This window comes from Macaca mulatta, chromosome 15, assembly GCF_049350105.2.
Source record: "Macaca mulatta isolate MMU2019108-1 chromosome 15, T2T-MMU8v2.0, whole genome shotgun sequence".
NCBI lineage: Eukaryota > Metazoa > Chordata > Mammalia > Primates > Cercopithecidae > Macaca > Macaca mulatta.
Genome location: NC_133420.1, coordinates 120,510,826 through 120,582,914, shown reverse-complemented (window position 1 = coordinate 120,582,914; position 72,089 = coordinate 120,510,826). Strand labels below are relative to the sequence as shown.

General features: G+C 47.2%; 2 long non-coding RNA genes across 2 annotated transcripts; both read right to left on the bottom strand.

Moving 5' to 3' along the window:
- Positions 1-31,187: 31,187 nt before the first annotated feature.
- Positions 31,188-35,692, bottom strand: LOC144334821 (uncharacterized). The gene is made up of 3 exons (XR_013405062.1): positions 32,881-35,692; positions 32,160-32,281; positions 31,188-31,494 (listed from the first exon to the last, which is right to left on the bottom strand). It is a non-coding gene; the product is annotated as an uncharacterized LOC144334821 (long non-coding RNA).
- A 3,235-nt stretch (positions 35,693-38,927) lies between these two features.
- Positions 38,928-48,856, bottom strand: LOC144334820 (uncharacterized). Its single transcript, XR_013405061.1, has 3 exons — positions 48,613-48,856; positions 47,390-47,536; positions 38,928-39,776 (listed from the first exon to the last, which is right to left on the bottom strand). It is a non-coding gene; the product is annotated as an uncharacterized LOC144334820 (long non-coding RNA).
- Positions 48,857-72,089: the final 23,233 nt, after the last annotated feature.

The following is a 72,089-nucleotide window of genomic DNA, read 5'->3' as shown; positions in this document are numbered from 1 at the left end:
CTCCTCACGTGTCCTCAAAAGGCAGGTGTGAAAGATGGTGGGCCAGAGCTTACGGGGAGGGAGCAATCACCACCGGCCCTCAGGAGCCCTTCAGCAGTTAGTGCTCTTGACTAACAGCAAATGCCTCAGCATGCCCTCAGACTACACAATTGCCCTCCTAGTACTACATGAGAGTGTGGTCAGAATTCACTCGCTTTACTCCAATACATTCTTTCCACATGACCCATTTGGCCACACAATATGGGGTGACAGAAAAAGTCTTGGTGTGTTTGCAGAAGTGATTCTGACTATAGAAGCAAAGGAGGTTAACTCAGCCATCGCAGGATGAGCAGTGGTATCAGACACTGGACAACCATGAAGCCACCAGCCTAGTGGGCCACCATCTACAGAATGAATGGGTGTGGGGTGGGGTGGGCCAGACGGAGACCACGCAAGTATAAAGATAAGGAAGGAATGTGCTGGGGGAATAAGAAACAGAGCAAGAAAAATCATCACCCAGCAATGATGAATATGAGAGTAAATACTTTAGCACACAAGATTACAAAACAAACAAGCAACACAGCCCTGTCATCTTGGAGCCACCTACAGTACATGGTTATAAGTTCTTGCAGGAGTTGGAAATTAGGGCAGAGAAGTGAAGTGGTCCCACTTCCCCTGCAGTCAGGAGGGGAGGCTCACAGCAGGCTGGAGCCCCGGCAGGCAGCTCGCCTCCTCCCCTTTCCAAGGAGGGCCCCAGGAGGGGGAATTTAGCCCTTCTGTTCTCCGCCATGGCACCCTCAGCTCCCCTGCCACAGGGCCCTTCTGACCCCCAGCCACAACTGTCTCTCACTCTCTTCCTTCCCACAGAATGTAAAATGAGAGCCAATTAGCTGAGAAAAGAATTAAGCTTAGAGCTGATAAGGCAAAGATAAAGGAAAATTGGATATCTATATACAGAAGAATATGCAGATAGACCCTTATCTCTCACTATATACAAAGATCAAATCAAAATGGATTAAAGACTCACATCTAAGACCTGAAACTATAAAACTTCTAAAACAAAACATTGAGGAAACACTCCAGAACACTGGTCTGGGCAAAGATTTCTTGAGTAAGACTTCAAAAGCATGGGCAACCAAAGATAAAATGGACAAATGGGATCACATCAGGTTAAAATGTTTTGCACACCAAAGGACACAATCAACAAAGTGAAGAGACAATGCACAATGCCGGGAAGAAAATGTCTGCAAACTACCCATCTGACAAGGAATTAATAACCAGAGTATATAAGGAGCTTAAACAACTCATAGGGAAAAAACAAGTAACCCAATTTAAAAAATGGACAAAAGATCTAAATAGACACACAACTAGCCAACAGGTAAATGAAAAAATATTCAACATTATTAATCATCAGAGAAATGCAAATCAGTACTACAATGAGTTATCATCTCACCCCAGTAAAAATGGCTTTTATCCAAAAGGCAGGCAATAACGGATGCTGGCGAGGGCGTGGAGAAAGGGTAACGCTTGTACACTCTTGGTGGGAATGAAAATTAGTGCAGCCACTCTGGAGAACAGCATGGAGTTCCGCAAAAATGTAAAAACAGAGCTACTGCATGATCCATTAGTCCCACTGCTGTGTATACAGTCAAAAGAAAGGAAATCAGTATATCAGAGAAATATCTGCACTCCCCTGTTCATTGCAGGACTATTCACAGTAGTCAAGACATGGAATCAACCTAACTACCCATCAATGGATGAACAGATAAAGAAAATGTGGCATGTATACACAATGGAATATTGGCCATATAAAATGGAATTCTATGAAATCCTATCATTTGCAACAACATAATGAAACTGGAGGTCATTATGTTAAGTGAAATAAGCTAAGCATAGAAGACAAATATTGCATGTTCTCACTCATACATGTGAGCTAAAAAATATAAACTCATAGAGATAGATAACAGAATGATTGTTACTAGAGGCTGGAAAGGGTAGTGGGGAGGGGGAAAAGAGGGTAAGGTTAATGGATGTGGAGATACAGTTAAATAGAAGGAATAAGATCTCATGTTCAGTAGCACAATAGGACAACTACAGTTCACAATAATTAACTGTACATTTCAAAAGAACTGAAAAAGTTGGAATTGGAATGTTCTTTTTTGTTATTATTATACTTTAAGTTCCATGGTACATGTGCACAACATGCAGGTTTAATATATAGGTATACATGTGCCATGTTGGTTTGCTGCACCCATCAACTCATCATTTACATTAGTTATTTCTCCTAATGCTATCCCTCCCCCAGCCCCCCACCCCACAACAGGCCCCGGTGTCTATCAATTTTGTTGATCTTTTCAAAAACCAGATCCTAGATTCACTGATTATTTTGAAGCCTTTTTTATGACTCTATCTCTTTTAGATCTGCTCTGATCTTAGTTATTTCTTGCCTTCTGCTAGCTTTTGAATTTGTTTGCTCTTGCTTCTCTAATTCTTTTAATTGTGATGTTAAGGTGTCAATTTTAGATCTTTCCTGCTTTCTCTTGTGGGCATTTAGTGCTATAAATTTCCCTCTACACATTGCTTTAAATGTGTCCCAGAGATTCTGGTACTTTGTGTCTTTGTTCTCATTGGTTTCAAAGAACATCTTTATTTCTGCCTTCATTTCATTATTTACCCAGTAGTCATTCAGGAGCAAGTTGTTCAGTTTCCATGTAGTTGTACAGGTTTGAGTGAGGTTCTTAATCCTGAGTTCTAATTTGATTGCGCTGTGGTCTGAGAGAAAGTTTGTTGTGATTTCTGTCATTTAACATTTGCTGAGGAGTGCTTTATTTCCAATTACGTGGTCAATTTTAGAATAAGTGCAATGTGATGCTGAGAAGAATGTATATTCTGTTGATTTGGGGTGGAGAGATCTGTAGATGTCTATTAGGTCTGCTGGTTGCAGAGCTGAGTTCAAGTCCTGGATATCCTTGTTAACCTTCTGTCTCATTGATCTGCCCAATATTGACAGTGGGGTGTTAAAGTCTCCCATTATTATTGTGTGGGTATCTAAGTCTCTTTGTAGGTCTCTAAGGACTTGCTTTATGAATCTAGGTGCTCCTGTATTGGGTGCATATATATTTAGGATAGTTAGCTTTTCTTGTTGAATTGATACCTTTACCTTTGTGTAATGGCCTTCTTTGTCTCTTTTGATCTTTGTTGGTTTAAAGTCTGTTTTATCAGAGACTAGGATTGCAGCCCCTGCATTTTTTTGCTTTCCATTTGCTAGCTAGATCTTCCTTCATCCCTTTATTTTGAGCCTATGTGCATCTTTGCACATGAGATGGGTCTCCTGAATACAGCATACTCATGGGTCTTGACTCTTTATCCAGTTTGCCAGTCTGTGTCTTTTAATTGGGGCATTTAGCCCATTTACATTTAAGGTTAATATTGTTACATGTCAATTTGATCCTGTCATTATGATGTTAGCTTGTTATTTTACCCATTAATTGATGCAGTGCCTTCATAGCTTCGATGGTCTTTACAATTTGGCATGTTTTTGCAGTGACTGGTACCAGTTGTTCCTTTCCATGTTTAGTGCTTCCTTCAGGAGCTCTTGTAAGGCAGGCCTGATGGTGAGAAAATCTCTCACCATTTGCTTGTCTGTAAAGGATTTTATTTCTCCTTCACTTATGAAGCTTAGTTTGGCTGGATATGAAATTCTTGGTTGAAAATGCTTTTCTTTAAGAATGTTGAATATTGGCCCCACTCTGTTCTTGCTTGTAGGGTTTCTGCTGAGAGATCTGCTGTTAGTCTGATGGGCTTCCCTTTGTGGGTAACTCGACCTTTCTCTCTGGCTGCCCTTAACATTTTTTCCTTCATTTCAACCTTGGTGAATCTGACAATTATGTGTCTTGGGGTCGCTCTTCTTGAGGAGTATCTTTGTGGTGTTCCATGTATTTCCTGAATTTGAATATTGGCCTGCCTTGCTAGGTTGGGGAAGTTCTCCTGGATAATATCCTGAAGAGTGTTTTTCATCTTGGTTCCATTCTCCCCATCACTTTCAAGTACACCAATTAATGTAGATTTGGTATTTTCACATCGTCCCATATTTCTTGGAGTCTTTGTTCATTTCTTTTTACTTTTTTTTCTATAATCTTGCTTTCTTGTTTTATTTCATTAATTTGATCTTCAGTCACTGATACCCTTTCTTCCACTTGATTGAATCAGCTATTGAAGCTTGTGCATGCATCATGAAGTTCTCGTGCCATGGTTTTCAGCTCCATCAGGTCATTTAAGGTCTTCTCTATGCTGTTTATTCTAGTTAGCCATTTGTCTAATCTTTTTTCCAGGTTTTTAGCTTCCTTACAATAGGTTCAAACATCCTCCTTTAGCTCAGAGAAATTTGTTATTACTGATCTTCTGAAGCCTAATACTGTCAACTCATGAAAGTCATTCTCCATTCAGCTTTCTTCTGTTGTTGGCAAGGAACTGTGATCCACTGGAGAAGGGACACTCTAATTTTTAGAATTTTCAGCTTTTTTGCTCTGGTTTCTCCCCATCTTTGTGGTTTTATCTACCTTTGGTCTTTGATGTTAGTGACCTACAGATGGGGTTTTCGTGTAGATGACCTTTGTGTTGATGTTGATGCTATTCCTTACTGTTTGTTAGTTGTTCTTCTAACAGTCAGGTCCCTCAGCTGCAGGTCTGTTGGAGTTTGCTGGACTCTGTTTGCTGGGTATCACCAGTGGAGGCTGCAGAACACCAAATATTGCAGAACAGCAAATATTCCTGCCTGATCCTTCCTCTGGAAGCTTCGTCCTAGAGGGGTAGCCACCTATATGAGGTGTCTGTCAGCCCCTACTGGGAGGTATCTCCCAGTTAGGCTACACAGGGGTCAGGGACCCACTCAAGGAGGCAGTCTGTCCATTCTCAGATCTCAAACACTGTGCTGGGAGAACCACTGCTCTCTTCAGAGCTGAGTTGGAAATGCAGAAATCACCTGTCTTCTGCGTCAATCATGCTGGGAGCTGCAGACCGGAGCTGTTCCTATTCAGCCATCTTGGAATGCTCTCATCAGAATTGGAATGTTCTTAACACAAAGAAATGATAAATGTTTGACATGATGGATTTCTCAATTACATTGAACTGAACACTACACATTATATGCTTGTATTAAATACTGCATGTCCCCATAAATATGTACAACTATTAGGTATCCATAATAACTAAAAATTTAAAAAATTAAAACTTTAAAGCAGGGACTAATAAAAGTGCTAAAATGACCCCAAAAGGAAGAAATATTGGAATGGACAGAAAAGGGCTGAACCTCAGAAAAGGGGAGTCTGCTGAACTGGCACCTGGTCCAACCTGAGAAGGGGACAGGTCTCCTAGTGAATTTCTGCCATATGGCCGTTCCCATAAGACATGTGTGTGTAACTTCCTAATGCAGTGCAGGTTGCATGGAAGCATAGAATTTGCAAGTCTCCTCTTGGAAGCCTGGTCCCCCGAGGCAGAGTCTGCCCACTGTCACAAGCTCTGCAGGAACAATGACCTAGCTCTTGCCCTTGTGAGCTGAGTGGTGGGTAGCAGCAGATAGAAGAGTTAAAGCAGCTAAAGCTTGTCCCCAAAGCAATATTAACCCTCTAGTGGCTACAAAGTCAGTCTTCTCCCTCTAGGTCCTTGTCCCGTCAACCCCTCCCCACCTTTCCCAGAGTGGGCAGGAGGACTCTGAGAAACGCTTTCCTAGCATTGAGCTAACAGCTGTTTCTTCCTCCAGTTCGCCCCCTTCCTCCTACCCTCCTAAATGGCTCTAGGGAAGACTATGAAGAGACAATGGGAGATCCAACAGGGAGGATATCCCCGGGATCCTCCACCCTGAGCAACTGGGAAGTGTTGGGTAACAGGGTCTCCAGCGTGACTCAGACCACCTCTCCACTCCGTAGAGCACGGTATCAGCATTCCACTCGCATAAGAAACCAATTGCACACCATTCATCACTCTCTTATTGAGCAAGTTTTCTGATGTTTCAAGAATATGTGTTCCTAAAATCATATTGAAAATCCCAGGCAGACACTGAAGTAGATGAGACAGATGTGCTTGAATTGACTGGGAATATGGTCAAGGTACTTTGTTCTTTGAAAGAAACAGGTTGTCATACAACATGTGTAGTATCATCCCATTATAGCATAGATGATATAGGGAGGGAGATAGATGAATAGATTAATGTGCATACAAAAAAGTGTGGAAGAAAAATGCATAAAACTTCAGAGTGGGCAGCTACAATGACAATGGGTATGGGATGAAAACTCCACTTATTTTGATCATTTCCATACCGTTTATATTTTTTCCTATTATTTTTGCTATTACTGATTTTAAGAGTTGTAAATACTTGTCAAAAATTGAAAAAGTGCAGAATACTGTAAAGTGAAAGACAAAGTTCTCTTTTCCTGCCAGGTGAAAGTGTCATTAACATTTTCTTATGTGTCTTTTTATAAAATACACAATTATGCAAACACTTACATATACATACTCTTTATAGAATTATATAAGTATGTGCTCATACACAATCCATACTATCCAACTTTCTAATTTAATTGATTATATATCTTAAGTGTTTTCCAAATGAGTACAAACAGATCTCTATACCTTTTTAAAAAAAATGTAGCCTAACATTTAATTTTTATGGATATAAAAATGTATTTAATCAGACTCTTAGAGATGGACATTTATATTTTTTCTATAAATTTAATTTTCAAATAATGATTCAAAGTACATCCTCATACTTAAATATTTGATTTTAGGGGGAGAGGGATTTGCCCATGTCAAATATATTTCAAGTATATCTTAAATCATCAAATCTGCAGAATTAAAGTTGTATGCATTCTTAACCTTGATAGCGATTGAAGAATGCTTTCCCAAAAATGTTCTGAATTATATCCCGCCCACACTATGTCATGTGTCCTTAATCTCCAGTTGTTGAAATTTAAAAATTGATCCTCATCTTTTTAGGTATTCGTTGGCTATGTGCATTTCTCTGTAAACAATATTTTGGCATCCCAATAAAAAGAAAATCTGGGTGGGATGTAATTCAGCATTGCGCACTGTGTGTGTGTGTCTGGGTGTTTCCTCAAGTCTGCTTTCTCACAGTCACTTTTATAACTATAAATAATCTACTGTAAACTATTTTTGATTTGTAAAGTTTAGACAATCTCATCTCTATCATTTTTTCTTAACAAATGTGAGTCCATCAGATCATTTCTGAGCCTATTCCATCCTTCCCATGCCTAATATCTAAATTGGGTAACTTACATTAGACTGTTTTTACACCGTCCTTGTGCATGATACTGACATTCTGTTGGGGGCAGGAAAACTGACCTCTAGTTGATGTGTCTGCATCAGCCTCACCAAGGACTAACGTGGGACCTTGTCAAGTGGCTTAACCACTCTATGCCTCAGTTTCCCCAACTTGTGAAATGGGGACAAACCAACTGCACAGATTTATTGCAAAACTAAATTTGTGGGCTGCTTGGTAAATCTTCAAACAGAATCTTAGTCTCAATGATTTTAATTTGGTTCTTTCTATGTGAAATAAATCACCACCAGCCCACACCTATCCCACCCCTTCATACAAATTCTACCGTTGCCGAGTTTATTATTTTCATTAAGCTCTTGACTCCATTTTTCATTCCAGTAGTATTTTCAAAAAGGTTCATTCATGTTAGAAAACATCAAACAGCATCATATGCCTGCTGACCAAGCATAGAATCCCTGGTTCCATTTCTAACACCTCTTTAAAGAGATGTTTTCTTACGGAACCTGAAATCAGACTCACTTTTCCAACTTCTGATGACTTTGGTTTTCTGTCTGGAAGCCAAGCCATTCCTTCTCATCCTTGACATTGACCAGCTTCACAGGAGGGTCTTAGAGTTCACTGTTTTGTAGTTATGATTTCTAGCACAAGGCCATCCCTTCAACTTGTGGTCCATTTCTTCTTTGTTTCAAGAATATTAATCAAATTGCACAGCAAATATTAATGAATTCTATGTAATGAAGCAAAATAGCTTTAAGCAGCTTTAATCACAGCCTCTCTTTTCTCATGAACACTCAACACTCCCCATTGCCTCCCAAATTAAATAATAGTAAGCAACATATATTTATTAAGCATTATCTACTTTCCAGGCATCAAAATAAGCGCTTATTTTATTCAAGCTCCCAACAGCCCTATGAGACATGTCTTACTAATTAAGGAACAGAGGTCACTGCCCTGTGCTTCTGAAGGCTGGTTGCTGGTCTGGTAGCTCATCCCAACGTGCAGGTCAGCAACTGGATAGGCTCTAGGCTCCTCCAGTTGCTGCCTGACTCCCGAGTTTCTCTGGGTCCTGGGCCAGGTTAGCAGGCTGGCCCTTGGCCAAGCACTCCACTTTCTTCTACAGGTCTCTGGATCAGATGCAGTAACAGAGAAGTGTGGGTGTTCACTTGGCTTTTGTGGGTCCCAGAGTGTTCTTAGGAGCCCCCAAATTTCCCCCCCCTTGAGGGCTCCTTGTTCTCCATTCTGCAAATGGTCTGACAGCGACTTCAGGCCAAACTCCAGCAACCGAGCAACCCACAGTATGGACTTCTTCCCCATAACTCTGCTCTACTCTGTCTGAGAGCAATTCTCTGCTCTAATTGTCTGAGCCTCCAACCAGACCCTCTCAGACCATTGTTGCCCCAGCTTCTCCTACAATTGTTCAAGGTCCAATTCTCAACAGAAAAAAAGGAAAGAAAAGAAAAAACAAACCCTAATTCCATAGGACTCCGAGCAGTTCTGTTTTCCTAATCAAATCTATTAATAACAAAGAGCATGTATTATTAATCACAAAAATGCATCACATTAAATTACAACATTTTATCCATCTTCTTCCTTACAGTGCCTTCCTTCTTATATTGTGTAAAGCAAAGGATATCTTTACAACAGCCACAGGAATGCCAATTTCCCTCCCCACTGTGCAGGAAAAGCAGAGAGCCCACCGGCACGTCTCCTGGAGCGAAGGGACCAGGCAGCGTGTGGAGTGTGTGTGGGGATGAGTCAGTTCTGTGCTCTCCACCTCCTCCTGCTGCTATTCTCTTAGGGGAAGCTGCCTTTTGCCTCCTCTCATGCTCATCTGCATCACCTGGAACTCGAGGAGAGCTCTCCATCCAGAGGTGAGTAGGAAGAATGTGAAAAATCAGCCCTGCTATAATGAGGACTGGACTCCAGTGCTGACAGAACAGGCGATTTCTGGGCAACACCAATTTCTGCTCTCTTTTCTTTTGTTTTTTTTTTAAATTCATTTTTAAGACTGCAAACATTTAGTGAGGAAATAAAAGTGAAGCAGGAAGGATGAGCAGAGAGAGAAATAGACATCAGAGTGGGGTCTTGGCTGGGTGGCAATTGTCACCCACAGGCCACTCTCCTACAGGCCTTAGGCTACTCCCAAGAACATGTCTCAGGCTGTCAGTTTCCTCGAATTGTAACTTTGGTCATGGACTGCCATATAAGAGTAGGACCACACCTATAAAGAACTCAATCATATTTACAAGGAAAAAAAAAACAACCCCATCAAAAAGTGGGCAAAGGATATGAACAGACACTTCTCAAAAGAAGACATTCATACAGCCAACAGACACATGAAAAAATGCTCATCATCACTTGCCATCAGAGAAATGCAAATCAAAACCACAATGAGATACCATCTCACACCAGTTAGAATGGCAATCATTAAAAAATCAGGAAACAACAGGTGCTGGAGAGGATGTGGAGAAATAGGAACACTTTTACACTGTTGGTGGGACTGCAAACTAGTTCAACCATGGTGAAAAACAGTGTGGCGATTCCTCAAGGATCTAGAACTAGAAATACCATTTGACCCAGCCATCCCATTATTGGGGATATACCCAAAGCATTATAAGTCATGCTGCTATAAAGACACACGCACACGTATGTTTACTGTGGCACTATTCACAATGGCAAAGACTTGGAATCAACCCAAAAGTCCATCAGTGACAGACTGGATTAAGAAAATGTGGCACATATACACCATGTAATACTATGCAGCCATAAAAAAGGATGAGTTCATGTCCTTTGTAGGGACATGGATGCAGCTGTAAACCATCATTCTCAGCAAACTATTGCAAGAACAGAAAACCAAATACCTCATGTTCTCACTCATAGGTGGAAATTGAACAATGAGATCACTTGGACACAGGAAGGAGAACATCACACACTGGGTCCTATTGTGGGGAGGGGGGAGTGGGGAAGGATAGCATTAGGAGATATACCTGATGTAAATGATGAGTTAATGGGTGCAGCGCACCAACATGGCACATGTATACATATGTAACAAACCTGCACGTTGTGCACACGTACCCTAGAACTCAAAGTATAAAAATAAAAATAAAAAAATTATAAAAAAAGAGTAGGACCACACCTTTCCCTAGTACGAAACGTCAGCACAGCTCTTAAAACGTGCAAGGGCTCAGGCACAGCCTGGAGGAGCTCTGGAAGGAGGAAATCAACTCTGATTTTCTGCTTCCTAAGTGTTAAGGATGATGACAACCCCATTAAACAGCCATTTCTGGAGGAATGTTTCATGATGCTGGAAAGTAGACACCATATATTAAGTCTTAAAAACAAGATACAAGTGTTATAAAAATTATAAATAATGAGCACAAGGATTTGTAAGACATCAAATACTACTATTCATTATTTCTGAGTAGTCAGATTTTGAGTTATTTTTTACTTTTTTATATTTTTAAATGTTTTACAATAAATATGTATTACTTCTATAATTAGAGAAAGTACTAAATGCTATTTTGTAAAAGAGAGAGAGATTTTTAACTTTGCAGAAATAAGACTTTACCCTTAAGTTGGGACTTAGTACCATGGCAATGTACAATTCACAAAAGATCCAGAGAGTATTTACTTTTAACTCAACTTGTCTAAAGGTAAACTTATGATATTTTCTCCTAAACTTGGTCCTCTTCCGTCTTTTCTGTCTCAGTGGTTATCCTTCCACTCATTGAGTTTCACAAGCCAAAATACCTCCCTCTTGCTTACGGCCCCTTAACCAATGCAACATTATCCTGAAAGTTGACATCTAAAGTATCTCTCAACTCCATCTCCTTCTCTTTTTACCTCCAGCCACCATTCCCACCCATCTATACCTTACATCCAACCTCGCATCATTTCTATTGCAAAAGCTCAAGATCCACTTTCTCCACTTTCCTCTGGTCAATTTCACCCCAGAGTCATTCCACATCCCATATTGCTGCTGGTATGGACGGCAGTTCTCTACTGAACATCTGCCTCCAGTCGGGTGTCAAACCTGTTCCTTCCCTGCCTGGCCTTTACTATCTCAGCAAATTATAACATCATCCAATTAACTCATCACCAAACTCTGGAGAGACCCAGTTCATACGTCTATGGAAAGGCTTGTCAACCACAACTCTAAAATATATCCTAACTCTATCTATTTTGTTCCATCTCCATTGTTACCACCAGAATCCCAACCAACATTATCTCTTGTCTACCATCAGCAGTAACCTCCTGACTGGTCACCTGTCTTTCATTCTTCATACTGCAGTCTGCATATGATCCAGGGATGTATTAAAAGCAAAGCAGAACAAAAACATGGTTACATCCCTCCAGTGAATGTTTTTTGTACTTGTGGAAAAAACAATGGACTTCTTTTCTTGCACAATTTGTTGCTGCTCACTTCTTGGATGTCACCTCTTACCCTTTTGCTCACCTGGTTCCAAACACGCTGATCCCTTTCTGTTGCTCAAACAGACCAACGCTGATCACAGCTAGGGAACTTGGTGCTCACTGTTTCCTCTGCCAGGAAGGTTTCCCTCTGGGTTTTTGTATGACCTGGCCTTCTTTATCTTACAAAGCTCCTGCCTTCTTGTAGACAAGACCAGCTCCTAGTCCTGCATCCCTCTCAATCACATGAACTACTTTTATTTCCCCCTTCACATTTATCGCCACTGAAATTAGTCATCTTAATCAAGTGTCTTTGATATTACTATCAGTCTCCTCCTACTGTAAAGTAAACTTCATTCTCTGTTTATTTCACTTTTGTTTCCCAAGGTCTAACAAAGTGCCTGGGCTTATCAAATTTTTGTTGAATGAGTACACGAATGAATAAATTTCCCTGCCACAGATTTCATAGTTCGAATTTGGATTAATATGTATGAGCTGAATACCTTACCTCATTTTCCAAAGATCAAACGGCCTCCTTGCAGTGAGAGCTGGTGAAGACATTGGCCCCATTCACAAAAGCATGCTCAGGCTCCCTGTATTAGTTCATTTTCATGCAACTGATAAAGACATACCCAAGACTGGGGGAAAAAAGAGGTTTAATTGGACTTACAGTTCCACACGGCTGGGGAGGCCTCAGAATCATGGCGGGAGGTGAAAGGCACTTCTTACATGGTGGCATCAGGAGAAAATGAGGAAGAAGCAAAAGTGGAAATTCCACTAAACCCATCAGATCTCGTGAGAATTATTCACTATCTCGAGAATAGCATGGGAAAGACCAGCCCCTGTAATTCAATTACCTCCCCCTGGGTCCCTCCCACAACACATGGGAATTCTGGGAGATACAATTCAAGTTGAGATTTGGGTGGGGACACAGCCAAACCATATCACTCCCTGAGCACCACATCTAGGAATCCACAGCTCCAAGTGGCCTGAAGATGCCATTTGCTGCTCTCTGGCATCTGTGGCATGTGCTGGAGGAAGCAAGCAGCTGCCACATGATAAAGCAAAGCAAACAGGAAAGGCTTCACTTTTTGCTAGTGTGCTTCTGCCCTGAGCTGAGAGAGATTCTTTGTCCTTCAGAGACAAAAAAGTTAAAAGCATTCCGGAAGATGAGGGGAAAGCATAGGTAGATGGGAGTGGGGGTAGGACGATGCTGCTTCTTTCCTATGTGCTCTGTCCTCACATGCCAATCCTTAGCGTGTTTTTACCAGTGCTAGCATTGTGTCTGGTGGGACAACTCTGGGATGACTGGATAAAAGGTGCATAACCAGGACTCAGGGACACTGGCTTCCCATGTCCTGTCCATTCTCAGAGACCAACACTGGCTTCCCATGTCCTGTCCATTCTCAGAGACCAAAAATAGGGAGGTATTTTTGAGAGCAATGACCATTGTCAAACTACAGCAGATTTCATCAGTGTGAAAAGTCATGAGTCAAACTGTCCAGATCAACAAAGCCCATTATCTCATCATTTTGCTTCTATTTCTTAAAGTGTATTTTGGACACACAGGAGTTCAGGGCATGGTGTATGAGGACAGAACATCCATGGCAGAGAACCAGACCCTAGGGTCAGAGAATAATCTGGGCCTCTTTGTCCAGAGTGAATTAAATCTTGGCTTGTTCATGCCGTGAATCATAAAAGTAATAGCTCCAGGCACACACCCTTGCAGAGGGGAAGGTATCACTAAAGCAGGAGCAGAGTGCCATGGAGTGACCTCCCGTACCACCCGGTACCCTCCAAGAGTTATAAGGTCACAATCAAAACAGAAGGAAAACCACCTGGATGAAGCAGATCCAAGGGCACGAGTCGAAGCAGGTTTTCTAGATGGGTGGGGTTACATAAAACTCAAGTCCACACCTGAACACTGGGACCTTTCCACCCAGGAGCATGTTAGCCCCTTTCTAAAATCAACAGAATGGGCAAAATCCAGACCGCGGCTCCAGTCCATTCAGCTTATTCTTCTAGACAAATATTAGCATTCAGAGTAGTTGGCTTGTCAAAATTTGAGCTCACAAGGTAGGGGAGATGAGACAACTGAGGAGAATAACTAATATTATAAAAGATAATACAGGCCAGAAGTGATGGCTCACATCTGTAATCCCAGCACTCTGGGAGGCTAAGACTAGAGAACCACTCGAAGTCAGGAGTTTGAGACTAACCTGGACAACAAAGTGAGACCTGTGTTTACAAAAAAAAAAAAATGTAAAAATTAGCTGGGTATTGTGGTGCATACCGGTGGTCACAGCTACTTGGGAAGCTGGGGCAGGAGGATTGCTTGAGACCTGGAGTTTGAGGCTGCAGTGAGCTATGACTGCACCACTGCACGCCAGCCTAGGTGACAAAGCGAGACCCCGCCTCCTAAAAAATACGTAAGTAAATAAAAATGTTTTAAAGATAATATATAGGATAATCTGAATCAGATGAAGAGGAACGAATGGACTGAGACAGAGAACTTAAATATAACAAATATTCTTGAAGAGGAAAGAGAGGATATTGATGACACGACAAAGGGGCAGAACTGTTTCTAAAGAAGAGCCAAGTAAAAATGCCAGGCTTGAAAAGTGTGAGTACAAAAATCTCAATATATAGGATTCATTGTCAAACGAACGTAGCTAGAGAAGGAATGTATGAGTTGAAACACTGGGTGAAGAACTCCTTTTAGAAGGCATCATGGAGTAGCAGAAAAGACAAGAAATGTAAATGAAAAGCAATTCATGTGATAGATTCCAATGTTCATATTCTATGCATATACTATACAATATTTATATACTATTGAATATATTATATACATTACACATACTACTACATATATTAGAGAGGAAGAATTATTGAAAGAAATAATGAAATTTTACTGACTTATAGAAAAATGCAAGTTCTAAAGTTGAAAGGTCTGACCGTGTACCAAGAAAAGATACATATGGAAAAATCCATACTAGAAGCATAGGCCTATTCAAAAATATCACAGACATAGAAAAACTCCAAAAGTGTTTGATGGGAGGGGTTAATCACTTCCAAAAAAAACTCAGAATCTGAATGTCATCAATCTTTCAATAATAGCATGGAGAATAAGAAGATAATAGAGTCAAGCTCAAATACCTGAAATAAAACAATTCAAAATGAGAATTATATATTTGGCTACACTCACATTTCGATGAAAAGGCAAAAACAAGGGTCCTAGGATTATGTTCCTCCTGGTTAAAGGATGAGGAAAAGAGCGGCTTTACAACAGAAAGTACCGAATATTCGCAATTTTAACCGTGCTGGCCAAACATCAACAGAAAAACCCACATCCTACTCTCCTGCCCCTGCCACACTGTGATTTCGGTGGACCAAGCTGAGAGCTGATCTCCCACTTCACACCATCTCTATCTGAAGTCTCTCTTCAGTTTCGCTCTCTTCAGTTCCCCTGCTCAGGAGTGTCCAAGAGGCACCAGGAAAATGGGAATAACCACCAATTTTCACCTCCTTCTTGGCAGAGGCAGGTCGTGGTAGTGAGCTTTGATTCCCCTACACGGGTAGCATCGGCAGGACGAAGCAGGCAGCTGATCTTCCATCTCCTCCCAGACAGGGGCAGGTGGTGTTCTAACTCCCTCACCAAGGCAGAGTCCAGGTGCCAGGTGACAGCCAGTCCCGCAAGCTGAATCCCTTCCAACATCAACTAGATAAAATAAGGTAGTCTGAGTGGGGCCTGGACAGCACACCATTTTCCCCCAACGTTGGTCAGTGGGCCAGATGGGGAATCCAACATCTGCCCTCATCCAGCATTAGTGAGGCAGAATGAAGTGGTGGGAAGGGAGGTTAGTTGTCATTCCACTTCTGTCCTCTCCTGGTGTCAGCAGAGTCCAGCAGAGAGCTAAGGTTTGCCATACTGTGTAGCAACAAAGTGGTATAAGTCAGCCCTCCACTTACCCTCTGCCTGGTTTCAGGGTCCAATGGTGTATTAGTCAGGGTAGCAGATACTCAACTGTTAGGAGTATCTGCAGCAAACAGGGAGCTCAGCTTACACCTCTGCACTCAGAGGAAATGAGGTAACATGAGCCAATGACCCACATTTTGGGGAAAGGTGTCAGTGAGGCCTATAGGGAAGCAGAACTTCCACCTCACCTTATCTGCAAAGACGAGTGTTATTAAACAGTTCGTTTTTGCTGGAAGGATGTCAGCAGAGCCAGGAGAAAGCTGAACATGCACACCCAACCAGCCCTGATGCTATACCTCAACACAATGCTACCTCATAAAATAAACACACAAATAAAAGATTGTGTAGATTTCTGAGTTTCATAATTCCATTTCCAAAATGCCCAGGATACAACTGAAAATCACTGGTCCAATCATGAACAGGAAAATCATAACTTGAATGAGAAAAAACAAGCAACAGACACGAGCACCACGATGAATCTGCTGTTGAAATCATCTCATAACGACTTTAAACCAGCCACCATAAAAATGCTTCAACAAGAAATTATGAATTACTTTGTAACAAGTGAAAAAATAGAAAAATTAATAAAACAACTGATGGTATAAAAAAGAACCAAAGACAATTACAGAACTAAAAATGCAATTACCAAAATACAATTTAAGGAAACCTCAGTGGATGGGCTCATTGGAAATGAGAGAGGATGCAATCAGGAAACTCGAGGACAGATAAAGAGAATGGGCCTAATCTGCACAACAAAAATAAAATAGACTGAAAAAATCAATGACGCCTCAGAAAACTGGGGGTCAATAACAAAAGAAGTTACAATAATATCGTCAAAGTTTCAGAAGGAGAGGAGAGAGAGAATGGAACTGAAAGGGTATTTGAAGAAGTCATGGCTCAGAATGTCTCACTTCAGTGAAAGGTATGTCTACAGATTCAAGAGACTGAGAAAATCTCAGATAAGATAAACGTAAAGAAATTCACACTAAAGGCACATCATAATTAAACTTTGTGCAACTAAAAACAAAGAAAAATTCTTTAAAGCAGCCAGAGAAAAACAGTATTCCTTATAAGAAAAACCTGAGTTAAACGACAGTAGATTTCTCATTGGAAACATAGAGGCAAGAAAGAAGTAGAGTCACATTTTTCAGGAACTAAAAGAAAAAAACTGTCAACCCCAAATTCTAAGTCTGATGAAAACATCTTACGGTAATTAAGGATAATCTCAGACAAGAAAACCAGAAGAATGTGTTAACAGCAAACCTACCCTTAAAGAATGGCTACAGAAATTTTCCAAACAGAAAAGAAATAATAACAGAAGAAAGCTCAGAAAGAAAGAAAAAGACCATCAGAATGGGTCAAATTAGGGTTAAATATGATACACTGTTTTTCCTATGAGTTTTAAAACTTATATTTGATGGTTGAATCAAATATAACACAATATGGTGGGGTGCTCATTGTACATGTTACATAAGGTAATTATATTTTTAATAGACAGATTAAAGGAACCCAAATGGAAATAAATTTTCTGTACTTTATATAAAGTAGTAAAACATCAGTACCAGCACATTATAAATTATGTACGTATATTATAGTAGCTGGAATAACCACTCAGAAAATGATACTCAAAACACTACAAATAAATCAAGAGTATATCCTAAAAAATGTACAAACAACCCAAAGCAAAGTAACAAAAGAAATACAAATGAAGAAGAAACTGAGGAAGCAAACAGAAAACAAGCAATAAAATAAAATAGAAGCCCTAACATATCAATAATTACCTTAAGTATAAATGATCTAAATATAACAATAGAAAGACAGATTGGCATAGTGGAGATATAATAAATAATAATTATAATTTATTACATATTATAGATATAATATAGATATAATATATAGATATAATATATTATATAATAATATATATTATAGATATAATATAAATATATTTATATATTATAAATATATATTATATCTATATATAAATAAATATATTATCTAATATATAAATATATATATATCACCTCAAATACAAACATATAAGTAGGTTGAAAAGGAAAGGATAAAGACACACTATAAAAACAATGAAAAAACAAGAGTGGCTATCATAACATTAGATGAAGTAGTACCAAATAAAATTACTAGAGATAAATAGAGACATTATAAAAATGATAAGGGAATCAACGTGCTGAAAAGACTTAAACAATTCTGAATAGGCATGCACCAAACATCAGAGCCTCAAAATATACGAAGGAGAAACTCACATTAGCATTAGCCATTAGGGAAATGTAAATCAATGCCCTTACAAAATATCACTACACATTCATCAAAATAGCTAAAATAAAAAAAAAGTTAGTGATGGCTCCAAACACTGGTGAGGATGTGGAGAAACCGGATCATTCATTCATACATGGCTGGTGGGAAAACAAAGGGATGCAACCAGTTTGGAAAACAGTTTGGCAGATTCTTAGTATACAGAACACGCAACTACCTTACAACCCAGCAATTACACCCCTGGGCCATTATCTCAGGGAAATGAAAATGTATGTTCACCCAAAAACGTGTACCAGAATCTTTGCTTTATTTGTAATCATCCAAAACTGGAAACAATCTGGATGTTCTTCAGGGAGTGGGTTGTTAAACTGTGGTCCATCTATAGTATGGAATACTGATGAGCAATAAAAGGCAATGAACTATTTATATACAAAATAACTTGATGAGTCTCGAGGGAATTATGCTGAGTGAAAAAGCCAGTCTTTGGTTACATACTGTATGATTCCATTTATGTAATATTCTGGAACTGACAAAATTCTAGAGCTGGAGAACAGACGAGTGGTTGCGAGAGGCTGGGTGGAGATGGGCAAGGAGAAAAGGCTGTAACACAGTAGCATGAGGAATTCCTGTGGGGATGGGACTGTTTCGCACTTTGATTGTGGGGTGGTCACACCAATCTGCACATGTGATAAAATTGCATAGAACTAAACACACACACGTACACATACAACTGGTGAAATCTGAATAAAGTCAATAAAGTCAATGGATTGTTTCAATATAAATTTCCTGGTTGTGATATTGTACTAAAGTTATGCAAGATGTAACTACTAGAGAACTTGAGTGTAGAGTATGTGGAATCTGTATTAATTCTTAAAACTGCATGCCAATCTGCAATTATTATCTCAAAATAAAATGTGAAAGAAGTAAGTATGTAGAGATCTGGTGATGCAGCCTCAAACATACATGGCTATCTAGTAAAATTAATATAACACCCCCCTCAAAACAGATAGAATGAGGATTCACAAAATACGCAAAGAAATATGAATTAAATAGTGTGATGACTAAGCTCACACTAATAGTTAAACATCAAATGTGTATCAATAACAACAGAAATGGAGACCTTTGCTTTGCTCTCGTCATGAACCTCATATGCAGTGTTCTAACAGAATTCGCACATTCATTCAAACTGTTTTTCTGTGGAAAACAGACAGCAGAAGATATATGTAATATGTAAAACTGACTGGGTACACCTGGGATATACAAAGAGTATCTACAAATGACCAAAAGATACCAATAAGCGCCCAAAAGTGAAGACGCCCAGATCACCGACAAGTATTTGCAGAGATGTTCGAAAATCACTGTTAATAGGAGACATGCGAATTATGAGAGCGAGGAGATAGCACTTTGGACCTATACACACCTCAGATTGGCAAAGCCACGAATACACTGAGTGATACCAATTAAAGATTAGTGAAAATGGAAGCTGCCATACTCACGAACAAAGCCACAGGCATTGCTGAAAGCAACCAGGCATTGCTTAGAAAACCAATCGTGTTTAGCACTGAGCCAGCAACTCCACTGCTGTGGTGGCTTCCTCTTCCAGAGCCTTCACCACAGGTCCACATGGGACATCTTTGCAGACTTTCATGACTGCATTGTCAGTGGTGGTGGAAGGGAATGGATTAGCAAAGTGTGGGTGATGTAAACTACATCAGAAACAATAGCTAGATGTACAGACAGCCAACAGTGGCATACACACACACATACACACACACACACACCACACACACGGTGACTATGTACACAGGAAGAAGCAGAAAAAGAAACAGTACTCATATTCCACACAGATTAAAAAGCAATGTAAGCCAGGTGCGGTGGCTTATGCCTGTAATCCCAGAACTTTGGGAGGCTGAGGCAGGTGGATCACCTGAGGTCGGGAGTTCGAGACCAGCCTCATCAACATGGAGAAACCCGGTCTCTACTAAAAATACAAAATTAGCCGGGCGTGGTGGTGCAAGCCTGTAAACCAGCTACTCGGGAGGCTGAGGCAAGAGAATCGTTTGAACCTGGGAGTTGGAGGTTGCAGTGAGCTGAGAACATGCCATTGTACTCCAGCCTGGGCAACAAGAGCAAAACTCCATCTTAAAAAAAAAAAAAAAAAAGCAATGTAAATGTACAAAACACTACTTAGGAAGGATACTTACACATTTATAGCGCATAGCATATGAGCATGAGTGCCTCTGGAAAACGGAGTTGAAACAGGCATAGAGTCTTGGAAAGAAATGAGACTTTGCATGGATTGATGCCGTTGTCTTAAACTGTAAATAAAGAGAAAAATAACGTAAGACTATTATATAGAGGTAGAGCGGGGGAAGGAATGAAAACAGGAGTCTTTCCAAGCACTTGCCTCTGGGTGGTTTCCCGAGTATGATTTCGTAATTCTGTGTCCTCAGACTGTCTCACTCTCTGGGACTCAGAGAACACACCCTCACCAGGACAAGAGCCAAGTCTGGGGTAAAGAGAAACTCAGAGGACAGAGTTGGGGGCTTGGGGCAGAGAAGAGCTTGCAGGGCAGGTAGGAACAGGCAAGCCTGCTTCACGTCTTGGGTGATTTCTCCTTTTCTTGCCGTGACAGGGTGACGGAGACACAACCCTGGTGTGGGCCAGAGTCCACCCTGGGATAGGAGGCCCTGCCAAGACAAAGTGGCCTGGTAACTGGGCGCTGTTTCCTGGGGAAAATGCAACCATTGTTTTCACACAAAACATGCCTCTGTCCCTGGTCAAGGCCCATCTGTAAAAAGTTATTTTCTTCAAAAGCCTGAAGGAAAAGGCTGCAAGAAGTGTGCTCTGAATTCAATCGCCGTACACACAGTTCTGGGCCAAGTACAGTAAGGCTAGCCGAGCAGGGTGACCCCCGATGGTGGAGGCAGGGCCATAGCCCCCAGCAAACAGGAGCAGCCTGACACACCAGGGATCTTAGCCTGAGCTTGGCCACAGACCCATTCAAAGCCTTGGCTACTCGCTGTCCTCTGAGTTTTACTTTTCCCGACACGCCAGAATATCACAATGAAATGATTGGAGGCCATGGGCCCTGTGAACGCCTTCTCCAGAGATTGCCATGGTCCTGGAATGCCCATCTCCCCTGTCCTGCCCGAAACCTCCCACAAGCTAATAGAATAGACCATGGCCTCCACCACATCATCCCCAGACAAGAACCGGGTGGGCCCTGTGGCCAGCCTCCCTCCTCCTGGCCAGCCCCTCCTGGTCCAGCCAGGTACAAGGCTCCCACCCACCAGTCCTCCCCGTCCCTGCGGGAGGGCACTGGAACTGGGCCTCCCAGCCAGGCGAGCATTGTGAGCGATCAGATACGGAAATTCTCCTACCACCACCGGGGCACAACCAGTGGAAATCCTGAGTCCTGGAAGGGAATTTTCATTACAATATTAAGTTTTAAATGAAGAAACTTTACATTTTAATTCCCAGTAAGATATCTGGATAACGCCGAGTTGCATTTTGTAAAGGACTGTGCTGCTCAAAGTCTTTCCTTACCACCGCCCAAGCCACCCCACAGTGTGTAGTCAAGGTGCCAGTAGAACTGGTGCCTGAGCCCGGACGAGGCGCTCTCATGCACCAACAGGCTCTGAGTCCACTGTGATGCCCAGTGAGCCACTCAACCAGGAGCCAAGGGGCTCAGGGGCATCAGAATCTGTGACCACACCCCGAGTGGAGCAAGTCCATGGGCAAATGCCCCGACATCCGCCCCAAGGGCGGCAGTTAGGTGCAGTGCTGGTCCTTCCAAGTTCCACGGTCAGCTTGGGGGGCATTCACACCACCCTGCCTGCTCTCCTGGGCCCCTAGCACAACACCGCAGTCAAGTTTGGCCTGAGCTGGTGTAGGACCAGTGTGTGGGGAAGGGCCCTGCCTGTGGCAGGCAAGGCTCTCTGGCCCTGGGTGCAGGCGAACCCTGAGGATGAGGCGGAGCAGCCTCAGAGGCAGATGCCAGAGAAGGGCTCCCCAGCGCTGGAGCAGGGCCTTCCAGGGGCTCCCAATTCCCAGCGTACCTCATAACCCTGGCACAGGAGGTTTGCTTATTTACTCTGGAAATAGCCATGCCACCTAGGCCAGAAGCCCACACGGCAGAAGCCTCCAAGGCTGGCCGTTTGCTCTTCTAATGACTCCAGAGTCTGGACAATCAGAGTTTCTGAGGCTGACACCAGCTGAAGTGTGTCTCCAGCAGGACATCTGCCACTGGAGCCCATGCCTAAGCCCGCACCTGTCCAGGGCACTCCTTGAGCAAGTAGGTTGAGTGAACAAGGGAAGCACCTCCTTCCACCCAGAAGTTAATGCTATTGTCTGCCTCATGGAGGCTGGGAAGGAGGACATCTTCATTCAGCCTCATTCTACAAACTTTCTCTCTTTCTCTAAATTATTTCCTCTTCCACCTCCACTGGGTCACCTCCCCAGGAGTGGATGAGCTGTCAGGGCTACTGCCCATCTGAGGGCCTTGGAGGGAACCAAGAGTGGGAGGAAGGCGAGGGTTATTCACAGTGCTGGGGGAAGAGCCTGGACGTAAGGGAGGGGCCCTGCCTTATTCCACCCCACCATCTGCGCTTGGGGCAGGGAAGGTCTAACAGTCAGCCTGGGCTGCCATAGCAAAGCACCACGGAGCTACCAGCATTTATCCTCTCAGCCCTGGAGGCTGGAAGTACCAGAGCAAGGCATCAGCAGGGCTGGGTTCTCCAGAGGCCTCACTCCATGGCTTGTAGATGGCGTCTTCTCCCTGCATCCTCACATGGTCGTCCTTCTGTGGGTATCTGCGTCCTCATCTCCCCTTCTTTTAGGACAGTAGCTATATTGGATTAGGCTTCAAAAAGGAAAATTAAAATTTGGGTCTCCAATTTACTCTGCCAAGTGAAAAAAATATCAAGCTGAAAACTGAGTCGTGCAAGAAGTTGCCTTTCCTTTTGTTCCTAAGCAGATAGTTACAGATAAAAGGTTAAGTATCTCCACAGGTAGCTGCTCTATGTTCATCTTATCTTACATAAAGTGCTGATTTACTGAGTGCAAGACGCATACATTATTGACTATACCCCACCAGCTCCTTTTCTCTTGCAACATGTGGATTCTGTAATGTGACCATAGCCTCCCTCCTTCCCCTCCAGCCTGCTTTTCCCCTTTAAATATTGAAGCCCTCAAAATCTTCTTTGGAGAAAGACACAGACCTGTCTCCTGGGCATGAGCTATCAACCTTGGCAAAATACGCTTCTAAATTCATTGAAAGCTGTCTCAGATCCTTTTTGGTTATAGGCCCACCCATACAAACTCACTCTAACTTAACTACCTCTAAAGATCTTGTCTCCAAATGCAGCCACATTCTGAGATATGGGGGTTAGAACTTCAACACAGGAATTTGTGGGGGACACAGCTCAGCCCATTGGTGGAGGATGTCTGCTAGCAGCACGTTCTGCAGGCCGGCCTCACCTGCAAAGCATGGTCAAGGTAAGAGCAGAAGCTGGCCTGAGGCAAGGTACTCTAAGATCAGCCTCAAGGGTAGAGATGTTCTGCAAAGGGATTGAAAACGTAACAAACTTGGCAGAACTTGAAGCTACAGCATCTTTTTCCATCTTGTACACTAGAACAGAGATAAGCAAATACTGCCCAGGCCAAATTCTACAGAGCGGATGAGCCACCTGCTTTGTAGGTAAGCGTGTCTGGAGCACCACCACACCCCTTCATGATCCTGTCATCTGTGGCTGCTTTTGCCAAGTTGGGGATGCTAGCCCAGAGGAGCCTCCAGGACCACTGCAGGGCCTCCCACCCCGCTTCACTAGAAAGGCCTTGTAGAAGCAAGATCGAGAGCATCCTTCAGAGGCAGAAGGAGCTGAGCTGAACGCTGGTTCTCCTGCTTCTTGGGTATGGACCTGAGGGGAAGACTCACTTTCACATTTGTAAAGTGAAGTTGCTAATATCAGCCTTGAAGGACTCCTGAGAGAATTATGGCAAGTAGCCAGTGTGATCACTTACCACAGACGCTGGCCCACAGAGGAGGTTCATAAACACTGAACAGATGCAAAACCTGGAACACGGCACGGGAGGTGCAGGTCAACAATCCTGAAAAATAAAGGGAAGGGAAAGGAAAGATATTTTCTCCATATCTTAAAATTTTTTTTTCAAAAACTTTATCAGGACAAAATGGAAGCAACTAGTTGAATTTTGTTCCCCAGGCGAACACTTACACACACACATGCACGTGCACACACACATGCACGCACACATGCACACACACGCACGCACACACACACTCATGCACACATGTGTGCACACGCGAACACACACGCACATGCACACACATGCACCCACACGCACATGCACACGTGCACACATGTGCACAGATGCACATGCACACACACACACAGAGACATGCACACACACACACGTGCACACCCGCATGCCCACATGCACGCACACGTGTGCACACACACGCACATGCACGCAGACACACATGCACACACACACATGCACACACACATGCACGCATGCACACACACACCACACACACACGCCTGCACCTCTGCACAGGGGGGGCTGATCATCCTTGCAGCAACGTGGTTCGGACAATTCCCTTATGGAGATACTCCCCACCTTGGTATTCTGCTCATAGAGTCTGCACATCTCTCTCACTGAGAGGTCAGCCTGAGAAGTGTGTTCCCCCTCCACTGCATGGATTGGCTCCACCTTAGCAAAGAGAGCCCCACAGTAAGTTTATTTTATCACAGGTTTCGGCCCATGACAAGTGCGACCAAATAGCTGGCTCTGGCAAGGGTGTGCCAGGGCACCTTGCAGACATTCCTTGATGCCTCTGTTTATTTGTTGGCTCCTTAACAGGTAAAATACTTCATCTTCCAAGACCACTGTGACTGCGTTGGTTAAGTTTAGCAGTGTGCTGTGCGAATGTGCAGTGCTTCTATTATTAAGCTGACATAAGAGAGGTAAATATTTCCCCAGTGACATGCAGCAGCCTGGCATCCAGGGACTCCTCTCCCAAAAGCCTTTCCAAATAGGGAAGCTTGCAGCACTCTAAAAATGAATCAGGGTACCCCCAAGAATTTGTGGATTTGAAAATATTCAACACATGCTCGAAATACCTTTCCTGTGAGGTATTCAGAAAGAACTGAAGTCTGAATAGGAAGATCTTGTGATCACAGAAAGTACAAAGGGCCGGCTGCACCGCCAGCCCCTCGATTCCCTGGCCAGGCATTTAAGGAAATTGCCTTGCACCTGTGTCCACTACTGTGTCCTCTGGGCACTGGCATTGTCAGTTTCAGATTCAAAAGTCTCGTGATGCTAGCTCAGGAACTCCAACTCATTGGGAAACACAAGAAACATTTCTCTTCCAAAACGCCTTCAAAAATTTCAAAAGTAATGAATGGCCTGAACGTTCAGAGAAAGTAAAAGAGTATAGTACCTAATATTTATTGAGCATTCACTATGTTCTGGGCACTGGGCTTAAATTGTCTTATTTGATCTCACCACCATTCAACAACATAAAGATAGTTACCAATTTCTTTCTTTTTTTTTTTTTTTTTTTTTACAGCGTCTCGCTTTGTCTCCCAGGCTGCAATACAGTGGCGTGATCTCGGCTCACTGCACCCTCCACCTCCCGGCTTCTTGTGCCTCAGCCACCCCACTTGGCTAATTTTTGTATTCTTAGTAGAGACGGGCTTACTCCATGTTGGCCAGGCTGGTCTCGAACTCCTGGCCTCAAGTATCTCCCTGCCTCGGCTTCTCAAAGTGCTGGGATTGCAGGTGTGAGCCACCACGCCCAGCCCCAATGTCAGTTTTCATTCATCCCTTCAGTAATAACAAATACGTATCGAGTGCCTACTGTGTACAACAGGGTGCTAGCTGCCAGGCATGTGGCAGAGAGCAAGACGATATCCCTCCCCTGGTGGGGCTGATAATCTAAGGGAAGGAGACAGACCACAGCAAAAGTCACAGTGTGATGAGACTGTGTCGGGCGGTGGTAAGCATCTCGGAGAAAAAAGGAAGCAGGCTTTGGGGTACAGGCAAAGAGAGCAGGGGCAGGAAGGACTTCTGGGAGGAGAGGGCATCTGAGCACGGACCTGAGAAAAGGAGCCGCAGCCAGTCTGGATGTGGGGGAAGCTCGCCTGCTTTGGGGACAGCAGTGCTCTGGCCTGGACGCAGGAGGTTACAGAGGACTCGGGTGGAGAGCAGGGAGCGAGGGCTGAGGGCCAGGTGGACACTGGGGAAGCAGGTAGGGCCTGACCATCAGGGTTCGTGGGGAGGCGTGACATCTTGGACTTTATGGTGTTTAGAGCATTCCAGAATTTTCAGTTCCATGATATTTCACTCTTTTAAAAAAATGCTGATCACACTCCACAGAGCTGACTTTACGACCAAACATACCATCAGAAAGCCACACTCTTGCAGGGAACTCTTGCTCCTGAATTATCCTTATCAAAATACAGACATTAGAAAAGAGATATAGCAAGTTTGTTCTTTGTACAGAGGCAGAAGAATTGACTGCAAAATGATCCTGTAAATGGAGCCAAAGAATGACCGCTTGATATTTTACCTTCTAGGCCTGTCATGTTATAACTAAGGTAGTCTGCATGGCTCAAATGCCCATGAATGGCAACTGCACGGACTATCGGGTTTGCCAAGAAGCCGTGAGCTGTCAGACCCACCCTGTCCCTGGCAGGCAGCTGACTGCTCCAACCCTCGTGTCAGCTCCATGATCGCAATGCCAGGCATTTGTTGGCACCAGCCCACAATAACGGGACAGAGGAATTTAGATCTACAGATGCTCTTACAGGGGAAACGGCTCCCTCGAGTCCTACATCTCCAATTCTGGTTGGGTTTACGGCAGTTCTTATCTCATTCTTCTTATGGCACTCCTCTCTGTGCCTGCTAATCACAGAATTCCTGGGTATTAAAAGAATATGGAGAGTCACATCCTGGAACCCCATGCTGCCATGGAGGGTCACGCCTGAATTCCCCAGAGCAGACGAACACAGTCTCCAGACAGGGTCACGCAGCATCCACCAACACACTTGGCCCTGGGTGTCACCACCCTGTCATACAATCCTTCCTGGAAATGGAAGCGGGTTCTGCTATTTCTCTATTACTTCTAGGCTCACTTTGAAAAACAGCCCATCATCAGCTGCCACCCTCACCTTTCCAAAACCACACGGTCTTCATTTCTCATGATTGACAGGATGGAAGACTTGAGTTTGGGCACAAAGACCTGTGGATCCAGCCCTGGAGGCTCATGTGGACCTTGAAGGTCCACTGAGCCAGGGCCTCCCCAGAGCTGGGGCCAGAGGCCTCAGCTTCCAGCCAGGGCCTGGGACAGGCCAGGTAGCAGCTGCTGGCTGGACAGCTTCTCGTCAGGTTCCCTGCCAGGAGGTGAGCTGGCTCCACGCTGATCTGGGAACATCTTGTCCACTTCGATGCTTTTGGACAGGACTTTTGTCAGAAACCACCCAGCCGCTACCCAGCCCCCAATCACCCTGCTGCGGTTTAGGCCCACCTCCTCCAGCACCCTCCTGCAGTGGGCATCCGTCTCCCCTGCAGGAGGCTGTGTCTTAGCGACTCATGGGGAATTGAAATGAAATGCCCTGGGGTATATCTCGGCCCTATGAGTGTCACTTGGCAGTGGTGGACTTCAGCCCACTGAAGAGTCCCAGGGCTATGATGGCTTCCAGGGAGAGCTGCGGAATTGCGCACGGTGATATGCAGAGGTGCTGCGGCTGCTCTCCAGCTGTCCTGTTCTCCCTGTAGCCTCACTGTGCCTTTCTGATCCACTCCATGTGCAAAGACACGGTGAACCACACAATAGGACCACGCTGCCAAACATGTGATCCCACAGCACATCCGTTGGTGTTCCGTGGGGCCCCTGAGTAAAAGGGCAGGAGCTCACACTGCCCGTCTGCTATGGCAGGGCGGTGGAGGGAGGCTGCAGGAGGGAGGGCAGGGCGGTGGAGGGCAGCACTGCTGGGGGGCGACTGTAGGGAAAGGCGGAGGTGCGCAACAGAGGCCTGCTTTGCAGCGGGAGACTTGGAAGCCGCTGGGCAGCAGAGAGCAGACCCACGGACAGGACTCCCTTCCCACATTTGTGGGCGTTTTGCTTCTCTTTGCTTTTGTGACGTTGCTCAGGGCCCGCAAAGTTCTTTTTGAAGAATTGTCTTTCCGTCTGCTTGCTTTTCCTCTGCTTATTGAGTACGTTGATTCATTGAGGTGACTGAGCTGTGAGCAGTTTCCCACTGGACACCAAAATGTACACGTACCGCAGACAGTGTACATTGAATCTCCCATAAGTGTGTGTGCTGTCAATGTGGGTCAGACATATGTGCCCAAAGTGTCTCTAAGTGTCCATTTTTCACACTGCCCGCACATACGCAGAGGAGATGCCGGAGAGAATTTCTGTGTGTTCTCTCTGTCTCCCACGTCTCATGTTTTAGAAAAGTGTCCTGTGAGCCTGTGAGAGGCTGTGCGTGTGTGTAGTGTAGGATGTGTGTACGGGTATGCTGTGGGTGTGCATTGTGTGTTCGTTGTGTAGGGTGTGTGGTGTGCTGTGTGTGTGGTATGCTGTGGTGTGTGCATAGTGTGGTATATGTGTGATATGGTGTGTTGTACATCTGTGTGGTGTGTGTGGTTTGTAGTGTGTGGTGAGTGCTGTGGTATGTAGTGTGTGGTGTGTGGGGTGCGTGTGGTGTGGGGTGTGGTATATGGGGTATATGGCATTTGTGTGTGTGTGCATACAATGTAGTATGCACATGGTGTATGTGGTATGTGGTGTATGTGTGATATGTGGTGTGTGTGTAGTATAAGGTGTGTGGTGTGAGTATGTGGTATGTAGCATATGTATGCTCTGTGTGGTGTGTGTGGTATGTGGGTGTGGTGTGTGGTGTGTGTGCTGTGTGGTATATGGTATGTGTGGTGTGTGTTTGTATGTGGTACGTGTATGTATGTGGTAGATGTGTATGTGGTATGTGCAATATGGTGTGGTGTGTGTGGTATGTGGTATATGTGGTGTGTGTGCTGTGCATGTGGTATGGGGTGTGGTGTGTATGTGGTATGTGGTATGTGTGGTGTGTGGTATGGGTGTGTGGTGTGTGTGTGTGGTATGTGGTATGTGTGGTGTGCTGTGTGTGCTGTGTGTGTGGTTTGGGTATGGTGTGTGTGTGTGTGGTATGTGGTATGTGTGGTGCGCTGCGTGCTATGTGCTTGCTATGTGTAGTGTGGTGTGAGTGTGGTATGGGGTGCGGTGGGTGTGTGGTATGTGGTATGTGTGATGTGTGATGTGTGGTGTGTGTGATGTGTGTGATATGGTATGTGGAGAGATGTGTGGTGTGTGGTGTGTGTGTCTGTGTGTGTGGTATGTGCTATGTGTGGTGTGCTGTGCGTGTGTGGTATGAGGTGTGTGGTGTGTGTGTGGTATGTGTGATGTGTGGTGAGTGATGTGTGGTGTGTGGTATGGGGTGTGAGGTGTGTGTGTGTGGTATGTGATGTGTGTGTGGTATGGGGTGTGTGTTTGTGTGTGTATGATATGGTATGTGGGGAGATGTGTGGTGTGTGTTGTGTGTGTGTGGTATGTGGTATGTGTGGTGTGTGGTGTGCTGTGTGTGATGTGTGTGTGTGGTATGGGGTGTGTGTTGTGTGTGTGTGTGTGATATGGTATGTGGGGAGATGTGTGGTGTGTGGTGTGTGTGTGTGTGGTATGTGGTATGTGTGGTGTGTGGTGTGCTGTGTGTGATGTGTGTGTGTGGTATGGGGTGTGGTGTGTGTGTGTGTGATATGTGTGATGTGTGGTGAGTGATGTGTGTGTGGTATGGGGTGTGTGGTGTGTGTGGTATGTTGTGTGCATTAATAATTCCTAGGCTCGGGGCTCTCTTCCCAGGGTCACTGGGTGACCCAGGCATTCCTTGAGCTGGACATGTCCACTGAGGGTTGGAGTGGTCTAGCACTCCCTCCCATCCTCTGAACAGTCCCCTTCACTGTCCGAGATGGTGCCTTCCTCCAGCAGACACAGGCCGGGCTCTGCAGCCCAGAACATGCATCGCTTTCACAGCCTCCTCACAGCCCTGTTCAGTGGCACCCTGCAAACCTCGGCTTTATGATCCTTGTGTCAAGCACATGGAAACTGGTCATAGCACCAAAAAAATGTCTGCTGTGAGATAGGTTTCTTCTGTTCACGAGGGCACCTTGGGGTTACACTTTAAACTCCTTTCTCGACTGCAACCACACTGTGGGCACACTGGTTAAAAAGAGTGTACGCACATCTGCACGCACACATGTTTGTACAACACACACGTCTCTGGGGTGCAGAGCTCTGCGCCGGGGCCTCTTCACACCAACGTGTGAATGATTATGAGCTTCGAAACCTTCCCAGGAAGCCGTGTTTTTGAGCACATCTCTGACTCCCAGTGCAGTGAGGTGAAGTCAGAACTCCCAGGTGACTCTCGCCACCAGGACTTCCCGGGGGGCCTACACCACGGCTTCTCCAAGGTGGCTCGCTGACCACAGGCATCACCAGGGCCGCTTGCCACGTGACGCTGCCCCTGCCCAGGCCACACCCTCCAAAGCAGACTCTCTGTGGACAGGACCCTGATCTGAGCTCCAACAAGCTCCCACGGCGAGCTTGAGCTCCCACACCATGGGTAGAAGCAAGGGAATCATGGCCTGGAAGCCTGGCAAGTGGAGATGGGGGAGAGTGCTGCTTCTCATTTTCCTTAAACAGGAGCAGGAGCAGCTTCTACCGGGGTCCCATGCTTCAGAAGGCCCCCCCGGGAGCCCACACCCCTCCCTTCCAGGAAAGGACCCCCCTGTTCTCTGCACAAATGCTCTGGCCACTTCCGTGGCCTGCTCAGGCCTTTCCGGTTCAGACACATCTTGCACAGTTGTATGCTCCTTGGGTGGTCAGGAGGCAGCTGTGTCCAAGAGTGTGGACACAGCTTGGATGTGAGTGGCCGTAGGGCCTGGCCAGAGAGTTGCCTGGCGGGGAGAATTGGCCGGCTTTCTAGCAGGCCCCACCCTGCCCCAGGCTGAACTGCACACGTGGGCTGGATTCCCCGTTGCTCTGTTGTAGATGAAGGGAACTTCACCCTATGCACACCTCGATTTCTGGTATTTGCCTCCCAGAACTGGAAAAGAAAACATTTCTGTTGCTTTAAACCACCCAGACTGGCATGTTCTGTTACAGCAGCCCTAGGAAATGAATGCAGAGGCCTGTTGTGTTATTTGCACATGATTTGTCCTGCTGTAAGCAGTGGTTGTCAAAAGCGCGGTCCCCAGACCAGCACCATCAACATCCCCTGGGATCCTGTTGACAAAACAAGTACCAGCCCCAGACAAAGCCATTACATAAGAAAATTGGGGCGTGGGGGCAGCAGAGCCCTCCAGAGGATTCTGACGCTGCTCCAATCAGCACCGCTGGAGAACGTGGGATGTCAAGGAAAGGGCAGGATAGGGACCGGAGGATGGCCCTGTAGGGGCCTGCGGCTGCTTCCGGCGGCATCCCTGGACAGCTGTGCTGGGCCTGTTGGCAGGAGGGAAGGCGGTCAGGCCTGAGGGGTGGGTGTGCATACCCCACAAGGTGTCATCAGCTCCCAAAACTGGAGACACTTAACAATGTACCATCACACCTGTTTGTGGCCCCACATTTTGTTCTGCAGAACTCCTCGTGCCCTGTGTCTTGGGCCTTATAGAATAATCACAGTCCACGGCCAGTTGGGGTGGACAGTGGAAACAGTGCCAGTGGGGCACTGTCACAGCCACGGAAGGCCATGCCCTTCCCCGCTGGCTCCCAAAGGACGCTTCCCCAGAGTTTCTGCACAATGGCACGGCATGGCAGGCAAGGCCCCAGCTGGCTCCCAGTTGTGCCAGGCCCCCTTGGCTCCGTGACTCTGCACACGGTGTCCCTGTCTGCTAGACTGTTCTGTGCTCACTGAGTCATCCTGTAAAGCAGCACTCCCATGTCACCTCCCCTCGGCTGTTCTCTGTGCCCGCTGCCTCCGCTGCTCGTTCTATCTCAGCATGCTGCAAGGCCCTCAAGAGATCCACCCACACAGCCACCTCTTTTCCAACTGGCATCCTCCCAGCTGCCCCACTTTGTTCTCCTGGTGGTCCTCTCCCTCCCAGAATCACCACTTCTGTTCACTATATTACTTAATCATTGAGTTTCAGGATACACTTAGCGTGTACATGAACAGCCAGAAGGAAAGCCGACTGTTCCTCTTAGAAGCCCGGGTTGGTCACTCTAAAGTGGTAACAATCTCCAAATAATTCCTCAAACCCCGATTCCTTCACTGCTGTGGACACACAACCTGTGGAGATCGTATTCCTTGCTTTAACTGCCACTTAGCAGAAAAACAGAAGGTGAAAGGTCGTTTGGGTTATGGATGTGGTAACTTTTGAATACAAGGTCACCTCCCTGGTCCCATGACAGTCCCAAAGCCAGGTCCACCTCGAGCTGGAGCAGAACCAACCTCCTCCTTCTCCCCGCCTTCTCTGGGCAGAGACACACACTGGTCCCTTGGGGCACTGGGCATAAGTCTATTGGCAAGGACTCCGAGGCACCTTCTGCAAAGCACAGGGCCTGCAGAAATGGCCGAAGGAGGGTGCTTTTCCTTCATCCCCTTGTCATGCACACTCAGTGGAAAGTTTCTTGGGCTCCTTCCAAAATAATTGGTGTTTTAGGAAGGAATAGACAGATCAACAATCTGGGCTGGATGCTGAGTTGGGTCCTGAGACTGGGGGCCTGGAGCGCCTGAAGAGACATGCTCCCTGAGGAATCTTGGTGGCAAATATAGCAAGGCCAGCCTCAGGCATGGGCTTGGGAGGCGAGGTGGGGCTGCTCCCTGGAAAGCAGCCGCTGCCTGCTCAGGCCTGGGGAGGAAACGAAGCTGTCTGCTCATTCACTCACCTGCCAGCACGCACAGAAGGCAGACGGGGAGGCAGTTTCACCGAGAGACCATCTGTGCGGGTCAGCTGAGGCCGCGGTAATAATGTGCCACAGACCTGGCAACTTAAACAGCAGAGCTGTATCATCTCACATCTCTGGAGGCTGGATGTCCAAGACGAGGCTGTCGGCAGGGCTGGTTCCTTCTGAGGCCTCCCCTCGCCTTGCCGATGGCGTCTGCTCCCTGCACGCTCACATGGTGGTCCCTCTGTGTGTATCTAATCTCTTCTTCCCAGGACAGCAGTCCTATTGAATCAGGGCCCACCATAATGACCTTATTTTACCTTACTCACCTCTTTAATCACCCTGTCTCCAACTACACTCACGTTCTGAGGTCCTGGGTTCAACTCCAACATACAAATTTGGGGGAACAGAGTTCAGCCCATCTCATCACCCCAACCCTCAGCTGGAGGGCAGCGTGTCTACCCATCTAGGAGGTCACCCCGTTTCTATGTGTGAGAAGCCCAGGTGGTTTTGGGGAAAGGTCACAGCTCCAGCCTGCAATGGTGCACGGAGCAGGGGCCGAGGTTGCTGATACCCTGGGCTGGCCCCGTCTTCAACTTAAAAGCAACGCGTTGAGAGGCTCTCTGAACTGTACACCATGTTCTTGGCCACCTGACAAGGGGAGAAATAGGACAAAGAAAGTTGTGTGATGAGGCAGGGGATCTTCACACGCACAGGGCAAGACGGGGCTGGGATGGGGGACTGAGCTGATCCCCGGAGGGGAGGAGGGAGTGTCACACCCTCCAGATCCTGCGCACCATCCTCAGCCTGCTGGGATGGCCTCCTCCCCTCTGGAGCTCACCTATCCTGCGCCACTTTCTGGGCACATCCATGCTCGGGGCAGGGGGAAAGAAGCAGATTCTCTGGCCCTTATGATACCTGAGCTGATCCTAAGCAGCCAGTTTGGACCTGCACCAGCCTGATTGACTTCAGGATGTAGCCGGACCACAGATGGTGGCCTTCCTTCTTCTCTGTATGTCCTTTCTTATGCATGTAGATCTGAAGCCCTTTGCAGTAATTTTTAAAGGCGAAAAAATAATTTTTTAAAAAATGGCATGGAGCAGCCAGGCACGGTGGCTCACGCCTGTAATCTCAGCATTTTGGGAGGCCAAGGCAGGCAGATCACAAGGTCAGGAGATCGAGACCATCCTGGCTAACATGGTGAAACCCCATCTCTACTAAAAATACAAAAAATTAGCCAGGCATGGTGGTGGCGGGCATCTGTAGTCCCAGCTACTTGGGAGGCTGAGGCAGGAGAACGGCGTGAACCCGGGAGGTGGAGCTTGCAGTGAGCTGAGATCGCCCCACTGCACTCCAGCCTGGGTGACAGAGCCAGACTCCATCTCACAAACACACACAAAAAAAAGAAGAAAAAAAAAGGCCATGGAGCAATGGGCAAGTCAGTCTGAGAAGCTGAGAAGGTGTGGAGTGGGGAGGAGAGATTGGGGAGGGCCCTGCCGAGGGTGAGGCACCCCGAGAAGCAGAGGGAGGCCCTTGTGAGTGAAACCCATGTGTGCGGGGACACGGCAGAGCTGGGAGGGGCAGGGGGCAGGGCTCACCCATTTTATTTATTTACTTACTTATTTAGTCTTTTTTAAATTTTACTTTTTCATAAAACGTTTTTAACTTTTTTCTTTCTTTCTTTCTTTTTTTTTCTTAAGAGCTAGTTTCCCTCCATGTTGCCCCTCCTGGCCTCAAGCGATCCTCCCACCTCTGCCTCCCGAGTAGCTCCTCTTACAGGCACTTGCCACCGCACTTGACTGACGAGGAGTCTTTAGGCCTCGGGAGCTGTTGTCCCCGCAGTCCTGTGGACTCGTACGGATGATGAAGTAGCCAGCTGGAAGGCTTCAGGATAAGAACTGAGCATACGCCTGCCCTTCTGTCACCAAAGGCAGGTGTGGTAGGGGCCCACAGGATGCCTTAAACTTCAGCTCCGCAGATGGCAGGGGGGCGCATGGATGCCCTCGTGAGCTGCCAGAGCTGCCTTCCCCTGCCCTCAGCAGCCTTGGGCCCTGCACAGCTGGCACTCTGGGGGGTCTGTCGAGCAGTAAGGAGGAATCCGACTTTTGAATAAAGAGGGGAAGGCCAGCTGGCTGCAGTTCCTAAACATGCACTGAGGGCCTCTCCAACCGAGGCAGGAGACCTCCACAGTGTAACTCACATGGCTGCTGACTGCTTCCTGACAGAAAAAGAGTAGAAGAAAAAAAATTAAAGTGAAGAAAAAAAGGACAGAGCAAGAGATCAGTGCGGAAGCTGTCGAGCAGTTTTTCTGCCTGTTCACAGCTTCTAAGAAGCAGCAGAATTGCAGGGCACACACAGGACTTCTCGGTTGCCGCGGGCACAGACGCTCAGCAGGAGCAGGTGAGGAGCTGGCCAGGCCTCGGGGAGCCGCTGCCTGGACGCCCGGGGAGATGGTCTGCCCATGTCCCTCCGGACACAGTGACAGGCCACACTCTAGGAGGCCCCCATCTAGATGTTCCTCAGACTTCAACCCCAGCATAAACCCAAACAAGGCCGGGGTTGAAGGAGGTCACGTCCTAACAGAAACTTGGCAGTCAGCTGTCAGGGAGCATTTGGCCATGCGAACCAGACTCATGGATTTACACAACAAACAGGACATGCCCAAGCCTGGTTGTTTAGATTGCTCCTGCGTTTACGTTTTAATTGTAGAATTCAGGCCTCCTCCCTGGATGCCCTGAACACAGCCCAGCCTGGGCTGGCTCGCACTGCGGGAGCAGATCCTATCACCTTCCTCAGGCTGGGCCTTTGTTAACATTGGAACATTGGCTTTGTAAGCAGCCTGCTTCAGCATCCAAGAGGCGCTCAAGGGTCTGCCCAGAGCAGGAGGATGTGCAGTAGGGCTGCTGCTCGCCCAGCCCCATCGCCCAGACCTCTCCATCAGGTGCTTCCCCGAGTGAAGTGGAGTGTTCCTGAGAGACCTGGGCAGGAGGAGGCAGGACTAGTTAGGGCCTGTGTCCCTGTGTGTGGACAGAGGGCTGGGCCACGCCTGTCTTTTGTGCTCTTTGTTCACTAATAACTGCTTGCCAAGCATCTGAGACTGCAGGCGACGTGCGTGTGAGAGGCATAGTCCTGGCTCTCTTCACGTTTGCAGCCGGGTAGAGAGAGACCCAGTGCCAGGCCGGAGATGTCATATTCAGAGAAATGGTGACAGCGGCCGTGGAAAGTCCAGAGGAGGCCATGCTGAAGGGAGCCATCCCCTGTGTGGATGAGATCCTCCCAAACTGGGCACCTCTGGGCAGCTTTCAACCCAATCAGTAGAGTTTATTTCCAGTTCAGTGGGGTGCCCCAGTTAATCCAGTTTGGGAAGAATCTCCTTGTGTTTAGGAAAGGCTGTGCTCATACCTTGAAAGGGGGATTGGACCTCACAAGCTTTCATGAGGGTGTGGGGGCTCCAGGTCCCCCAAAATTCTCCAGACACTTGCTTAATTTACTACCTTAAGGAGCCTCTGAGCAGCACTAGGAGAACTGAGGAGGATTCTCCCATTTCACAGATGGAAACTGAGGCTGGGGCCGTCCAGGGGTGGCCCAGGTCACAGGTGAGCTGGGAGAGACAAGATCCTCGGGGCCCATGCTCAGCTCAGCACTGCCCTGAGGAGTCAGGAAGGGGCTCCAGAGAGCACACTGGCAGGTCCTCAGCCCGACCCATGATGCCACATCCATGACAGTCAGACCTGTCGACAGTGATGAACTGGAGAAGAAATAACCTTTTTTACTTGTCTACTTTATGCCTGAGGCTTTATGTGCATTAACTTATTCAATGATCACACCATCCCCATGAGATGGGTAAGGTTAACCTTGGGAAACTGAGCTTTCTAGGAGTAAGTAACCTGCTGTCATCACATGGAAAATGACAAACAAGAGAGGGAAACTCAGTCCTCCCTGGGCCCACGGTCCACCCTCCACACTCATGCTGCCTCATGGTGCTCAGAGAACTCTGGCAGGGTTTGGGGTGGCGAGAGGGAGGCCTGGCATCCCTCCAAGGACTTTGAGACTCTCAAGTGCAGGTTCCCAGACCTGCAGCATCAGGACAGAAATCCAAGACTCCAGTGTGAGCCCACAGCCCTCCAGGTGAGAAGAGCTGGGAGAGACAGCCCAGCCCAGCAGGTGGAAGCCCTGTGGGGACAGTCCATTCCCTGGGGAGTGCAGAGCACTGTTGACAGGTTGACCTGGCCAGAGCAGGCCCCACACAAGCCGCATCCCCCTTCTGCCTCCTGCAACCTCTCTCTGGGCTGTGGATAGAGTCAGGTGGGTCTGGGACCCCACCGTAGGAGCAAGTGCAGGCAGGCTGTGTTAGCACAGGCAGGCAGGAGAAAGAGAACCAGGGCCTGTCTCAGGCCTGGCCACTGGGGTGGGCTCCGAGACACTCTGCCCGGGCAAGGAGGGACAGTCACCAGGCACCTGGCCCCAACTGGGGGACATCTGATCACCTCTGCTCTGTACAGTACACAGAGTAGAATGTGGGACAGATAATTCCAGGGAGCTGCCCTTTCTAATTAGGTGGTGAAGTCAGCATGAACTTCAAACAGGGCAAAAATAGGATCCTAAAAATAGCCCTGGGGGAACTGTGAGGGGAGCTGGAGGTGCTGCTTGGAAAGTTCCGGGGCCTGGGCAGGAACAGTTCCCACGTGGCCTCCAAAGCAAAGGGAAGCCTCAGCTGACCCCAGCAGACCTCCAGATGCAGCGAGAGCCCGGAAACTCAGGAAGTGGGGCGGGTCATGTGATGGGAAAATTGCTCAGGGCTTCAGGGGTACGAGCCTGCACACTTGTGGCCCAGGGAGTCTTTCTCACGGTGCCATCTGCTTGATGGCTCTTTAAATATTGCACTGGGTTGCACACATGCTCCTGTATGCATGGGCTTGCTGTTGCAGGTAGAAGTGTATGTGTTTATCATTGTTTAGCAGGGACGTGGTGGCTCGCCAGGCCTTCCAGACACTCCCTACGCAGAGTGCGGTCCCTGCACCAAAGCGATGGCAGCACCCAAGAGCTGGTTAAAACCACAGGCTCCAGCCTGCCGCAGACCCTCTGAGTCAATACTCACATTTCCACAGGGTCCAGGGGTGACTTGGTGTCCAGGAAAGTGTGAGAAGCCGGCTGCAGGTGTTCAGAGGTATGCCCCAAAGCACAGGGCTGGGGCTGAGGGTCTCATGGGGTTTTCCTGGGGGTCCAGGCCCCAGCACACAGAGGCTGCTGTAGGCAGGGGGTCGGGGATAGGGACCTGAGGTGAGGCTGTTGGCTGAGCAAGGCCTGGAAGCTGGCCAACCCTGTAATGAGAATGCTCAGAGTCTGGTCCAGGCGTTGGCCCAGGGCTCCTGTTGGCAAGCAGGCAGGTGCCTAGTAGTGCGGGGATGCCTGCCAGGGCTGTCTGGGACCCCTGATGTCACTGTAACACACAGAGGCACTCCTGAGTTCCCAGCTCCTGCACACTGAGAGAGTCCCAGCTCCACCGGACCTTCCGAAACACTTAGCAAAGCTCCTACTACACCATAGGATGGGCCCCCACAGGGAGTGAGACGGGTAGCCTCCTTCACTCCCAGGCTCCCAGGCCTGCTGGGGGACAGATGCCTTGGTGTTGTCAGTATTGCAGTCACCCTTTCCAGCACAAGCATCATCCTATAAAATTCCCACCAAGCCTTTGTCTCCTTGCAGTCAGCTCCTCCCTTGCTGATTTGCCCGTTCTTTTCTTGCAACGTACTTTCCTACTTTCTCTAATAAATCAGCCTTTCTCTACCTACAACTGTCCTGGTAAATTCCTTTTACTGCCCATGCAACACTGACCCCAGACAGTTGCTACTCATGATATAAGCCACAATTTGTTTATGCTGCAGCATCTTTGTGCACATTTTTGGCAGATATATGCACTTATTTCCCTTGGGTATATTTCAAGAAGTGGGGTTGCTGGGTCATGGAGCATTCGTGGTAGGTGTTTGATGAGCCTTAGTGGACACCGCCTAACAGCTTTGCCCCAAGGAGTCCTCAGTCACTGGGGTCCTAACCAATCAGGAACACTAGGGGCAGTACTTTGATGGTCAGTTGGCTCTGGTGGATAATGTAGACATCCTCCTTTGTTGTCCAAGCCTGCATGGGGACAGCTGTGGGCCCAGCCTGGTAAGCCTGGGGTCCAACCTCTTAAAGCCCCATGAGCCAATGACTCTCTGAAACCCTGCCACCTCCCAGGACGCCTTGACTGTAAGCCCCTGTAACCCATGAGACCCTAGAGGTAACCCTTCCGTCCTGGGCTCTCTCCTTGTCCCCTTGGTTGTCCCCAGTTCACCCCCAACCAGAGGTGCTTTCTCTCTATTCTACCCTGCTCCCTCAGGGTGAACCCACATACCTCCTCAGGGAGTTTAGAATTGTGCAGATAAAGCTTAGAACAGAGCTGTTGTTGGGCTCAGTAACACAAACCCAGTGCAAAGGCCTGGCTTCTGTGTGGTGGCGTGTTGTGTTGCAGTGTGTTGTGTTGCAGTGTGTGTTCTCTTCTATTGTGCTGGGCTGTACCATATTGTACTGCATTGTGTTGTATTGTGTCATACTGCATTGCATTGTGCTGTATTATATTGTGCTGTATTATGTTGTGTCGTATTATATCTTTAATGAGAAAAGACATGAGAAAAAAATTCAACTTAACATATGCACAAACCACCCTGGCACATCATCACCCCTTGAGTGTTCTTAGTGGCCCGTCAGAAGTAGATTTACCTGGTTCCAAGAAGACCAAGAAAGGCTCCCCAAGGGTCTGGCTTGGGGGTCTTCAACCAGAAGGACTTATGCACATCACCTCCATCCACTAGAAGCCACTCAGCAGCGGTCTTCACGTCTGGAGACACTTGGAAATCACCCTGAAAATTTAAACAAAGTGACATCCAGGTCCCAGCCCAGAGGCTCAAATTAATGTGTAGTAAGGGCCCAGAACCACCACCTTCCCTCATCTCTCTCGTCTGTTCGCCATCTTCTGTAAGCCGCACATGGTTGGTGCAGTCACAAACAGAACCTTGTGTGGATGCATTCAATAGAATGCCGTCCCTCCACCGGGTAATGAAAGAGCCGTCACCAGGCTTGCAGCTGCCTGAGGCCTTAAGGAATCAATGCTTAATCCCTCAACATCAGCCCAGCATTCACCTTCCAGGCCCCATGAGTCCACTAAGGGGCCCTCTTTTTGGCCACAGCAACTTGTAGCAGACGACCATTCACAGGGAAAAGGTAATTAAAAGGTGGCCCGCCCCTCAGCCATTCTTCCAAGGAAAGAGAGCTTATTGTTTTCTCTGGTCGTGCACAGCTTTTCGGGGTGACTCTGAGCCAGGTGGTAGAGACCCACGTTGAGCACCCACACAGCGCTGCACTGGGGACTTTCAGAAGCGTGTGCTCAGGAAAGTGGGCACAGGGGTCCTCATGGAGCAAGGTCTACAGCCGCAAGAGCACCCAAGCCCACTGTGCGGGTGGGGATGCACGCACTGCTGCTCACCTCCCTCTGCGTTTCCTAAGGGCCCGTGCACTGATTTCCTTTCCGTAGAACATACATCAAGGAGATAGACACACCAAACACACAATCACATATCATGTGAGATGTTCTCAGCATCATTTCTTTGGTCTCCCTAAAGTAAATACATTAGTAGCCTCTGGTGTACTTTCCACTGTGAGAGCAAATAGTCGAGTAAATACAGCACCTGCCTTAAAGGCACAGGTACAGGAAAGAGGCCGGAGCATCCCTGGACACAGTTTTCTGCCAAGCCTCAGCCGTTTGTCACTGAGGCTCCAGTTCTGAAACAAACAAAGTGGGCTAGGACTTGAATGTAAAATCGCCAGGACATGGTGTGGTCTTTAAGGGCATTTGAAGAGCTGTTTTCTCCTTTGCCTTGATGTTTTTGTGCATGTTGGACCGTGCCTCCATTCACAGAAAACACAGCACAAAGGCAGCAGAGTCCCTGGGGCTGGACTGTCACCTACAGAAAGGTACAGGATTGGCTCCAGAGGGCAAGGCAGAGAGCGGGCAGGGTGACCCAGGCTGGCTCCCACCAGTCCCTTCCTACGAAGCAGGGGTAGGATCTGCTTAGAAAAAAGCATCTGGCCAACGTTCTTCAGCATCCACGGGACACACAGCAGGGAATTCGGTGCCATGACCCATGTCCTCTATCTCTTCAAAATAAATTGAAGTCAAAGGAAAACCAATTTATTTGCTGTTTTTTAATCATCTGAAGGATTTTCTTGCTTCAAAAAAATGTGCCTGCTTACTTAGTAAAATCTAACTTTCAATGAATACTTTCAACCTGCAATTCCTGGGCTAGCTACCTACTTAACAGGGCTAGAGAAGAAGGGATGGAGAAGGGGCCAGTTTTTAAAATCTTATGTGTGCAGCTCAGAAGTCTTTGGACCAAATGTCACAGAGAGTACTGGACGTTACATGACTGGTAGAGAAGGTTATTCTGAAATGCAATTATCAAAAGAAATGTGAGGGCAGGAGCAGTGGCTCACGCCTGTAACCCCAACATTTTGGGAGGCTGAGGTGGGCAGATCACCTGAGGTCAGGAGTTCAAGACCAGCCTGGCCAACATGGTGAAACCGTGTCTCTACTAAAAATACAAAAATTAGCCAGGCATGGTGGTGCATGCCTGCAATCCCAGCTACTTGGGAGGCTGAGGCAGAAGAATCGTTTGAACCCAGGAGGTGGAAGCTGCAGTGAGCCAAGATTGCACCACTGCACTCCAGCCTGGGCAACAAAGCGAGACTCTGTCTCAAAGAAAGAAAGAAAGAAAGAAAGAAAGAAAGAAAGAAAGAAAGAAAGAAAGAAAGAAAGAAAGAAAGAAAGAAAGAAAGAAAGAAAGAAAGAAAGAAAGAAAGAAAGAGAAAAGAAAAGAAAAGAAAAGAAAAGAAAAGAAAAGAAAAGAAAAGAAAAGAAAAGAAAAGAGAAACACCTTTTTAAATAGCTTAATGTATGAATATTTTCTACAGGCAGACACTTTACCATAATCATATGTTGAAATGACAGCTTTTCTAAAAGGGCACTTTTCGTCCAGCCATCCTGGCAAGGCCTAGCATCTCTTAAGTTTCTGTTAATGACTCTGGAAGTTACCGCTAGCTCTTCAGGCATCTTTATGTTTTTGCTGTTTCCCTTCGCCTGTGATCTCCATGCCAGCAGCTATTCATTGGCTGCAAATCAGTAGTGATTTAAGTGACCAGAAATATGTTTCCAGCTAACATGGGTCTGTATGGACAGCAAAGTTCATTTAGGAGCCTCAGCAAGGCCTGCAAGGGAAGGAGGAGGGAAGACAGAGAAGGAAGAGAAGCCTTGGGCAGATCTGAGTCCCAAGTCCTGAGCAGTCTTCAGGACCCCAGGGGCAGGCAGTTCCTGGAAAAGCTGCCGGGCATCAGGCTTCTGCCAGAACCAGCACTCAGCGCCAACACACCCCACACTGTCGCACACTCTGAACAGGCCAGGGTTACATGGAAGCCACAGGACTTCCCACCTGCATTTCCACCACAACACTAATGATAACACCGTCTCCATCACAACTGGCTTTCCCTTTTGGCCCATTACAAAGTCTCCTTGAGTGTTCCAAATAGTCCTTTTGGCCATGACATGCCCCACACTGCAGAAGGAGCAGGCAGGGAGCTTGTTCTGCCCTAGACGGCTTCCCCACATCCTCCACAGGCTCAGGCACCGCAGCTCTGATCCGGGCAGTGCTTGGCAGAGGCCCTCTTGGCCAGGGAGCAGCATTGCTGGAAGTGGGTGGGATGGCTCTGACTTCGATGGCTGCTCCGTAAGGTCAGGCGGTCCTTATGTTAATGGGGGGTAGAGGTGAGGTACACATGAAGCGGAGAGGAGCAGGGCTGGGGAGGCTACCAGGAAACCATGGAATGGGAACACCCTGGCCACAGAAAAGCATCTGTGCCGGAGCTGAGCTCCTTACATGCGTCTTGATCTCCCTCATTAGGGTCCCTCTGATGCACGAATGCCCTGCGCCTGCACCATTCTCCATGTCACTCGGCCACCCTAGGAGGAGGAATAAAACCCATTTGTCTGAGGTGGGGGCCTCTCTGTTTCTAGCACACTGTGCCTCCTCTCTGGGATGAGCTTCCGAATGAGGGATGAGAGACAGCCACCGGTCCTTTGACACAGGCCCCCACCAAGGGCATGTGGACGTGCCCTGCCCTCAATCTCTGTGACTCAGGGTTTACTTTGACCAATAAAGTCTGGCAAAAGTGGCAAGACATGACACCAGGTTCTGGGCCGAGGCGTTTGGAAATGGCCACATCCTCTTCCTTCTCGGGGAATCCTAAGCCGACGTCGGGAAGTGGACCACCCCCAGAGGCTGTGCCGAAGCTCTCTGAGCCATGGCCCTAGCTGATCCCCACCTGCCACCACCCCATCAACGCACCAGACACGAAAATAATGACAGTTTAGATTCCCAGACACTCATTTTCTGAAAGAGTGCCAGCGTGCTGGCTCAGCCATGCTACCTGAAGTTGAAGAATTGCCCAGCCATGCCCTGCCCTAATCCCTGACCCATGAAAACCAGTCTCAGGGCACTGAGTTCTGAGGTTCTGCTACCCAGTGGGTACCCTGATGCCCTGCTCCAGTGTCATCCTAATGTACAAGTTATTTCCAGGCTCCCACCGGGCTGACCGTGAGGTGTCCCTTGACCTTGTTAGACAAGAAGAGAAGTGCCCTCACGCTGACCTGATGTGGACCCACACACCCAGTGCGTGTGTGCTGCTTTCTGGGTTTGGGGTTTGGGGTCCAGTCTTTGAGGGCATCAGGAGCTGCATGAGGAAGGGAGGGAGCTATGACTAGGACAAATGCTTACCACCTCCCTGAGTGGGATGGCCAGAGTTCTTCTCCTTAGATCCTTTGGCTTGAGGCCTGGCCTTGTGGAAAGTCGCCCTGTCCACTAGGAAGGACCAGCCCTCAGCTCAGTTGCTCTGGGATAGGATTTCTCAACCTTGGCACCATGGGCATTTGGGAGCAGAAAATTGCCAGGTAACCGCCCTGTGCGCTGCAGGACTTTAGCGGCTTGCCTGGGCTGTACTCCTCCTCCCAGTTGTGACCACACAAAATGTCTCCAGACATCACCACACGTCTCCTGGGAGCACAACTGCCACTCCCTCCGTGGTTGAGAATTTCTGTCCTAGGGTGTTTTGGCCTTGTCGGAAAGAAACAATTCCTAGTGCCACTAGAAGTGGCAACGAATGCTAGCAGGCCATATTTCACAAAATTTATTCCTTCAAATTCAGCTTTTGGAATCCTTTGTCTTTTCCGGATTTTCTAACCAATCCCCCTTCCCTCACCCCTCTGTGTGTGTGGTCCTGAGGGGGAGAGGAACTCTCTGCGACCTTCCCTGAAGAAGCCAGAGGGGCTGGAGATGGCACAGCTCACTCACTCACTCCAGGCTTCCCACCTGAGCCTCTGAGCTGGGAGGACACTGATGTGAATAGAGGAGGAGACTAGGAACCAGCCCCAGCTCCAGCTGCTCCCTGCCAGCAGCTCCACATCTCAAGCACCTGCCCTCTTCTAGGCCTGGCCTTCTGGCCCAGCAACTCTGCAAGCCCAGATGCTTCCGGCTGAGGTGAGGCTCAGCCTGCAGCGTCCTCTCCCAACAAGTCTGCCTTCCTCGGAAGGGAAAACCGAAGGAAAGGAGTGCAGATGAGGCCCAGCTCTTGCCGTGTGAATTGGCAGCAACAATAATTAATACCGCCGTCCACCCTGGATGAATAGCTCCCACTCCCCACGACAAAAGTAAAATTCCTCTCCTGTGGGACAGGAATTCATCACTGCTCACAATGATTCAATTGCCTGGCAACTATTTAACAGCTGCGTTTTCTGCTCTGGGGAAGTGCCCCAAAAGTCCCTTACAGAAAGTGTGCGGTGAAGAAACCAGGGGCCGGGGAGGCCATGTGCTGGAGGGGCCTGTTGAGATGTCGACGTGCACTGGGTACGTCATCTCCAGAGAGACGGGGATGGGGCTGAGTTTGGAGGGGGCAGAAGAGAAGAAGGGAGATGAGAAAATGGGAGCAAAGCAAGGCCATTCTATCCAGGAACCTAGGAGATCCAGGAACCAAAAGGAGATGGGAGCCACGTCAGGCTGGTGGGATGAAGGGAAGGTTGCTTCAGGGTTTTGTTTTGTTTTTTTTTTTGAGACAGAATCTCTATCTGTCACCCAGGCTGGGGTGCAGTGGTGCGATCTCAGCTCATTGCAAACTCCGCCTCCCAGGTTCAAGCGATTCTCATGCCTCAGTCTCCCAAGTAGCTACAACTACAGGCATGTGCCACCACACCTGGCTAATTTTTGTTTTTGTTTTTGTTTTTGTTTTTTTCTAGCAGAGATGGGGTTTCTCTGTCTTGGCCAGGCTGGTCTTGAATTCCTGACCTCAAGTGATCTGCCCACCTCCGCTTCCCAAAGTGGCTTCATTTTTTTTTTTTTTTTTCTAACAGCAAATGCAACCTATTTGAAAGGGGCGGGAGGGGAGTGTGGGATGTCCTGGCGAGAGGAGGGGCCGTGGAAAATGGAGAAGCGCTGCAGAGGCGAGAAGCATGGATGGAAAGCTTGGTGTCAGCTGCCGCAGCAGGGCCCACCAATCTCCTCCCAGAAACTGCCTCAGATCCAAGCTCAGGTGGCATCTCCACTCTCCTGGCTGAGGGCACGAGGGACCGAGCCTCCCCTATCGCCGTGGGAGCCAACACCAGGGATATCACCCCCCTCATACCACAGTGATGCCCTTTACTTGCCTCTTGATGGTGGAAGTAAAACTTAGGAACATCTCTTTCATCCAGTATTTCTTCTTCACCTGAAACTCAACGCCCCAAGCAGAGGAGCCTTGCTAACTCTGGCTGAAGGGAGGGGTGCTCATATTATTATTGTTATTAGACATGAAGCACACTGGCCCGAAAGGAGCTGCAGAAGGCTTCCAGCTGAACTTGTGTGAGCCAGAAGAAATGAATCTTGAGTGTTGGTGTTGCAGGAACACACTGGTGACCAGGATGCGGCCCCGCTGATGGCCAAGTGAATGCGGAGAAGTAAACAAGAAATCACAAGGTGCCCTATGCTAAGCCTGGCTGTGGGTTCTGTGGAGGGACTTGGAGTATAACCTGGGCCTCCTATTCTTGTCTGGGAGGTGAGGGATACTTCTGGAAAAATGACATCTAAGCTCCTTATCTAAAGGACTGCAGGAAGTGGCCAGCTGAGGCAGGAGGGCCTGCTTCTCCCTGCTTAACACCTATTGCTCCGCTCTTGCTGGTCTTCCAAGAAAAGAGACACACACCCCTTTACCACCGGCTCCTGTCCAGCCGGTCTTAGAACATCCTTGTCAAAAAGCTTTTAATAGCCAGGCTGGATTCTTCCTGTTGAACTCTAGGGCTATTTCCTCTCAGTCTGTTTATCTTAATGTCTCTTATCTGCCATTGGCAGCACAGGACTTGATCACTTACTTGGGGACATTACTTAAGGGGGAAACTTGTTAACCCTTATAACACCATGTAAGACAGTGTCATGGTTTTGTAAATAGCGTGTTCTCCAGACAGAGGCATCTAATAGAAACATGTGACCTCATGCGTTTCGCTTCTATTCAAAGGAGTTACTATCCTTTCCAAAATAAGTGCATAGCCAATTTCAAAATCAAAAGTGTGCTTACAAAGTGGTTCTTAAAATGATTCAACATAAGCTGGAAAATTTCAAATGAAAACAGTGCGTTGATCAGTCCCTAAAAGCATCGGCAGAATTTTTTATGGCTTCATATTTATAATACTGATGATATTCTCCTTAGATGAAAGTATATTGCATGCATTCAGAATTCAGACACAGAGCATTCCCAAGTTATATGCTTGCTGAAAATACCTTTCTACATATGTTTAAATGTTTACACAGACACGCACTTAAACATCATCCCTGGTTATTCAATTTCCTTTCTTTTCATAAGCATGAGGCTGAGATTAAAATGCATATGTTTTATATTCCAAGTACATATTTGGGTAGTTTCTATCCTAATGAAGACAAAAGCCTTCTAGTACTTGATAGTATAGTAGGGAAATTATAGTTAGCAATCACTCACCATATATTCCAAAGTAGCTGGAAAAGATTTGTAACATACCCAACACACAAAAAAAGATAAACGTGTGAGGTGATGAAGATCTTAATTTCCTTGATTTGATCGTTACATGTTTTATACAGGTATCAAAGCCTCACATGTACCCCCAAAGTATGTACAACTATGATATATTATAAATAAATAAATAAATAATAAAAGACAGAAGCCTGACCATGCTATGTTCAATCCACAGCCACACCCCTCACTGTGCACCTGATCTCCCCACCCCACACCAGCCCCTGAGAGACAGAACAGAAACCCGGGCAGGGCTCCCCTGCCCTAACCACTGGTCCTCAGTTAGTTATCCTGGCAGTACTTCCCAGGCCCTCTGCCCTGGTGCCCCCTACACTTGAGATAGCTTTGTCTAGCCCCTTACCCTGCAGGTGGGTCGTGCAGAGGTGAGGCCACTGCTCCAAGCCTCGGCGGAGGGCATTGGGGCAGGTGTGCGCCATCCGTCACTGCACCCAAGGCCATATACCACGCGAGCAGTCCTTCTCCCTTTTCCACATGGGGGCTTGTGAATCTGGGGATGAATTTCAGAATTTAGGATACCCTAGTCCCCTCTCCAGGGCTTTGTCACCCACCTTCCGTATCCATAAAGCTGCAGAGCTTCTGTGGCCATGTCTCAGTACGTCTGATCCAGCATCAGCAAAGAAAGCCCATTCTTTAGAAAGCCAGTGGTTGCAGTAGGCACACCCTCTCCAAGCCTACGCTCCCCAAGGTGGAGGTTAGCTGTTCCTTGCCAAGTATGAATGCTGATTTCTGAGGGCCGTTAGGGAATAGGACCCCCTTACCACAGGGAAGCAAAGCCATCCTCTTCCTCCTTCCCCTCATTCAGCTCCCATTACTGGCCTGCCTAAGGAGCACCTCTGGGCTCTCCTAACAGAAGAAAAGCCACTGTGTCCTTGCAGGTCACACCTTTGTCCCTTAGTTCCACAAACAGCTGCTACATGCCCATGGTGTGCCAAGAACTGGGGCTCTCCCTGTGGTACTCGCCACACCATAGAGGACAGGTGCTGTTCAGAAATTTCTGGTGCTGTTAGTTTCATGCACTCAAGATGCTTCCCAAAGCCAGACTCCACTCACCGGCAACCTCACTGGGAGCACAGAGGGTTTCCTGATGCTCACGCTCCATAGAGAAACAGGTGGAGACGTGTCCATCAGGACGAGAAGGTGGCCATTGGGAATAGGAAGGACATTCCCCCTGAGCCATGGCACAAGGGGAGGCAGCCATGGGGAGAGGACAGAGCAGGGAGAGCAAGAAGGAACCTGGGAAGGAAGGTCTCCTGGGTCCCTGGAAGCTCCAGGCTGGGGCACAGGGATCAAAGGGCACTCACTGGCCAGAGCTGAGAAGCATCTGCTCCAGTCTCTGGATGCCTGCCTGTCCACCACCAGCTGCTGGAGAGATGTTCTTGTTTGAGGGTGGATTTTATCTGCACAAGCTCCCCAGTGGCGAGGGTCCCCGGAAATGAGTGCTACACAGACATTCTTCAGGCCAAAAACCTATCCCCACCCCCACCCCACATTATAGATGCTCAGAAGAGACTGGTGTGACCACGTTACCAGCTCCCAGGTGGGGCAGGACTGGCCCTAACAAACCTGGCATTCCAATATCCTGTCCAGTGTGTGCTCTGACGTTGGAAGACCCCAGAGCACAGTCTGCTATCTTCTCAGCAGCTGCAGGGGTCACTGGAGTCGTAACACTTCTCCAGGATGGGAAAGGAGGAAGCAGCAGTCGCCTACATCTCCCGGAAACCCTGCCAGGGACCAGATGTCGCACGGGCTTCCCGGCACGCTTTGTGGAATCATCCAATCTGAAATCAGGCCTCCCCAGGGTGCAAATGCTGGCTTCTGCCTTGGAGAATTATTAACTCTGAGTTTTTTAAGGCAGCCGCTTGCATTCAGCTCTCAAAACCATCAGAGGCATGAAGCACATGGGGTGCAGACCGCTATCATGCCAGGTCACATGACAGACGAGAAAGCAATCCCTGAGGTCAGAGTCGCTCCCACCAGGCCCATAAAAGCGGTTACTAAAGCATAAGGAAGCCTCTCAGAGACGCCAGGTGGTGGAAGTTTTGCTGAACCTGGGGTGTCCAGGAAATGGATCATTTGGGGTTGTTTATGCATTGATGTCGCTCTGGTGAGTGGGTAGTAAGTAAATCCACCTCATGTGGCTTCTTGTCAACCTTGAAGCTCACTAGTATAAACAGAACAGGCCAGATGTCCAGGTCACCAGGAATGGTCGGGGCATGACCCTTCTGCCCCTGGGCTGGCTGCCCTATTTCCTTCCAGCATCTCTTGATAACCCCCTTCCTTTCCCTAGACCAGTGGTTCCCCAACTGGGGTGCCTAGACCAGCAGCATCAGCATCGCCTGGGAGCTTGTTAGAATCGTGCATTCCCAGGTCCTCCCTAGAACCACTGAATGCAAGTCCCCGGGGCACCTATACCTGCATCTAACAAGCTCCCCAGCCATCCTGAGACATCTGAATGTTTGAGAACCACTGACCTCTAGGCTCACTCCTGACTGGGCCCCCTGCTCCCAGGGGTTTCTTCCTCCAAGTCGTGTTTTGTACACGTGCAGAATTACCATTACATGTCACACTCCCCCTTATGTCTGGAGACCCCTCCATTGCCTTTTGAATAAATTCTCACCATTTTCAAGGCTATTCACTTTTAAAAAATTGTGATAAAATACATATAACGTGAAATTTACCACTTTATTTATTCTCAATATAGAGGTCAGTGGCATAAGCACAGTCACATTGTGGTACAACCATAACTACCTTCCATCTCCAGAACTCTTTTTATCTTGTAAAACTGAAACTCGGTCCCCGTTACACACTAACTCCCCATTTTCCTTTCCCCCAGCGCCTAGCAACCACCATCCTGACCTCTGTTTCTGTGAATATGACTACTGAAGAGCTTTTGTGTAAGTGGAATCACATGGTATTTGTCCTTTTGTGACTGGCCTATTTCACTTAACATAATACCTTTAAGGTTCACCCATGTTGTAGCATGTCAGAATTTCCTTCCTTTCTAAAGCTGAATAATATTTCATAAAACGTATAGGCCACCTTTTGTTTATTCATTCATTTATCAGTGGGCACTTGGGTAACTATTTTAAATTGTGGTAAAATACACATAACACTAAATTTATCATCTTGTCCATTCTCAATATAGAGTTCAGTGGCCTAAGTACATTTACATTGTTGTGCAACCATAGCTACCTTCCATCTCCAGAATTCTTTTTATCTTGTAAAACTGAAACTCTGTCCCCATTACACACTAACTCCCCATTTCCACCACCTAACTGTTGGAAATGACCTTTTGGCTATTTATTGTAAAAAAATACTGCTATGAACTTAGGTGTACAAATATCTCTTCTTGACACTCTGCTTTCAGTTCTCTCACATATATATCCAGGAGTGAAATTGCTGGATCACATGCTAATTTTATTTTTAATTATTGAGAAATGCCATGCTGTTTTCCATAAGGAGTGCCATGAAAACTATCCTTGCATTCCGGAAGGAAATCCTACCTGGTCATGGTCTATGATCCTTTTAATGTGCTGTTCAATTGTTTGCTAGTATTTCGTTGAGGATTTTCGCATCAATATTCATCAAGGATATTGGTCTGTAGTTTTCTTTCATTGTAGTGTCTTTGGCATTGGTATCAGAGTAATTCTGGCCTCATAGAATGAGTTTGAAAGTGGTACTTCCTCTTCAATGTCTTGGAAGAGTTTGAGAAGGATTAGTATTATGTTTTCTTTAAATATTTGGTAGAATTCACCAGTAAAACCATTAGGTCCTGGGCTTTTCTTTGTTGGGAGATTTTTGATCACTAATCCAATCTTCTTTTGATTACTGATTTAATCTTCTTATTGGTCTGTTCAGATTTTGTATTTCTTCATAATTCAGTCTTGGTAGGTTGTGTGTTTCTAGAAATTTATCCATTTCTTCTATGTTATTCAATTCATTGGCATATCATTGTTTATAATTTTCACTTATCATACTTTGCATTTCTGTGGTATCAGTTGTAATGTCCCCTTTTTCATTTCTGATTTTATTTTGAGACTTCTATCATAGTCTAGCTAAAGGTATTTCAATTTTGTTTATCTTTTCAAAAACCCAACTCTCAGTTTCTTTAATCTTTTGTAATATTTTTCTAGTCTTTATTCCATTTATTTCTGCTCTGGTCTTTGTTTTTATCTTTCTTCTACTAACCTTGGGCCTAATTTGTTCTTTTCCTAGTTCCTTGGGATGTAAAGTCAGGTTGTTTATTTCTGACCTGTCTTTATTCTTAATGTAGACATTTATCAATATAAACTTTCCTCTTAGAAATGGTTTCACTGCATCCCATAAACTTTGATGTGTGATATTTCCATTTTCATTTGTTTCAATATATTTTTTGAATTCCCTTTTGATTTCTTCTTTGACCCACTGTTATTCAGGAGCTTGTTGCTTCATTTCCACGTTTGTGAATTTTTCAGTTTCCTCCTTTGATTGATTTCTAGTTTCATAACATTGTGGCTGGAAAAGATCCTTGATGTGATATCAATCTCGAATTTGTTAACACTAGTTTTATGGCCGAACATATGATCTCTCCTGGAAAACATTCCCTGTGAGCCCTTGGGAAGAATGTGCCTTCTGCTGCTGTTGGATGCAGTGTTCTGTGTATGACTGTTAGGTCCATTTAGTGGAAAGTGTAGTTCAAGCCCAGTGTTTCCTCTTGATTTTCTGTCTGGATGATCTGTCCATTATTGAGAGTGGGGTACTGAGGTTCCCTACTGCTGTTGTACTCCTGTCAATTTTTCCCTTCAGGGTTGCTAACATTCACTTTATGTATTTAGGTGCTCCACGGTGGGCACACATTTTTATATGTTGTGTATCTGGGAATGTCTGAATCTCTCCCTCATGTTTGCATCTGTTGAAGGCCTTCAACTTTCTGCTTTATTTCTTCTCCCTGATCCTTGTGCTGGTACCCCCTGCCATATGGCAGCAGTCAGTACTGCCCCCAGGGTCTCCATCCTGATATCCCAAGCAGGCTGGTCTTCCCATCAACACTCCAAGATGCGTGGGACCGAAACCAGTTCCACAGGCAGCCCACAGACAAGCCAGAACGCTGTGAACATGTTCCGGTCTTTGCCTTGTATCCCAAGGGAGGTACCAAGAATAGGGTGGCCTCCTCCTGACTGTGCTGGGGATGAGGTGGGGCAGAGGTAAGCCAAATGCCACAAAATTTCCTGCTGCTTTGAGTGTGGTTTTGTCCTCATTGGGAGTTTGCGTGATTGCTGCAGATCCTTAACCAGTTCCTGGAAGTCCCACAGGGCAACCTGGGACCATGTGTTGCCCCTCACCTGGTGCTTCCATAGAGGAGCAAGGGTCTGCAGCACCCTAGGCCACCGTCCTGCTGACATCACTCCTGCACGGCCTTTCCCTTTCACTAAATCACATCAATAGTGCCTTTCCTCTGATGAGGCCTCCCAACCTTCGTCTGGCCTCTAGGGCCCTGTGCACAGGCCTTTTTTATAACATGTGCCCTTTCTGTTCCAGCAGAGGTGCTCTCTTGCTCCAAGCATGAGAATCCCTGGGGACTTGCTGGAGCCAGAGTCCCAGGATCATCTCCCTGTGAATCCAGGCAGAACATCTGGGCTAGAACCCAGAAATCCAGTCTCTAGCAAGTGCCCCTGGTGATTCTTAACAAGGAGACTGTGGAAAAATAGAGTCTTACTGAGCAATGTCATCTCCCAAACTCAGTGAAATTCTACCAAATAAAAGGGTGATCGCCAACATCTTTGCCCACTTACTGCTTGCAGACACTGCTCTGCACAGTAGATGCATATTAGCTCAGTTAATCTTTCAGTAACCTGTGCAATCAGTCCTATTATCATCCCATTTTACAGATGAGAACACTGAGGCACAGACTGCTTAAGCAATTTCCCCAGGCGACCTAGCTGGTAAGTAGAGGATTTCAGCTTGAGCCCAGGCCTTTGTCTCCTTGCTCATCATCTTCATAGCTCTGCTGTTGGTGTTTAATTATTCAAGGCTGTCTCCTCAGAGACATCATGATACTCTAGCACGCCAACAGGCCTCAGCCACTTGCACACCATGAAGGCCTCATCTCTGGCTATGCCCACAGCAAAAAAAAAAAAAAAAAAAGTAAAAATAAAATAATGACTCCTCCCACTAGGACATCCCTGCATGTAGACCAAGGGCTCTTTTTAAGTTCCTCACTCATCCTGCCCAGGCAGCACTTGGTACTGTTGACTACAGGCTTCTGCGAGAGCTCTTTTGCCTGCGTTCTCATGAAGTATTCTCCAGCTCCGCTCACTCCTCTGTTTTTGTGGGTGCTCTCCTCTGTCCTCCCATGAAGTGCTGGGGTGCATGGGGGCTTATCTCTAAACCCTCTTCTCCTGGACAACCTCATCGTCCACATACCGGCAACTCCCACCCCTGGGTGTTCTTCCCAGACCTCTCTTCTGCTTCCCGGATTCAGACCCCTGCTCTCTGCTTCTCTGTGGACAGCCCTTTAGCCTACCCAGCTCAGCACATGCAACGCTAAGCTCAGGGCCCACCTCCCAGGTATGCCTTTCTTCCAGCTCCCTGCCCATTATACAGGCAGCTGTCCAACCAGACATGTTTGCGTTCTTAGGACTCTGATATGTGGTCTTGGACACATCGATCCTCATAAGTGTTCCATATGTATTGTAATCCATCAGGCTGAGCTCACTTTTCCACTAAATCATGCCTAACTGGCAGTGGCTGAACACAACCGGAGTTCATTTCGTCGTCACACAACATTACGAGGTGGCTGCTTCTTGTGGTTGGGCAGTGATTCAACACAGCACCAGCGGTGCCAGCCCCACCTCTTACAGCCCTTCCCTCCACCCTGTCCTGGATCTTCTGGGTCACCTCTCATCATGCTCCAAAGCTCTGCTCAGACCTTCCCTCATCCAGAGACTGCTGCGTGGTCCCTGCTTCAACATGGTGAGCTGTGAGATGGGACAACAGGGCCCCCTTCGCAGAGCTGGTAGGAAGTTGAAGGAGGGCCTGGCTTCACAACCCTCTCAGGATGCTGGTGTGTGGTAGAGGCTCAGAGATGGGCCTCTCCTTTTTCTCTGCTCCACCAGTACCAGCCCTCCCCATTCACAGCCCTGTCCACACAGGGACAGCCCATGTGTTCCCTGCCCTCCCAAACACTGTGGGGCTGTGAAGACAGGGACTTTGTCTCCTGCCCGTGTCTGCCTGCAGCCTCGCACAGAGCCGCTCTCATGGTGGACATCAATAAATATGCACCCAAGGATTAACTGTGGAGAATGGGATGACAGCAAGAGAAGCAGTTCTAGGTGAGTGGTTCCCAAGCTTTAGTGTGTATCACAATGCCCTGGGCCGTTTGCTTAAACGCAGATTTCTGACTCTGTAGGTCCAGGTGGGGCCGGAGGCTACCACTGCTGGCCCTGCCACCCTCCCCTGGAAGCCCCTGCGTGATAGATGCTGAAATGGACAGTATGAGACGTTGAGAAACCTTCCCCAAACCTCGGAGGCTGACCCTTCAGGTGACAAAAGTCACTTTCTGCCAGTCCACCTCCAACTTCAGCCGCAGCTGCTGTGGATACTCTGGACAGCTCAGAGCCTCCTGGTGCAGGATGGCCCCGCCCAAGCTTGGTTCACCTGTCAGCATCCTGTCCCTAGGGCACTCTGATGCCAGGGAATCCTGCCAGGCCCTACAAGCACAGCCCGGAGTGCAGGGGGCTAACAGCCAGTGGAGCAGCAGAAGAACCTCTGCTCCCACCCCTCAGGAGAGTGAGACTACCAGGCACGGGGCATTGGAGAGAATCTTCTAGGGGCTGCCATGGTTCCCCCTTGATAATATGCCCATCCTCCAGTCCCTTCTTTTCCCCACCCCTATAATCCTATAATCACTTCCCAAATAAACTCCTTGGAAACTTCTTGTCTCAGGCTCTGTTTTAGGAAGAGCCTAAACCAAGCAAGTGCACAGTTAGTGGAGAAAGTACAGTGCTCAGCACCCTGCCCTGGGATCCTCCCGCCATGGCTGGTCATAGTCACTGTTTTCTAAGGGGGTCAACCACACCTATACCAACAACCTGACTTGGAAGAATGGAGACCCAAGCAGAGGTTCTCTATTCCCCAGAACAAAGATGAGACCTTGGATTGGTTTGGTGTTGACTAACAGATATTTACTGGGTGCCTACTGTGTACAAACAGTGAACCACGAATTGAGGATCTGTAGTGGGCATGATGTTCTGAGGGGACCCCTGCTGTCTACCAGGGAAGAAGAACGTGAGAAGCAGAGGGTTAAGGTGCAAGAGTACCTTCAGTTAAGGAGTAGGAAATTATAATTTGATTCCACAAAGAGGTGAAGTGACAGAGACGCTTCCAGCCCTGGCCAAGAGGCATGGGGATGTTGGTGATACTAGCTTCAAAGATGCGAAACCAACTGCAGCTCAACCCCATCCCACCTCATGACTCCTGGCTGCCAGCAGCCTGGCTCCAGGCCCAGAGGGGATGCCTCTACCCATTTGCTTTGCTGTCTTCTCAAAGATAGAATTCCTTTGGAAGGATTGATAGGACAAGAGTACAGCCATCTTAACGGGATTCCACCATCTTAAAGTATCAAGCTTTTATGTCTCGGAAGTGTCCGTTGCTACCTGACCAAACTGGCCCATTTCTTCAACAGAACATAAGGACCCTAATCACAACAAAGCTTACTGAAGTCCAGTCAGCACTCTCCCAACACCTCCCGGATAGGAACCTCTCTTAGAGGACACTTCCCCCACCGGGCCCTTTTAAAAAGTCAGGGCGTGGTGGCGGGTGCCTGTAATCCCAGCTACTCCGCAGGCTGAAGCAGGAGAATCGCTTGAATCCTGGAAGCGGAGGTTGCAGTGAGCCTAGGTGGCATCACTGCACTCCAGCCTCGGCGACAAGAGTGAAACTCCGTCTGAAAGTAAAATAAAATAAGCGGTAAGCTGGAAGTTGGCTCCTAACCCTGCCTGCCAGAAGGGCTTCTGACTGTCCAGCCACCTTCTCGTCTCTCCCTTCCCTTCATCTCTCTGCCGTAACAGGGACCAGCTAGACTTGGAGATTTGAAAAAAAATATTTTTTTAAGCCAGGAAGGTGAGTTTCCTGTTCCTATCTGTCTTAAAATGTGTTGCGTTGGCATTTCTCCCTTGCTGCTTCTTTAGTGAAAACACTGCGAGGTTACAGAGCCACACCGTTTCATATTACCAGCTGTTGTCTAAGAGGTGTGCGCCTTTCCCTCTGAGGGGCGCCTCCCGCTGACTCCCTAGTGGACCCATGTTAGTGAGACATGGTCATTGGTGGACCATGGGGCTGAGTGGTTTGACTCTATTCACCTGCTCCCAACCTGGCCTGCACATTCAAATCACCTGCCCCAGTTTGTAAGCCTCTAACACCCAGGCCTCACTCAAACCAATGAAATCTGCATCTCTAGGGTTAACACCAAGACTTCGGAAATCTGGACACTCCCCTGGTGATGATCATATGCAAGCAAGGCCAGGAGCAGGAGCTCTTTCCCAGTGATGGCCACTATCTTACTAATGTGTGCAGCTGATCCCAACAGGAACAGGACAGGAGACACCCCTTAGCCGAATCCTGTCTCTCTCCACACACAGAGACTAATGAGGCCGTCGTTGTGTGCCCACAACAGCATTTTTCAGCAGGGCACTAGAACAGTTTTGTCAAAACTGAACAAAGTGTACATCTCTTTTAAAGAAAAAAGAATGCATCATAGATCTCCTGCATTAATTCTCATTGCAATGTGACTTAAATCTGAAACATCATGAAATTAGGCATATATTTCATACATTTTATAGCTTTTATATAACTATAAACCAAAATAATTTTTAAATTCAGTACTATAAAACTACAAACCCAATAAAAGACAAATAAAGCGCATTAATTTAATGTGACAGTTGATGTCGTTTTGAAGAAACTAATTTACCGATATTGGGTTTAGGGCCTATGCTGTTGCCTCAGGGCTAGTTTTATAGACAATGTTTCTGGATTTTAATTTCAATAAAACAAATACAGAGAATGTCTGTCCCGTAACTACGCTGTTCCATGGATGTTAATAACTGGAAGGCTTTGTTTCCTGGCTAAGGATAATCCATCCTTCCAACCCGGGTTAATCTCTCTGGAGATGCTTCTCTTTCAGGTCCTCAGTCAACAGTCCAGGTGTGGCCTAGGTTCTTCTCCGTCCATAGTTTAACCCGTTGACAAGTCTTGTCAGCTCCTCTGCAGTCCCCCCATGGCCACCCTCTCCTGTCTCCCACCCTCAGCTGTCTGCCATCCATTTTCCACCTGACATAAATCCAACTATTAGATGTTATCCGGTAGCTTCATCTGTTGTTAGATTCCCGTTGCATTTTTAGTATAATTCACGTTTTTCTTCGTCCCACCAAACTCCCCATGATCTGCCCACTACCTGCTCCTCCAACATCTCACATACTGCTCCACTGGTCTTCTTTCTGCTTTCCCAGTGCCCAGGCCCTGACCACCTTGGGTGTTTGTGCAGAGGTATCTTCCTTCACTGTTCCCGTGATCTGTCTTAGAGCCACCTTCACGCCACCTTGTCAAAGGGCTGCAGCAGTCACTCTGCCCTGCCCCTGGGGTCTATGGGGCACTGGCATGATCTGCTACTTTTGTCTTTATTTATTTGTTTGTCTCTAGTATTAGTTTAGCTACTAAAACTTGCTGTATCAGATAAACCCCCAGAATCTCATGGTTTAATGAGATATAAAATTCAAGTTTACTTTGCACTCATGTGAAATCAAAAATGATTGCTCCTGGTTGGCAAGTGGCTCTCCTCCAAGCAGTGACTCAGAGACTCTGGCTCTTACTACTTGGGGCCCCTTCACCTTCATGACACAGCTCCCAGCCATGCCAGAGAGACGGGAAGTGGACACAGCCCCAATCCTCAGGAAGCAGTCTCTGACTTAGGCATGCACAATTCACTGAGTGTGTTAGAGAAGTCTATTCCCCAACACTCTCTTTACTCCAATTTCTGGGTACCAGAATTTATTCGCTTGGCCTTTTCGACTTCATTGAGTGGGAACAATGCCATAAGGAAACATGCAAACATAGCATGGACGTCATTGCCCATGTGTGATGGACACCCAGATCGTCCCTGATATGCTTGTGTTAATATTGAAAATCATTATCCAAACACAAACCCAAAATGATTGCATGTGCTTCTATAAATGTACAAATATAGTGGAAATAATGAAATCTACCCAAATGTGAACAGAGACAGACAATTTATTCAGAACTTGCTACAGCAGGACAGTCGGCCACTGTCACTTGTGTTTGCAGAGGCTCCCAGGCAGGCTGAGGGCTGGGGAAGATCCATTGCGGAAAAGCGAAGGCCTAGGTGGGCCCTATTGCAGGCTGTCAGCCTGGGAAAGCTGGAGTGGCCTGCTAGAAGAGGGGGATGTCCCATGGGATTGAGGAAGGGTGCCTATTTGACATTCTCTTGTTAGTTCTGAGTCAAAAGCAGCAACAAAAAATGGGAAGCTGGCAATTTTTCAGAGTTCTAATTCTTCTGGGCCAACAGCTGCAGAGACTGTGAGCTAGACCTCTATTGCCATACATGGTCTGCCATTGTCTGTCTGTTCAGTGTACCTGTCTATCTATCTACTATCTATCATCTATCATCTCTCTAATATCTATCTATTGTCTATGTTATGCATTATCTATTTCTCTATTATCTATTATCCATCCATCCATCTATCTATCTATCTATTGTCTATCTATCTGTTGTCTATCTATCTATCTACCTACCCGGATCTTCCACTGATGGGCTCTCCGTTTGAAAACGTTTGTATAGAAAAAAGTCATATTGCAGCAACATGAATAATCATGCAGGATATTGTGCTAAGTGAAATAAGCCAGGCACAGAAACAAAAATACTGCATGATCCCATCACTTACGCGTGGAATCTGCGGAAGTCAGAATCACAGCAGCAGACAGTAGAACGGCGGCTACCGGGAGCTGAAGGGCAGCAGGGCTGGGGAAGATGTTGGTCAAAGAGTACAAAATCTCAGTTAGAAGGAGGAGTATTGACAGCAACTAATACTCAATTAACATGGTGAAACCCCGTCTCTACTAAAAATACAAAAAACTAGCCGGGCGTGGTGGCGGGCGCCTGTAGTCTCAGCTACTTGGGAGGCTGAGGCGGGAGAATGGCGTGAACCCGGGAGGCGGAGCTTGCAGTGAGCTGAGATCACGCCACTGCACTCCAGCCTGGGAGACACAGGGAGACTCCGTCTCAAAAAAAAAAAAAAAAAAAAAAAAAAATTAGTATTAATAAATTCAAGAGATCTATTGTACAGCATGGTGATTATAGTTAATAACAATGTATTGTGCACTTGAAAATTATTAAAAGCATTCATTTTAAGTATCCTCACCACAACAAATAAGTATATGAGGGAATGCATATGTTAATTAGCTTGATTTAGCCCTTCTGCAATGTATACATATATCAAAACATCATGTTGCACACTATAACTATATACATATGCACACAGGTACACACACTCACACCCACACACATAAGCACTCTCACACTTAACTCCCCCCTACATACACCGGCACACAGGCACATACGCAGTTGACATACACACTTGGCGCACTCACGCATACATACACGCATCCACTCATATTAATACACAAAAGCATTCACACACACAACACCCCCCCACACACACTAACACACACAGGCACATACACACTTGACATACACACTTGGCACACTCATGCATACACACACACATCCACTCACTCTAACACACACAAGCACTCACACACTCAACACTCTCACACACACACCCACAAACACACACAGGCACATACACACTTGACACACACACTTGGCACACTCACGCATACATACACAAATCCACTGACACGATACACATATACACATGCACATGTACATGTGTTCACAAGCAATCCCACACATCCACACACACTGCCACATGCACGCAGATTCACACACACATACAAACAGCACATTCACATGTCACATGCACTCACTCACACACATTCCCATGTTCACACACAGCACAGCCACACACACATACACTCACACTCATACACACCCGCATGCACCTGTTCACACCACTCATGTGGTCACAGGCGCACCTGCACTCGCAGTGCTGAGTGACAGCCACAGCAGAGAAAGCTGCAGCAGGAGCAAGGCAGAGCTGTGGGTCCCTTGGTGTCTGACACACCATGGCATCGGGCTAAGGCTGGGCACAGCTGAGACATCCTTGTTCCCTTCCTTTGAGGCCTCTCCTGCCGCCCTCAGGAGCTGCCCCTCACTGAGGCACATCCTGGAGAATCCTCTCCCTGGGCTCTTTTCCTGGGCTTGCAGCCTGAGACACGTTCCTTGCTCCTAAGGGACCAGAATGCCTGCCTGAGCCCCGACCACCGAGCACTCATCACCCCATCCCGCCCTGCTCACTGCTCACCACCTCTCTGGCCATGTCCCCAGCAGCCACAGGCTTCCCCATACTGCAGCATGATCCTTGCTTTGCTTGGTCAACTCCTCGTGCCTCAGCCTCCAGCTCGGCCCCCACCCCTCTGAGGATGCCCCAGACCCCTTCCTTGGCCTCATGGCCCTCTGCTACATACCACTGTCCTCGATTGCCACGTGCTGTGTGTGTGACTCTCACTCTCTAGTGGACTTTCATGGATCAGGAGCCAGGTCTGTTTTGCTCATCCTTGACTTCCCAGGGCCTAAAGTACCATGCTGGGCACATAGTGGGCATTCGGTGAATATTTGGGGGGGGGGATAAATGAATTTCATATAAAGTTATCAAATCAGTTAACAAAACCTATAGCAGCCACCAATGTCTAATCAAAGCCCTGCAATGAATAATATAATTTACTGACTCATGAAAACAATACAGCTCCATCGGCCGTCTTCATGCCTATTTACATAGCTGCAGTTCAGCAGTATCTCGGACAACATTAACAGAAAATTCTACAAGGTGGTCACCAACTCTAAGAACAGACATGAATATATATTCATTTTGTTTTTTAATACAGGGTCCCACTCTGTCACCCACGCTGGAGTGCAGTGACGCGATCTCGGCTCACCGTAGCCTTGACCTCCCAGGCTCAAGCAATCCTCCCACTTCAGCCCCCCAAGTAGTTGGGACTACAGGCACGTGCCACCACATCTGGCTAATTTTTTGTATTTCGGAGAGACAGGGTTTCACCCTGTTCGCCAGGCTAGTCTCGAACCCCTGAGCTTAAGAGATCTGGCTACCTCAGCTTCCCAAAGTGCTGAGATTACAGGCGTGAGCCACTGTGCCCAGCCTTAATGTTTGATTTATGTTCCATTCCAAGGTAAAGTAATATTATCATTATTTCCAGATTCTGACCACCCGGTAAATAGCAGGTAAAAAGGCAACTTTAGATGCTAGTTCTGGGCCCATCCCAAACAAAAATCAGCTAAGATCCTCTTGTTTTGTTGAGGAAAAGGACTTCATTATATAATAATAACTAAGTGTCACAATCAACCTCGGCGAACTAAGGACAGGGTATAAAATGACTTAGAAACATGAATTCAATGGGAACACACAGTTCAGTGTTCATCCTGTGTGATTAGATCATTGCAGGTTTAATGTGAAGGACATCTCAGCTCCTGTAGTTGTGGCAACAAATTAGCACAAATGTACTGGCCTCAGACAACATGAACTTATTATTCTGTAGCTCTGGAGGTCAGAAGTCCTATATTCCTCTCATCAGGCTAAAATCAAGGTGTTTGCTGGCCAGTGTTACTTCTAGAAGCTCCAGGGGAAGATATGCTCCCTGGCCTTTTCCCACATTCCTTGGCTCACAGCCGCTTCCTCCACCTTCAAGGGGCATCATTCCAGTGTCTCCTTCTGTCCTTTCATCTTTTCTCTCTTAATCCATCTCTAACTTGTCTGCCTTTCTCTTATGAAGATCCTGGCTATATATTGGGCCCACCCAGATAATCCAGGAGAGTTTTTCCATCTCAGGATCCTTAAATTAGTTCTATCTGCAAAGGGACTTTTGCCAAATAAGGTCATACATTCACAGACTCCAGGTATTAGAATGTGGACATCTTTGGGGAGACTATTTAGCTGACCACTCTAGATAAATACCAAATAAAATAAAGGTGGTTTGGATAAATGTGTGCATTTATCAGAGGACATCATTTCCCTGAAAACCCTTGAGGGACTCCTGACGGAGTTAAATGTGATTATTTTAATCTCCTGACAATTTTACATTCCACAGGGAGTAGCAGCAAGAAGGGTTGGAAAAAGGCTCAAAGTAGGTCTACAGAGCGTTCATCTACTGGATTAGAGCTGAACTGGCTGGCCAGGTGCCATGGAAACACATTCTCTTTCTCTCTCAGCTGCTTCTATTACACCTGCCCGGTGGATTAAGGAGTGACTAGATTTTCCTGAAAGCTTCTCAAGTCTTGCTTAAAATAGATGTTTCCAGAAGAGTCATATGGAAAAAAAAAGTGTGGATCTATTAATACTTTATAATGGACTTAAAAAATAAGCCACTGTTTGACTGAATCCGTGCAGAGGAACAAGAAGAGACAGCACAAAGGTGAAACCAGTAGCATGAAGTACTGTTTTGTTTCCTTCCATTGGACCTTCTTCCCACTACCTCACCACCAGCCTCTACGCCAGCAAACTCAAGTCTCTAATCCTCAAAGGCAGCCCCTGTAATCATGATTTACATGACTTCAAACCACCAGTTAATGTCTTCGAGGCACTTGTGGTCATTGTTCACAAAAATAACCGCCTAGAGTCCAATGGTCCACAAGGCTCCAACACAGAATTTTGCAAAACTCCAATGCCAGATTCCTCCGCGGCTCTTACCTTTTTCTTTTCCGTGTGCAGAAGGGACGAGCAAAGCCTGCCAGCCCCTCCTCTCAAACCGTGTCTCTGCTGCGGGCTTTCCAGGACGCTTGCTATGCCGGGTCCCAGCTGCACTGCCTCAACCTGGGCCTCCTGTGGCATCCTGGAGGCTTTCCCACTCTCAGCCTCTTCTCCATCAACCCACACTACAGGGCTTCCCGTTTCTCTCCCCTTACATGCCTCCTGCCCTCCATGCCACAATCTCTGGCTTTCTTTTGTTTCCTAACACACACGGTGCCTTCTTTCACATTTTGAGGACTGGGCCATGATGTTCCCTCTACCCAAACATCTTCCCTCTTGCTCTTGGCCACGATGCTGCTCCCACGCCATCAGCCTGAATGCCACCACCTTGCATCACATCAAGCATGGGTTCTCCAACTCTGGCCCTCCTGCACTGCTCCGATGTTTCCTCTGGGCTATTCTCACATTCTGTAGTTGTTTACCCTTTTACTGGGTGAAACTCTGTTTTCTGAATGGGACTGCGCAGGGAGGAAGATGCTGTTGCCCTCTTCCTGGAGTTTCCTTCCATGTCCACCAGGCTGATGCTGCTGGACACTCTCCATCTCTCCTTCCTCTCCCAGGGGAGAACCACGGACTTTCTGAGGAGAGGAGCAGGAATACTTGTTGCCAGCAGTTCACTGGTCTACATAGGGCTGGGGTGTGCTCTGCCCCCTGCAGCACTGTTGTGGGGACAGCCCTTGTGCAGGGAGGCCTGGGCTGCCTGGCCTTGCCTGGCCATAGGTCAGGTGAACCCATGCTCCCAGGTGTCCAGTGCTGGCATCTCTTGCCCCAGATGTGACTTAGACTTATCACTTTCAACGTTGACATCCTGACCACCATGTGCTGGGTTTAGGGATTCAACACATAAACTTGGGGAGACACAATTCAGTCCACAGTGCTATGGGAGATCTCCTCACTACCAGCCTTCCACCCAAATCAGCCACTAACGTCTACATTTCACCTCTGGAATGTCATAACGAAGGAGAGCACTTTCTCCAGAACCCAACCATCACATGATCTGGAGATGACATTTCAGGTACCTTGTGACTGTTCTGATACTTTTCCTGGAGGCCCACTTGAACGGAAATTGAAAAGTGGGCCCATCTGCTCCTCCCTTCATTTCTTTGTCTGGTCTAATTTCCCTGTGATGATCCAGGGAGCTTCCATCGAAAACTAGATGGATGATGATTTGTTCTGAAATACCACATCCTCACAGAAAAATCCAATTTAAAATGGAGAACAGCAAACAGCTGTAGGATCAGGAATTGGGAATTGATTCTGGTGATTATAGCTTTTTCCAATTATTGTTCGACTCTGAAACCTGTGCCTCTGATGTACACGCCTGAACATACCCTACGAATACCCATCCCAGCCAAACAGAAGAGGAGGTGTTCCCAGAGCCAGGATGTCATGACCCGCGTCCCTGGGCTGGTATAATAATGCTTCAGTGTGGATGCCGACAGGTTAGGCGGCCTCCCCGGTAAGGGCTCCTATGAGTGTGCCAGGGATAAACACGTCTCACTCTCAACCAATTTCCCTAAGCAAACCAATTCCAGGAAGCAAGAGAAGAAAAAGCATTTCAACAGAAGAGTTCCACATGTGTGGAGCAGGAAGTAGCAGATCCTGGATGCTCTAAGAAAAAGAAAAATGGATCTGAATTTCTTGAACTCTGTTTAAATATTTGAGGATATGAAATAACACTGTGTGACTTTGAGACAGGTACATAGAGATAAGCCTGTTCCTCAATTTTTACCCAGGAATCGATTGATGTTTGCATTAGAAACATTTTAAAAATATGGTTGAATACTTTCCCATCAGAATGGAACCACAGGCAGGCTCTTAAGCTTTAGAATCAGACAGCATGTTAGGATACTCATGGCCTGGTACAAATCTCCCCTGCCAGGCTGTCCACAGTGCAATGTCAACAGGCCAGACTATTACCCAGTATCTGCACGGGGGCCACCACACCTCTCTGAACCCTCAGCCCGGCCTCCCTCCACCCCACTTACCACACTCCAGAGCCCCCAAGTCTCTGTTTCTCCAACATTCTGAGTGAGTTTCCACCTCATGGCCTTCGCCTTGGCTGTTGCCCCGCCCTGGAAGACCCTTTCCCCAAGAGCCTGCCTGGCTGTCTCATTCACTGTGCTTGTAGTCTCCACTCAAATATCCCCCTATTTGAGGGGTTGGCTCATTTGAGGCCAGGCTTCCCTGGTCACACTTCAATCTCTTTCCCCTTTTCTCCTGGTACTTAGCACTGATTGTCCCCATCCCGCCCAGAAAGGAAGAGCCTGCTGGGCATGGACTTCATTCAATAGCTTCTGCTCCCTGCTGTGTCCCAGGGACCTAGAATAGAGCTGCATGCAGCAGGTGTCCAGTCAATGCTGGTTGAGTGAATGAGCAGACACAGCACATGCCCCGTCATATCATGAACTCCCAGAGAGCAGGTTCTGTCTCGTTCATGTCCACGCTGGCAACCTGTTGGTGGGCATTCAACAAAGGCAGGGGTTTGATGGAATGCAGCTCTTCCATAGCTGTGCAAGCAGCCACTGTGGGGTGCTCCTTTTTTCTCAGCTGGAGGCAGGGCTGAACTCTACCTCACTCCTCTGGGAAGGGACACTTGGAGACAAATATCAAATGTTGGTGAATCCCTAGTGCTTTGGAAGGCACCATCCAGAATGTTTGGAAACTCCGAATCTTTGTTTTCTATCTTTGTCTTTCTATCTTTCTCTCCCACATGTGTGGGAGAGAAGGGTGGGGGTGTGGTGAGAGGGTTTCTATCTTCTATATTGGAATCACACAAGGAATTGGCCCTGTTTTTCTGAAAAGCCCAGTTAAGCGTTCTATCAGGCCTGGCAGACAGTTATAGTGTGGTAACACCCCCAAATCACAGTGACTTAGCACAGCCAGAGTCTGTGTTTCACATGTCCCAAGCTTGTCCTGGGCCCAGGCATTTCTTGGCATGTGGGACTGGCATTCAATGCCACCCATGGTATTTCCATATCAGTACACACTTCCCCAATCAGGGAGGCAGGGGAAGAAAGAGAGAGGCAAGTATTGGTAATAAAATACTTCCAGGCCACTGACCGAAGCAAGTCAGGTAGTCCTAGCCAATTCAAGGGGAGCAAGAAGTACTGTTCTCTCAGGGGACAACAATAGGGGGGCGTGTTGGTGAACCGTAGTAATATGGGCCACAGGGTCAGTCCGTTGCTTTCTAACTCTAGAGAGACCACCCTGGGTGGGGAGGGGGCGGCTCCTTCTGAACTCCTCTGGAGAGAAAGCCCCACTCTTCTGAACCCCAGAGCAATTACCTAGAGATGTGGGAACCCTATCAGACCCCTGTTGGACCTGCCCCAGGCCCAGACAGACACACACCCCTCAAAGTCACAGAGCTGCATCAGGAGATCTAGGAAGAAGCTGTAGACAGGAAAGAAGAGAAGAGCCCACGCCTTGCAGAGCTGCAGCGTGCAGAGCCTGGGATGGTGAGAAGTCCAGCAAAGGCACTGAGGACTGGCAGCTGGGAGCTGGGGAACGAGGACAGCACTGTCCAGGAAGTGCTCAGAAAGAAGAGTGGTGCAGTGTGCCAGGTGCTCCTCCATGTGACCTTGCCACTCACTCCCTCATCAAGAGGTGGGCTGCAATTCTCCCCCACCCGCCCCCACTCTTTGAAACTAGATGGGCCCGAGGACTGCTGTGACCAACAGAATGAAGCAGAATGATCCTGCACTGGCTCCCGGCAGAGCCCCTGGGTGTCCTGGCAGCTTCCGCTTCTCATTTCCTGGAACGCTTGCCCTTGGAATACTCCTTCACGGAACCTGACTGTCACGCTCTGAGAGGCCAGCATCATGAGAGGCCACATGCGGGTTCTCTGGTCAAAGATCCCTGGTGCAGTCGCAGCCCATAGGCAGCACCTGTGGCCAGCCACCTGTGTGCCAGCGGAGCCTTCAGGTGACTCCAGCCCAGCTGCCATCCAACTGCCACCACAGGGAAATCCCATCTAGAAGCAGCCCGCTGAGCCCAGTCAACAGAGGAAGTTCTGATTCATAAGAACAGATTGTTGGTTAAGTTTGGGGGTGCCTTGCTAGACAGCAATAGGTACCTGGAGTCAGGACTGAAGACTGACCACTGGATCTAGCCATGACAAGACCACTGATGACCTTGGGAGGGGGGAAAGTCAACCTGACTGCAGTCGATTCAAGGGAGAATTGGAGGAGAAATAAAGACTGGAAATCAGCCCGGGGTGGGGTTTGCTACACAGAGGAGTAGAGAAATGCGGCAGCAGCTGACATGGGTAAAAGAAGCTGTTTCCTTTTCAGCTAGGAGAATGATTACAGCATGTTCATATGAGATGGGAATTATTCAGTAGAGACACAAAAATTGATGGTGGAAGAGAGCAGGGGAAATTGCTACAGCCAAATTCTGGAATGAGCAAAAAGCTCTAGAAAATGGTAGTGGTGCTGGCCTTCTGCAGGCAACAAATGCTCGTCCCCACTGACGAAGCCTGTCCTGATTGGAGGAGGCTGAGAGCCACCCAGGGAGAGGCAGTGTCCACAGCTACCCGGAGGCTGAGGGGCATGGCCGGGAGCTTGTGCTGGTTCCCACTGGCTTTCTCTGTGGAAAACATGCCAAGCCTTTAGAAAAGAGTGAGGAGGAGGAAGGAAGGGTGGAAGGGAGGAGAGAGAAGGGCTGATATGGAAACCTCAGAGTGCAAGACAGGGACGTGGAGGGGATTGAAGGCAGCCTTGTATTGTTCACAAGCACTGTGTTCTCATGGGCTGGGGCCTGTTGCGGGAGAAGGCAGCATGGGGCAGGGACTGTCCCAGAAAACAGAGACTGGTTACAGTGCAATGCGGCCACCACAGCATGGTATAGGAGGTGAGGCAAGAACCTTCTGCCCAGAGGGTACAAGAGGGCTTCATGGAGGAGTTGACATTTAAAGGGGATCGTAAAAGACAAGGGGCAAGTTGCTAAATGGAGGGTGAGTGTCAGATGTGAGCAAACAGCATGTGGGAAATCAGGAAAGGAAGGAGAAATGAATGTGCCATAAGGCAGAGACTCGCATGATCAGTGTGTGCAAGGCCTGGAGCGCATAGGCAGGAACCTATGAGAACCAGTCTCGATGAAATAGATAGGATTCACACCAATCCAGAGGACAGAACTTGGTGTTAAGTGCATTGCGCTAAATCTACTCTTCTAGACATACGACAAATTTTAATGAACGGGGGTATTTATGCATTCATCCAACAAATAATTATTGTTTGTGGTATTAGTTAAAATTGGTTTGGGCTTTATATATAAATGAAATATAACATCAGTTTAAACAAAATAGAATTTTTTTTCCCTTTCATTTAAAAGACATCACTACAACTAACAGACGTCTAGAGGTTAACTTCAACATGCATCAGGAACAGAGGCTTTGTTCTAAATCCCACTCCTTCATTTTTAGCATTTTGCCCTCTCCCGTGAGCTTCAAAATGCCTGCCAGTGCTCCAACCATCACATCTACATTCCAGGCACAACTCCTCTTTTAAGAAGACATACCTATGCCAGCTTTTGCTCTACTCCAGATTTGCTAGGGCTTAGCAGCATGCTCAAGAACTGCCTCAGCTGTGTCTGAGGTGAGGGCAGCCTTCATCTTAGCCTCTATTGCTCCCACCACAAGCAGATAGTAGCAATGCTGGTGTCCACACAGGCTCTGACACTTCACTTCTGGTCTCAGAGGAAGCCCTATGCCACAGGGTGCCAAAACTGTTCTCCCTCAAGGCTACCCCACGGGCTGAAATACAACGAGGAAACAGGGTATGGACTTCATATATCAGAGGTCAAGCTTGGACCAATAAGAGGCTTGAGACAGGACACTGGCAGATAAACTGCCCCCTCCTCTTCAAGAGGATTGTTCCTGTCTGAGAGCAGCTGTGTGTGACCTAGCAACCTGCCCTGCTTCCCTGCAATGCTGAGGCAGCTCTGTGAGGCACCACCTCGTGCTTGCCCTCCATCCCTCCTGCTTCCTAGTCCCTTTTCCTCACTTTTGCTGCCCCATGATTACACTTCCCGAGAAAGTCTTAGTAACTTAAGCCTTGCCTGGGGCCTCTTTTCTAGGGATCCTGGACTGAGCCAGGGACTTCCCCACGGTCCACAGAATGTCCTGCTTCATATCACATGGAGGAAAACGTGCTCATGTGGCCAAATCTAGCTGCAAAGAAAGGTGGGAAAGGTGGTCTTTCCATTCTTGTAGTACTGAGCCCAGCCAAAACTTGGTGCTCTAATGAAGGGATTTTTAGGAAGAAAGAAGGGAATGGATGTTGGGGTAGACAGCCGGCAGGCTCCAGCACAGGGACCTACAAAGGGCAAGGCGCATGTCTAACTAGTTAGATTGCATCATCCAGCAGTTTAAGAAACTAAAAGGAGTTTCTGATGCATATTCACACATGAGACAATGAGCTCATGCCAGTATGCATGTAACTGGGCTCTAAATTCAGACCATCCTTTACACAGCAATGCTAAGCAAATCTTCCTGGTAGCCCTGGTGATTTCTGAGGAACCAGCGAAGGAGAAATAGCTATAAACAGACGCAGCTCCACACCCATCCTGGGAGTGACACGTTTCCAAGGAAAGCATGAGGCATGAATTCCTCCTATCTGCAAGCAGTTAACCCATTCTGGTATTGATCCCCTTGGTGCAGAAAGTGCAGGGGGAGTGTTCCACAGCTCACACACCAGAAAAATGTGCACTGCTGAGAGGCAGCCTAGCCTTACAGGAACACTGGAGACAGCCGAGGCTCTTAGGGAGAAATAAACGTCCTGGGAAAAAGCCAACTGACGTGCACGTAGAAGAAGGAAAGAGGAATAGATTGAGACATTAACAGGCATTTTCATTCCTTCTCTGTTTACTTGATGGTGTGTACATTTGTATACAAACTGCCAGCCTTCTAGAATAACGTGCTGCTGTGCTGCATTTGTGATTTAACTGTTTCTGAATTTGAAGCTAAAACCCCTTGACAGTTTTCATTAAATCTTTGGTTTGGGAACTGGAAATTTTCTGGTGAAATGAAATCAATACATGGAAGTCTCCCTTAGTGTAAAATTTGAAGCCTATGAATGGAAATGAAATAAAATTTATGTAAGTATTCCAGGACCTAAACTGCAGTAGAAAAGATGTAAGATGGGCCAAGTTTTTTTGTTCTATAGGAAATGATATTTCAGTGACCCTGGGCAACTGCAGTAAAATGAATCCACCTGGTGTCAATCAGACAGCGTGGAAGAGGGGGAGGAGGCACAGATAAGCAGAGCTCATCAAGTGATCCAGCAGACACTAGCTGGCTATTTACGGCCATCACTTCAGTAAACCCAGTAGGGAGCATTGTCACGGACAGATTTCTATCCCCAACCTACAGATGAGGAAGCCCAAGCTTGGGAAACAGAAGGGACTTTCCCAGCCCAACACTTAATACGAATTTACCATTTTGTCACTGTGTATGGACCCAAATCAGCTGCTCTTTCCACCACAGTCTAAAAACCAGCTCACCTCAAAATAAATTCACTTGCATCCATCCCTTCTGGAAGGGATCCCTGCCAGAGAGATTGGACTTTTTAAATTTTTTTTATTTTTTTTTCTGCTCACCTCTCATTTTCCACACCAGTAAAAGGGCCCATCAAATAATAAGTAGTCAGTAGGGTATCCGGTATTCCTTGCTATCCAGACTTCAGCATCTGAAGCGGGAGCCAAGTGGCTTTGGCTCCTGGAGGAGACATTTATCTATGTTGGATAAAATGCATATGTGTGCACGCTAAGGAAGGAAGACAAAGAATTTCTATCCAGAGAGATGTCTAGTCACTCACCTTCATTGATTGGGAGATGATCCGTGTCAGCACGCGATGGGCGACACTGAACAGAAACTGACAACTCCGGACTGGTCATTGTCTTATTTTGCATCAAGCCCTCTGTTTGTCCCTGAGCAAGCTTTCAGTGAGAACCTACCAGGAGCCACACAGGATGCCAGGCAGTGGGGACACGGAGGTGAATCAGAAAAAGCCCCTGCACCTAGGAGCTTGCAGTCCAGGGGAGGGCACTACGCAGGCACACACACGGAACTTCAGTGGCCGGGGAGCTATTGGTGAGGGAGTGCGCCTTCTCCAGGCCATGTGGGGACATCGCCCTGCTGGGCGCTCTGTGTGGAGGGCCTGAAACTGTATGTGCTGCCCGATCGCCACGTCCCCCATCTTGTGGCACCATCTAATCTATGAAGTAGGCGTCTGGCTCTCCTGATGCAGCCTGCTGAGAGACAAGGTTACCGAGTATTAAATCACCTAACCAGTGTGGCACTATATCACCTGCATTTTCTGTCTCCAGGCCTAGCATTTATTCCGCGTCACCAATGCCCTTTCCTGAATTATAGGTTTTGTGAGCAGTCACTAAGCAACAGACTAGGTCAGAAAATGGTTTGCTTTTTCTTGCAAATGTACCATTGACATAGACTGTGACCAGTGCGCTTCCAGCTGGCTCCTTAGAAATCATACACATGTGTGGCCACAGGCCACATCAGCGTCCTCTAGAGGTTACGTATATTTTGTTGTTACATTATGCCTACTTAGAAGAAATTCCTTTTATTAGTAAAATTAAGAGAGAAACATGATACTCCAGAGACCCATGGAAACAAGCCTTGCTCCCAAAAAGGAAGCAAGGACCTGATCTAAGATTTTGAGTGAGTCCTCAATGGTCTGTGACTTAGGTTTTGGCAGGGTTGGGAGGAGAGGAGGGACAAAATAGAAAGCCTTGACATGTACATGCAGCAACTTTTAATAAAGAGCCATGGGCGACAGCAATCCCCAGTCAGCAACAAGACGCATCGGAAGAAACAACACACATTAGAAGGAGGAGACACAGGCCTCTGTGTTCTTCCTCTTGGGAAGAGTTCCCAGGCAAGTGTCATTGCCTCACACACCCGGGCTTGCCCGTCAGCCAGAGGTTCTTATCCCAGATCACCCCAGGTGCCGTTTGGCACTGGCGTTTCCGAAGCCCGCATCTGTCTGTGTTTCCTTCTCAGGAAAATAATTTGTGATTAAAAAAAGGATGAGGTATTTAACAGTAAGGTTCCTACAGTGTCTTTTTAAAAAGTGATCTGGTAAACAATGG